The 51,777-nt window shown below is 37.4% G+C and overlaps 6 protein-coding genes across 6 annotated transcripts; all 6 read left to right on the top strand.

Annotated features, from left to right (window-relative positions):
• The first annotated feature begins 2,522 nt into the window (after positions 1-2,522).
• Positions 2,523-5,514, top strand: LOC122654907 (probable peroxygenase 4). The gene is made up of 6 exons (XM_043849169.1): positions 2,523-2,583; positions 2,731-2,838; positions 2,983-3,068; positions 4,650-4,741; positions 4,972-5,097; positions 5,184-5,514. The coding sequence occupies exons 1-6, from the start codon at positions 2,523-2,525 to the stop codon at positions 5,332-5,334; spliced, it is 624 nt and encodes a 207-aa protein (XP_043705104.1). The 3' UTR covers positions 5,335-5,514.
• Positions 5,515-7,232: 1,718 nt separating this feature from the next.
• Positions 7,233-7,932, top strand: LOC122656463 (calcium-binding protein CML42-like). The gene has a single exon (XM_043850979.1). It carries the CDS (start codon positions 7,278-7,280, stop codon positions 7,899-7,901), a length of 624 nt encoding a protein of 207 aa, XP_043706914.1. The 5' UTR covers positions 7,233-7,277; the 3' UTR covers positions 7,902-7,932.
• Positions 7,933-13,243: 5,311 nt separating this feature from the next.
• LOC122654095 (plasmodesmata-located protein 7-like) lies at positions 13,244-15,783 on the top strand. Its single transcript, XM_043848072.1, has 3 exons — positions 13,244-14,069; positions 15,064-15,183; positions 15,280-15,783. The coding sequence occupies exons 1-3, from the start codon at positions 13,337-13,339 to the stop codon at positions 15,291-15,293; spliced, it is 867 nt and encodes a 288-aa protein (XP_043704007.1). The 5' UTR covers positions 13,244-13,336; the 3' UTR covers positions 15,294-15,783.
• A 4,584-nt stretch (positions 15,784-20,367) lies between these two features.
• LOC122654094 (chaperone protein DnaJ-like) lies at positions 20,368-37,288 on the top strand. Its single transcript, XM_043848071.1, has 11 exons — positions 20,368-20,817; positions 23,449-23,517; positions 23,803-23,898; positions 24,065-24,165; positions 25,311-25,506; positions 27,315-27,490; positions 35,254-35,383; positions 35,505-35,665; positions 36,057-36,133; positions 36,280-36,388; positions 36,957-37,288. The coding sequence occupies exons 1-11, from the start codon at positions 20,470-20,472 to the stop codon at positions 37,165-37,167; spliced, it is 1,674 nt and encodes a 557-aa protein (XP_043704006.1). The 5' UTR covers positions 20,368-20,469; the 3' UTR covers positions 37,168-37,288.
• A 1,250-nt stretch (positions 37,289-38,538) lies between these two features.
• Positions 38,539-39,265, top strand: LOC122654096 (15.7 kDa heat shock protein, peroxisomal). Its single transcript, XM_043848073.1, has 2 exons — positions 38,539-38,759; positions 38,865-39,265. The coding sequence occupies exons 1-2, from the start codon at positions 38,621-38,623 to the stop codon at positions 39,149-39,151; spliced, it is 426 nt and encodes a 141-aa protein (XP_043704008.1). The 5' UTR covers positions 38,539-38,620; the 3' UTR covers positions 39,152-39,265.
• Positions 39,266-41,736: 2,471 nt separating this feature from the next.
• LOC122654097 lies at positions 41,737-42,397 on the top strand. Its single transcript, XM_043848074.1, has one exon. It carries the CDS (start codon positions 41,866-41,868, stop codon positions 42,256-42,258), a length of 393 nt encoding a protein of 130 aa, XP_043704009.1. The 5' UTR covers positions 41,737-41,865; the 3' UTR covers positions 42,259-42,397.
• Positions 42,398-51,777: the final 9,380 nt, after the last annotated feature.

Below are 51,777 nucleotides of genomic sequence, written 5' to 3'. Positions count from 1 at the left end.
TATTTCAGACCTTCATAAATAAGAGAGAGTAAATGATAACATTACTATTCTAGGGGTCCAACCATAGCATCGTATCACCTTGGATGAAGAGGGTGGTGAAAAACTCTCCTCAATGTTGATAAGTTTGAAAACATATTATCACAGTTACACCAATGCATATTTTTTAAGGGTTTTTTTTTGAAAGATTGAATTTCTTTAGAGAAAAAGGTGGGCACGCAACTGCAATGTACACATCCTTCCGCATTCTTTCTTTCCTCTCCTTATTCAAGGACGTGGGTTCCTTGTATACAAACTTTCATCTTTAGACATGTATCTTTCTCCTACTTAATTTTTTTTTAAGCTTTTAACCTTTTTGATAAAAATGGTTACATTGAACCAGATTGGGTGAGTGAGAGAGTGAGAGAGTGAGAGAGTGAGAGACCCTTTGTTTTTTAATAAATTTTTTATTATTTCTTCAGTTTTTTTTGAAAAACAAAATTGATATTAAATGAAACAAAATGGAGACTTCGTTTTAAAGGAGACTGATCGACCGGTAGTATTACTCAGCCCCACCAATTGTTTATGATTTTATTTGTGAGTTTGTGTGTCAGGCTCTCCTGTTGTATGTACTTGTTTCTTTCAAGGGTTAAGCGAATGCCATGAATTATATATTCTCAATTTATTAAAATAATATTCCCAACATCCATTCATGGCCTGCTGGAATACACCGATTTTGATCTGAGTCTTCAAACCACACACACACACTCACTCTCTCTCTCTCTCTCTCTCTCTCTCTCTCTCCACGTTTTTTCAAACTTGCAACTCGTCCGTGTAAGGGTGCCAATTTGAAACCAAGACCGAGAATAATTCTAGAACGGGCCCACTAAATGAGACATTGTATTGGAAGCTTGTTTTAAAACAGTTGTGGGTCAACCAATTTCATAACCGAAAGTCAATAAAAGGTGATTAGGAACCATTTAAGATGTATATTAAATCTTAATTAGTAATTACTAAGAAAAAATAAAGGTTGATGTTTAATAATTTGTCTGCTTAAGAATATATATTTAATTATTTATATGCTTAAAAAGTTATTTGTATAAATAGGAACTTTGGATTTATTTGAGATAAATGCTAGAAACGTTAAGAAATCGAAATAAGAACCGAATTATCCCATTATTAAAAGGGTTTGATCTTAATTTTGTAAATGTTTAATAAATGGGACAGTTTTGGGATTGACCCGTTTAAGATTGAACGGAATAAAAACCATTGCAATTACCCAAAACGGTGTTGATTGATGACCCTCTTATCCTTAACCACATCATAATTAGAAAGAGTAAAGAAGAAGGAAAAATAGATCACATGCGAAAGGCTCTCCCCAGAATCTTTAGAGGAGTTTCTTTCATAGTTTCAATTTTAATACACCACTGCAAATTGTGTTTGGTATAATTTCAATGTGATCTTGTGCATGGTTTTAATGCATATCGGAACAGGAATTGATCAACTTGGAAATCGATATAGTATCGGATCGGTATTGGCAAGGATCAATCGTATCAGACAAATTTGAACCTGATTCTCCTTAAAAAATAGTTTTTTTGATCGATTTATCCCTTGTATGTTACAATATCAGGATTGACAAGGTGCAAAACCAATACAGATTGCGAGATACGAACGATCTAATATTGATACTTAGAATCATGATCGTGTGAGGTTAAGTTGCAATGGTAGAAACTAGTTTGTTTGAGATGCATTTTAGAGAATCTCCAAAGAAGTTTGCTTCAATTTTTAACGGGGAAGTTTTCATACACTGTCGTGTCAAAAATGAAAAAGTCAAATTCCCACCCATTAATTAATGGCTTAAAACTCCCATCCTCTCACATACACACGGTTTACACAACCGTAAATGAAAACTGTCTCCATTTTTAAGCTCTTCCCTGGATTTCAGTTTTTTTTTTTTTATCTCTCTCCTAAAATCCTACGACTCCCTTATTTTGTACTTCTACTGCCTACATACGTCATCAATAGTTACCTCACCCACAGATATTTCGGTCAGCAATGATGGCGAGGGATTGGTCCACAGAGCATCTCCATCAATCCAACAGTGGAGATTCTCTGACTCTGAATGTGCGGTGTAAATGGATATGAGACCCATTTCTCCATCCCCACACGAAGAAGCCATCAATCCATTTTGATGGGGAAAAAAATAAAAAATAAAACCTTCCCTTTACGTTTTAGCCTTTCGTTTTCTTTAATCTTGTTTTTTTTTTGGATAAATTTTTCTTTCTTTAATCTTGTAACTCCTCAAATTTATGACTCAAACCAAAACCCTCACATGAAGTATGAAGGGAAACTGAAACTGAAAGACACCTCTTGCCCAAATCTATCTTAACTTATTCGATTCCTTCCCAATTCCCATCTCTCCCTGCTCTTTTCAGTAATAAATAAATATTCTCCTCCCTGGGTTCCTTTCTTTCAAACACCCTCCTCACCTCTTTACTGCAAATCCTTTTCTCGGTTCCTCTCTCTCTCTAAAAACATTTCAACTCATGGCTTCCTCCTCCTCCTCCTCTGTTGCACTATCCAATGATTATGATACCAATAACCAGGGTGAGTTGTTTGTGTAAATTTTATCTTCTTTTTTTTTTTTTCTTTTAAAAAAAAAAGGAGTCGAATTGAAAAGGGTTTGGTTCTTTACTTGGTGTTCTTCCTGTGTGTCTATTTTTACATATTAACTGATTGAAACTGGAAATTAATAAGCGGTTGTAGGCGTTGACGGCGGAGACCTGAGCCCTCTACAGAAACATGCGGCTTTCTTTGACAGGAACAAAGATGGGCTTATCTACCCTTGGGAAACATTCCAAGGTTCTTCCTTTTTCCCTTCCGGCCCTTTTCCTTCCTCATCAATATCGATCTTATATTATAATTATTTGATTAAACTTGTGTTTTATTCGTTCATTCCTTGATTCCTTTATTCTCTTTTCTCATATATATTTCATGGAATTGCAGGGTTCCGTGCGATCGGCGCTGGGATTCCTTTGTCCTCCATTGCCTCTATCTTCATTAATGTCGCCCTCAGTCCTAAAACTCGTCCGGTAAGTTCTCTCTCTCTCTCTCTACCGTGCGCTGTCTTGTCCTGCCTGTGCTGCGCAAACACAGGGCCGTGCGCAATGAAACGATTAGGCCCATTGCACATCTTTTGATCTGTGAATTTTGCACTCAGATCAAATATTCAATGGAAGTCCCATCTCATCTCATCTCATCTGTTCAATAGTGCAAAGTAAGTTGCAGAGAATACTATACCTACAATAACATTCGCTGACTTTTGTTGACCATCTTTTGCGGTTGGACTTTGGTTGGTAAACCGTGCGAGTTGCCAGAGATCAGAACCCAACTCGGACCGAGTCAATGATAAGTTCTCCTCAAATGCCTACGCTTTGACTCTGACCGAATCTTACGGAGTCCACTGCTTGCGTAAGCGTCCACGTTGTTCATCCGGTAACTGCTGCCGGAGATTATGACCATAGTGGATTAGGTGATTATGGTTAATTAGTTTTTTTATTGGTCAAATGGAAAACTAATCCCAAAAATTTTAGGTAATTAATTAGAAATAACTGAATCCTATAATCCCACCACGGTGCAACGGTATGGTTGCTTCATTGTGATCAAGTGGTCACGAGTTCGAGTTTAGAAACAGCATCTCTGCGAAAACATAGGTAAGCTAGGTTGCGTGCACTGGATACACCCTTTTTTAGATGGTTAGGCTTTGTGGAACTGAAACTTTTTGTAGACTCTGTTTTATATCAGCAAGAGGTTGGGCTATATCTTAAGCTAGATGAAGCTTTAATAAGAAAATCCTGCTATGCAAATGCCTATAAAAGCTCTGTTTGGATCCTTGAGAATCTATATTCTGGAAGAGTAATAATCTAATTCCCATTATAAGTGGGACATCAAACATCAACTTAAGATTGTGGAATTCAAACTCTAAAGAAACATGATTGTGATTATTGTGGGAATCTAGTTTGGTAGCTATGCTTAAATTTTCTTACAAAATATTAAAAAATTGTTGTCAATTGACCAGTTTTGGAACTCCTGCTGTCCAAACGGTGTAAATTTCCAGATTGTGTAACCGTAGCCTGTGATTTAAAAGGGATGAAGTTTACATCCAAAATGCGAACAAATATATCTAAAATTAACATTGTTGTGCATTAAATTGAATCTTTGTTTTTTAGAATTAACTGAAATCTCAAAATTTTCTTTGAAATCTTTTTAAGCTACTGGGAAAATGGCAAAATTTTTTGGAGTGCTATGAAATTGAAACTAGAGCTCAACTATGAATTCCCCCAAAAGTTGGAACCTTGTTATGGCCAGCTTAAGCACTTTTGTTTGGGCTCTCAAAAATTCTTGATGACGGAACCTTCTGGGTTCTCCAACTGCCCTGCCTTCTTCACACTTCATGATCTAAGATTTAACAATACCTTAAGTTGAGTTTATACAAATCCTTCTGAAATGTCATTAGTTTTGATCTCTCTCTCTCTCTTCTGATTAAAAATATTGCATGACATTTAGTGCATGGAATTATCCTTTGGGCTAGCCCTTCTCATTCTAAAATCAATTTGTATATTTCACAATAAAATCCCAAACTGAGATCCATTATTTCATTTTGTATTCTGCAGGGAAAATTTTCTCTTCTGTTCCCAATTGAGGTAAAGAACATACATAAAGGCAAACATGGGAGTGACACTGGTGTCTATGATGCAGAAGGAAGGTAAAGAACCTATGTACTTCCATTGTTCTGTGCTATACTATACAGAGCACCTAAGTAGAAAATGGTTGTTTGAAACTACTAACATTTCACTACTTCTTAAAAAATCTAATTTCTTCAAAGCTTTTGATCATACCTATAGTGATCTTGAGGATAAAAAATCTGCATTGTTGTTTGAAACTACTCCTATTTCACTACTCTGTTTCTTTAATGTCAACTTTAATTTTGTTCAGGTTCGTACCAGCGAAGTTTGAGGAGATCTTTCATAAGCATGCCCTTACTAATCCAAATGCTTTAACATCAAAAGAATTGTCAGAACTGCTCAAGGACAAAAGGATTCCTAAAGACTACAAAGGATGGTGAGTTTGTCATTCTGATTAGAGATTCATAACTTCATGATCTTGTTAAAAATCTAACGAGGTTAAAATGATGTGATTGGTGGTAGGATTGGGGCCTGGACAGAATGGAAGGCATTATATATCCTTTGCAGTGACAAAGATGGCTTTCTACACAAAGACATCATTAGAGGTGTTTATGATGGAAGCCTCTTTGAAAAGTTGGAGAAAGAGAGAGCATCAGCTCACAAGAAAGCATAGTTAAACTTAAATAATGAGAAATACTTCAAGTATTCATTTATGTTTATTGTTCCATCTCAATTTATACATGTAGATCAGTTGTGTGAAATGAAAGGAAAAAGCAGAAATAGGAAACATTCTTATATTGGAATTATTTTTACTTGAATAGTTGGAATGGATATGTGAATTCGTTTACTGTAACCATTTGTAGTTCGGTTGTTCTGTCACTTTCCAATGGTTGTATGTTCCATTAGGGTTTGTAATTAACTACCTTATCAGTGCAAGCATTAATATCTAAAAAGGTTGTAACAGATATAGTTCAGCCAATCATTATCTTTACTTTGTAAACCAAACAGAGCAACTATGTACTTTAATGTTGATAATTGTTCACAGTTCATTGAACAATGCCAACAAACACCTTCAGTCAAGTTTGAAGGATATGGTGAGGAATGACTGAATGACTAATATATGCCTCAATAAATCAAACTCACCAGACATGAAGTCTTAATATCTGAAGTCTCAAGCAACCCAATATGTGTTCTAAAAGCATATCCCATAAATCGGTTATAAGCTAGGGGTGTCAATTTCCACACCGAACTGGTCGGACCAACTAAACCGATTGGTTCAGCCCAAATCAAACTGTTATCTTTTGGTTTTGGTGTAATGAAACTATAGAAACTGAACCATACCAATCGAAAGCGGAAACAAATCGATTTAAAAGCTGTTATTTTCGGTTTTTTTTTTAATGCATATTTATGAAGAAAAAAAATGAAATTGAACCGGCTAGCAGCTTGATAAGAGTCCATTAAGCCAAACCGATAAAGCCAACCAAACCAAAATGCAGCGTAACAGTCTGGTGTTGGTTTGGTCCATTATCAGCCCAAAATTGGTTCAGCTCGATTGAAACCGGACAAAACCAATCGATTGACACCCCTAACTATTTTATGCATTGCTGGATGGCCTTCCATCAAATGAGAATGGCAGACCGTGTAGGTTCTAATCGCTTGAATGTGCTTCCTCTTCATTTTTATTTTCTGTCACAACCTTCTCAACAATTCTATTGCAGACTCCATCAATGATCGATGGACCTCCTTGATGGTTCAATTCCAATCTGAACATCATTTAGTACTGGATCTGATAGCAATACAGTTAGTGCGACTCCAATGTAACTAATAGTAATACTCAAGAAGCCAGAACTAAGTTTTTGTTTCAGTGAAGACACCAATGTCTGTTGGTCTGTGTTTCTCCTATTTGCCAGTTGAAAGAATGAATCGCATAGGCAGTGGCTTGGTTAAAGGACCCGCCATAGCGAAGGCGAGCATGGATTGGGTATCGGCTAGTTCCAAAATCTATATCAATATCAATACATATCATATCAAACATTTTTGCCCTCAAAGATATCAATACCGTATTGTATTTTGATCATTTTATCTTTTATTCAAAACTGTACCATCGATCCAATATGGGCCAAAGTTATTGGTATTGATATCGATGGACACTGATACAATACTGATTCCCAAAACCCTGAAAGCGATCTTCATATACATAATGCATAGTATTAAAGAAATTTTTTTTTTTTGGGGGTGATTTTAAGATGAAATTGAGGTATGTGATGCTTAGATCCTAAATCTATAATTGGGTTTTTCTTTTATTGATTTATTGGATAAATTTATAGGCCGATCCACAATGGTTGGAAGAATCGGTCAATTCCTACTTATTCTGGTCGATTCGAATCTAAATTCTAAAATGAGGATCAAAATCGACAGGACTTCATTCCAAAATCCGAATTCCATGTTTAAAACTTTGTCCACGTTTGACCAAAGAGCCAAGTCAACGTCTTCGTCAGCGGCTGTGTCTTTGCATCTTTCTCTGTTCTCAGGAAGAGGCACCCGTACATACATACATACATACGATCTACAACGCTCTGCCTCTGCCTCTGCAAATTAACCAGAAACGGAGGAGAGATGACGGAGGCAAAGGCAACGAGCCTAAGCCGGCCGTCATCCTCATTCCGGTTAAAGACACCATGCCTCAACTGCATCCGCCTGCGTCGCATCTTCGATATATTCGACAAGAACGGTGACGGCATCATCGCCGTGGAAGAACTAAGCCAAGCCCTTGACCTCCTTGGTTTGGAAAGCGATCCATCGGAGATTGAATCCATAATCCGATCCTATATAAGGCCTGGCAACAGTGGCCTCGCCTTCGAAGACTTCGACGCCTTGCACAAGTCGCTCGACGACACCTTCTTCGGCAACAACAACAACAACAACAACAACAACAGCAATGACAGCGCTACGTGTCCATGTGGTGGTGGTGGTGATATTGCAGGAGAAGGAGAAGCAGAACCATCGGTTCAGGAAGAGGCGGATCTGACGGAGGCTTTCAAGGTGTTTGACGAAGATGGTGACGGATTCATATCGGCCATGGACTTGCAGGTGGTACTCAGGAAACTTGGGATGCCTGAAGGTAGAGACTTCGGTCGTGTTGAACGTATGATCCTCTCCGTTGACCGTAACCAAGATGGTCTCGTTGACTTCTATGAATTCAAGGACATGATGCACAACGTCATGGTTCGTACCTCTTGAAATTACGATTTTACTAAATGAATAAATGGTGAACCAAATTTATTCCCTCATTTTCCTTTTTTTTTTTTAAATCCATTTTTCCTTATTAACACAATACAACTCTTGTTGTTTGTTTCCTCCCCCTCCCCTTTTTTTGTTTTTTTTTGTTTTGATTGGGGGTTTGGAGTTTTGAATGCTCATGAGATCGGTTTTTTTTCTTTCTTTGGATGAAATTCTTGGTTTGAGGAATCAATATCAGATTGATTAGATCGATCGATTCATATCAATATTTGTAGAGACCGAAACCAATTTCTGGCCAATCCAATATCTATGAATTGATTAAAATGTTAAAAAAAATCAAAATTTTAAAAAATATTCGCATAAATCTGTCCAATCTAAACTGATATTGGCCTTTCCATATTGATACCAATTCCAATGCCGAATTATCGATTACCATTGGATATATTAACTGTGTTCTGGATTGACCACGCCACGCATCAAATCAAACTCAAATGCAATCATATACCTTCACATATAAGCATACACCATTTGGGTATTCTAAAGCTTATTTGGCCTGAACTTCTTTGTATTAATAGGTTCTTCCACGCTTTATTTTTTAGTTTGATGAAATTTATATGGGTTAAAATTTGACATGTGAATCGATCAATCGAACACCTTGGAAGTATCTGTCAAGCTATTGTCCTCTAAATTTCAATTTCATCTAACCCACCATAAAGCTCAAGTAAGGGCTGATTTGGTATGATTTATATTTCAATTTCATGAGGTGATTTAGATTTCAAAATTTGTTTGGTTTGATTAATTTATACATCTTATTCAGTGAAACAGAAATCAAATGAAAGAAAAATTCTAATAAATGAGAAACCTTTTCAATTTCGAAACTGAAATTGGATGCACTCAATATTACTTTTTTTTGGTGGAAGATCCGCTCAATATTGTTGTTGCACTATAATGAGCACATGTTGAAATAATACTCTTTTGATGGGCAAAAAAGTAATTTCAACCTTACAAACAAAAACACAAAAAAGAACCGTTTTCCTAAGAAATCATCTTCATGCCTCACGAACCCTATTGCCCATTCTCCTATCCAGCAACCGCTACATCTATCTTCCATTATCTTAAAGGTCTTTTGGGAATACTATTAAGGAAAAATTAAAATATAGTGTCAAATTCTGAATATCGGTCAAAAAGGAATTATAAATACACCTATAGAGGTGTCATTCAAGTCTATATGTAAAGGGTAAGTATATATACAAAATTCTAATAGAAATCCGCCTCAGGAAGCAAGGTCTCGTGATCAAACCTTCACCGCAGCATAATTTCTTGGGGCCACCCGCCTGAGGCTCATTAGGGCCCAGAAGCTCCCGATTCGTGCATGGCGCGGGGGTCATGTATGAACCCAGGGGGGATTTAGTTGGCCTAAAGTCGGATACCCCTCCTATCACTACAAAAAAAAAAAAAAAATTCTAGTAGAAATACTAATTTACTTAGTATCTGGTGGACCCATAATTCCATCATCAAACCTTCAAAGGGCTCAGACAAATTTTTATCCTCTGTTGTTCGCTGCCCGAACTGCACAGTGTTGTCCCCTCACATGGGGCGCGAAATGATGACTTAACCTCCCTCGGGCAATGTGTTCGGGCAGGGAGGTTAAGTCGTCATTTCGCCCCCATGTGAGGGACAGCAGGTGTTGTTCGGGTAGCGAACAGCAGGTGCTGTTCGGGTAGCGAACAACAGAGGATAACAATCTGGCTCAGACTGCCCAAACACCGGGCTTGCTTGGCTAGGCCGCCCATTGCTCGGGTGAACTTAGGCAGCAACTCATGAATTAATCAGGAACTTTTGATGTTTTTTTTTGTTTAAAAAAAAAATTCAGCCCCTTCCACAAGTTCTTGAATTTCTAGGGTTTATTGAAGGTCACCAATAACATTAAAGTTCTGTAGGACCAGCCATGGAGAAGTCACTATATTGTTAGAAAAGCAAAATGCCAATGGCTGATAAGATGCAGAGTATAGACAAATTAGTGTAAATTATATAACGACATTGTTGAATGAGACCCCTTACCTCTTCCATCTCTTTCTTCTTGCTTTCCAGGGAACAACCATGGATGGGTTCTCCACAACAGAGAAACTATATGACAAACCATATTAAATCTAGAAGTCCCCAGCAATTGATGAATTGAGTGTAGAGGAGGGGAGAGGACTTGGGGGTTGGGGGTGGGGGGGAGAGGTCCAAGAGATCTATTAAACTAAAAAGCCAAAATTTCTATTTTTTACAAGTCTTTGAGGTCAATCATGGTGCAACAATGTGTAGCAACTAATAATCCAGGTTTCAAATTAATTTCTATTGCAATCTTGTCGATTCAGAACGCAAAAGAAACATATAGGGCCGGAGAGGGAGATAAAAACTTTTTACAGGATAGAACTCATCCTTAAAAGCTAGTCATAAGAGAGAGTTGTTCAAGTTACCCATTCATAGCCAATGTGAGACTATCTTTTGTCTTATGCGTGGACATCCCAATAGGATTAGGATTAGAATGCTATGTGTCACTATTTAATTTTATATGTGGAAAGATGAGTTTAGTTCCTAGTGCCTTTTTCCCCCTTGTATTCTATGTGCTTATAGGTTAACTAATCTCCTCAAACAATCCCACAAATGAATTAGGACAATACACATATGTTTGATCAAAATCTTAAAATAAGAATGCTTCATGTCTGAGTTTTGATGAGATTATTCTCTCCTCAATTATCAAAGGTAGGTGACTTACATTCTTAGGTGGACCACCTCTTGTTCTCTTAAGCTAGAAATAACACATGAAAAAGAGATTAAAGTCAGTTGCTTCATCAATTTCAGACTCTGTATTATCTCATTTTAAAATCTAAATCCTACATTATAGGGGCATTCTAAGGAAAGATGTGATTCTAACATGCAATCTTTGGAAATTTTTTTTTTTTTTGGGGGGGGGGGGGGTAGTTAAGAATGCAATCTCTGGATTTTGGTAAAGAAGAGAAGCAAAGAAAGAAAGGACACAATATATTGCATGATTGCAATAACCTGAATAAATATCTTCCCAGCCATGAAAACATTTTACTCCTATGGAGACCACAAGTTCAATGTAGTAGTTCTCTCTTTCTCAATGATAAAGCTCAAAATGAATATTTGATAAAATATTACAATAGCTTCAATATCAGTTGAGCTTCTTCATCAAACATCTTAGTTCTTTTTTAGTTGGACTTATTGATCATAGTATCAAAGTCACAAGCCCCACTTTGTTATTGATGCATTAATGTAGAATGATTATCACCTGCGAATTAGAGGTGATAACAATTCATGTATGTATGGCTATATGTTTAAAAGAGAATCACACATGCCACGTATACTACCATTCAAAAAGAGGGGTAACACGTGAGATAGATGTTGTGAATAATCACATTAGGAAACCTAAGGAATTTGGATGACTTCATATACATATTTATTGGGCATCTTTACCTAACAGGTTAAACATTTGAAGTGGATTTATTCAATAGTTCCACAATAAGTTCAACATTTTTTTAAGATTATCAATTAAAAAAAACCAATTTTCAGATTAAATGAAGGGCGGAGGTTTTTTTTCTCAAAGCGTGGCCCTTGTGAGCATGCGCAAAAATATCAACATGGGCAGGATTTCTGCCTTCTATGGGGGTAGGGGGTTCATTTTACTCCGTCCTATGTCTGTGCGCAAGAGCTATGCTCCCCGACAAAATCCTTTTTCACTTAAACAAATTACCTATTCAACAGTCCAAATTCCTAGAATACTTGAATTAAACAGTACAGTTAAGGTGTTATTCAACATTTCTTAAACAAGGAATTAAACTGCCCAATTTACTGCTAAATTTAAGATTCTATACGATAAACCTCAAAGTCTCAAACCATTTTTCATCTCTACCCCCAAAAGGGAAGTGACTAAACCAAAGCTCATTCTTAGAAGTTAGAAACCACAACTTGACAAAGAAAACGCTCCATGATTATTGCCCAGTGCACAAACATGACAAATCTTGCTTGTCATGAAAATAAAATAAAAAAAAATCGTATCAATTACGCCTCTCTAACCCCAATTAAACAAGAATTTGGGATTAATTTAAGCTTATATAGTTAAATTTAGAGAGAAAAGGCAACCCAAAGCCATTGTTTCACAATCTACTTTTAAATGGTCCCATTTTACAACACCTAATCCAGACCTACTATCCCTCACTATATGTATTCTTCGATATTATATTATGGTTTCTTTTAATCCTTCAAATTTCATATATGGAGAAAGTTTTATGGTACCAGGTGAACTCTTCAATCACGAATCTACCGGCATAATTAGTTATTCTAGGTCTGAAATACCCTTCATTGTACTTAAACTCTTAAAGTCACATCCAAACGCAGTGATGGCTTCTAATTGAAGAGATTCCTCGTCGACGTGGGTGAAGGAAGACTCGATCTTTTTAAATGAAAAAGGAAGGCTCCTAAAGTTAGATTTGTGACCATTTGGGTCCAAACTAAGCCTATAGTTTTAGAAACCGAAGCAGACGGCATACCGTTTAGGTGGTTCAGTTTTTTTTTCGGGGTTAGCTACAAGACTTTCGCCCAAAAGTGAGTCAGACCGGAACCAGGACTGTTCAAGTATCCAATTGCAATCTATCCTGGTTTGCTGGCTGGTCCGATCCGGTTCTTTAAACTATGCATAGAGTCTACATACACTACATGGAGCAGTGTAGAGCCTGAACTGGACCAGATGGGCAAACCGGTAAATCTGAGTTGAGTTTGTTAAAAAACCACCGGTTCCTTATGGTTGTGGAAGTACAAATTTACGGTGTACAGTCCTCGTTCCACAGACTTTGACCCAAACACATTTTATAGTTAGCCCACTTTTGACTGGACCCGAACACATGTTACAGTTGGCCCGTTTCTAGTTCGCCCACTTTTGACCCTGATGAGTGATGACCATTAATGATTGGTTTATTTTTCCAGTTCCAGATAGTTCCCCACTGTGACCGTATGACGCAAACTCTACTACTCTAGTCTAGTCTAGTGCGCTATTCAGGAATCCGGACGTAATACCCTCCTCCATTTTCCCGTCTCTTTAACGCAAAGCATCAAACGGGAAAGTCCCACTCCGTGAATTATCCAACAAGAACCTGACCAATTTTTGGCCCAGAAAATCTTCACAATGGGACCCACTTGATCAGATGGTACCAGGAAGTCCAAGAACAGATTACACACAAAAGACAAGGGTACTTTTGTCCTTTGAGGAGGCTCTGTGACTCACAGAGAATGTTCTAAACATATGATAGAGTGATAGACCCCACCATCAACGGTCCAGATTTCCTTACTCATCTCACTTAAGTCCTTCGCTCTCTCTCTCTCACAACTCACTCACAAGTCAGTTCTGTTCACAAGAGAAATTAAGAGCCATGTCCAGAGCTTCTCGACTTCCATCTCTTCTCCTTCTCCTAATCCTCTTCTTCACTCTCTCATCTTTCTCGAACCCATCAAGAGCAGCCACAGACACCTTCATCTTCGGTGGTTGTTCTCAGCTCAGGTTCGCTCCAGGCTCAGCTTACGAGTCAAATCTCAACTCGCTCCTCACCTCGTTCGTCAACTCAGCCACCTATTCCTCCTTCAACAAATTCACCATCTACGGTTCCAGCTCACAAGATGTCGTCTACGGACTCTATCAATGCCGAGGAGACCTCTCCATGCCCGACTGCTCCAGCTGTGTCGCACACGGGGTGAGTCAAATCGGCATACTCTGCTCCAGCTGCACGGGTGGCGCGTTACAGTTGCAGGGCTGCTTCATCAAGTACGACAACACTTCCTTCTTAGGAGTGGAAGACAAGACTGTGGTTTTGAAGAAGTGTGGACCACCGGTCGGTTATGACTCGGACCTGTTGAGCCGGAGTGATGCGGTTTTGAATGGTCTGACCAATAATGGAGGTGGGCTTTTCCGGGTGGGTGGGTCTGGGGAAGTGCAAGGTATGGCTCAGTGTGTCGGTGATCTGAGTACCGGCGCCTGTCAGGATTGTGTGTCGTCGGCGATCGAACGGCTTAGGAGCGACTGTGGTGCTGCGGCGTATGGTGATATGTTCTTGGCCAAGTGTTACGTGAGGTATTCTACCAGTGGGGATTATTCCAAAGCGAGTAGGGGTAAGTGGTTAATTTTACACGCCTTCATGGTGGTTTCTGGTTTTAGTTCTTTCTGCCTCATCCATTAGTGCAGGTGTGAGGTTTTGAAAGCTTCCTGCAAATTTACAGTCATCTCCCTGGATCTTGTTTAATTTACCCTTCTCCCTTTGAAAGTGTGTTTTGAGAAGTCAATTGGGTCTGCAAAGATTTTGTAACCTCTCTAGCTCTCTCTCTCTCTTTCTCTCTGGTGTATTTAGGAGAAATGCCCATTAATGGGTTATTTGGGTGTGGGTTTTGTTAATGTGGAAGTTACAGAAATAACCTTCAATTGTGACCAAATTTCCCATGCTTTGATCAAGGACCTTAAAGAGGAATTTGATACAACCTTGCTTCTTGATCAATATCTGATGGTTGAGAAAAACTTTTCACATAGAGAATCCAAGAAGGCACTATTTAATACTGATGTAGTACTAAAGTTGTGATCCTCCAAAAGAAGAATTTAAGTCACTAAGAACTGTAATTATACTTGATCAAAGTTGAGAGGAGGGTGTGTGGTTCTATGTGTATTTGACTAGCAGATGGAATTCAGAGAAGAATCCCTTTAGAAGACTTTCCTACATTAACAAGAGGGAGCTTCCATTACCCAAAAGAACTCAAAAAGAGAAGTTGCCAACCAATCACTTAAATTGAGGCACAATGGGAGAATCCAATGTTTGAAGAAAAATATTTATGTTTGTTATAAATTGTTTGAAATGATTTTGAAGAATAAAGCAAAGTCTTAAAAGTTGTTAAACTTAACAAAAGACCTTGAAATGACTACATTTTATTATGTGGGGTTTGTATGTAAAGCAAAAGAGAACATAATTGATGAGATAGAAGAAGAATGAGATGTTAATAGCCAATCCTAATATGAAGACAAAATATGCATTTATTTCCATTCACAAAGAAAAAAAGGTAGCTAGCTATCTAGATAGAATATTTTCATAAATTCTTACACTCTTATTGTGAACCACAGATTCTTCTCAAGGAGATGATACTTCAAAGAATCTTGCAATTATAATTGGAATTTTAGCTGCGGTTGCTCTGATCATTATTTTCGTTTCTTTCATTAGCAGAGCCATGGAAAGGAATAAAGGTATGACCCTGTACTTTCTAAATAAATTGTTTATTTTCTCTAAACTTATCTTATTTACCTTACAAAATTCTTTATTTTTTTGGGGTGTAGGTGAAGGTGGAGGTAAATAATTATAGAGTGGTAAAGCTCCGGGAGAAGCCCACCACCCCTAATATTATCTCCGGGAACTTGCTTTCGGTGGTTCTTTTATTGCTTCACTTTTGTTCCCTGTTTTCTACTTTTCTTTCTCTTTATCTTTTTGAAATTTCTTTTATGTTTCTTCTAAAAGGAAACTAAGAAAGTGAAGCAAGGAAGGATGAGTGGAGACAACTCCCTTGGTACAAGTGAAAGTTGAGGAAGGGGAGCCCTAAGATTCCACACTCCCAACCCACTTAACAAAGTTATGTCCTGCAATAACTTTGTCTATAAAGAAATTTCAAATTCTTTTGTGAAGTTGTAGATTATATAATTCCCCCCCCCCCCCCCCTGTCTGTGTAACTTGGGTTATTTGAAGGTATACTACTAGCCTTCAAAATATTATTATTTGTTTGTTCTTGTAAGAATGATTAAACCTACTTGTTCTTCAAATTTCATTGTCAATAATTCAATGTGATTCAATCTAGATTGTGCAATAATTCCATGCTTAGTTTAGTAGTGCCTTCAATTTCATCCAATTTATTCTGAAAATAAATCAATGATATGATGAACATGCTTATTTAAGCATTCAAATAGAAAATTAAACAGCGTTTTGGAGACGTAATCATGATCGTGACAATGATTAATGAACTTTGGTTTAGTTTACGCATACGATTTAGTCACTAAGAACAATTTATAAGTATGGATTAATTTAACATTGCTTTTCTAAACATCTATAGATTATTTGATATGAATTATAAAGCTTATAGCTTGTGTTGGGGAATCTATACTATATGGGCAATGAAAGCAAGTAGAATGTGCTGGTATCTCCTCTCTCCCTCCCTCTCATCCATTATCACAATGCTTTTGGTATTATTTATGACCTAGGATTTGTCTATGAAGGTGGACCAGTCAATCTAGTTACACTAAGATAAGGACATTAGAGTGCATTTGAAGAAGATAGTTCTTGATATGATATTATGTTGGGTAGGACATGCCTCTAATTTAGTCTTTAGCATTACCACTTTTCTCCTTTTAATCAAATCATGGCTATATGGTGACATCTTTATATGTTAGATTATGACCTTCTTTTAGTTACCTAGTTACCATTGGACCTACTGATTCTAGAAACCCTTTGGAAACTTTTATAAGTTAGGTGGGATATATTCAAAAAAAACCATCTTGAGACTTGTTTTCTTAATATTTGGAAACTTGTTTATAAGTTAGGTGGGATCTATTCAAGAAACCATTTTTGAGATACTAATATATGAGAGAGAGAGAGAGAGAGAGATCTACTTTTCTTATGGGTTAAAGCTTTAAAGACTAAAGTCCTTCCACACATCCCAAAGTAAATCAAGGAGATTTGCTCATATAGAAAAGAAATGAAGGTGGATGGACAGAGCTAATGGAATGGAGGATTGTTTGGTGGCTTGGCATATTAAATAATTGGTGACATTATTCCTACTTAAAAGCTCTATGTATATACCTATCAATCAACAATAAAGCACTGGATGTCATGTCCAATGAAGAGATCAAAAAATAAAAGTATTTTAAGATAAAGGCAAAGGTCATGAAAAAAGTAGAAATGTGAAAATAATGAATTATAATACCAAATTGATGGAATATACTTCAACCTCCAGTATCTAAACTATAATCATGGAATCGACTCGATCATCGGATTATAAGTTAATAACCCTAGCTTATTCCCGTTTTGGGCGAACAAATCTACTAATTCTTTGATTCCATTTAGTTAGAGGGATCTTGAACTAAGAAATAGACCCTAGAAACTAAAAAAAAGTATCCTGAGCAATTTCAATAATTGGATTCATTGATATTCCTGATATAATAGATGCTATCACACATACAATCATACTCCATTGCAATAATTTGGTTCTTAATTGGATATGATTTTAGGCTTTTCAGTACTCAGCATATCCTCTATAGGACAAGACATCTACTCAAGGGTTGGTTCCATGCACTCTCGTAAACTCTCTTTTTACTTTTATTTAGTTCATGATTGAATATAATTGTAAGCACCAAAGACAGCTTATGCAACCTGATCATTAACTCAAAAACAAAAAACTCACTAATATATGTCAAGATCTTCTTCTGCTCCATGAACAATCTATTCTCATTCATGACAAAATGATCATAAAATCGTGGCTGTTCTTGTTTTCGAGGGTAGTGAACTCATTCCTAAAGATACAATTTTTGGGTATAGATCGATTTGATTAGCAAGGCTAATTCAAAATTTTCAAAGTTAGAGATTATGAATCATTAGGTGATGTGAGAAGGATCAGAACTAGAATATTTGTTACTATAATAGTAGGACCTAGTTCCTCTTAACCCAAGTTGAAGAGAGAATCTCTTCATCCACGGTATTTGATGCCCTAATTGGATTGGAGAAGGGTAGTTCGGACCTTCAACAATAGGGACAAGTGTCAACGGTGACATTCACTCTTCCCAGAGTCTAATCATAGTGTCAAATCACCATATATGTGACCATATGAAAATCTCCCAAAATTGATTTTTAACCATGACTCACATTCTTCACAGTAGGTAGTGTAAGACAAAGTTGATGACTTTCACTCCAATCACAAACAAATAGAAGTGTTGTTGAATTTGAAAGATGCAACAATACAGGGAATTGAGTAAATCTTTGAATACCCATTTGGTGGGCCTTGAGGATGGCTCATTGCCCATGGACCTCTAAATTAAGTAAATCTTGGATACCTATTCGGTGGGCCTTGAGGATGGCCCATGGACCCCTGGATCAGACACGTCTGAAAGGGTTGGTTCATGATTGCCCATCTTTTCCTAGTCAACCTGTTTCTAAGTGATCCTGAAAGTGGAGCAAGGCCAGCCCCTAGATCCCTGAGTGTCTTTGGGAAATGTACACTTATGATTCAGATTCACTGCCTTATGAAACTAGGCATATAAAACACAAGCCTGGTTGGTATCCTTCCTTGGCTATGGGTTTTATGGGTTTGTCACGTCCATCATGGGCTTCTTTAACAAGCCCACGGAGCTTATAGATTGAAACTTCCTAATGTCACCCAATTGTTTACTTCTCACTACTTGTCAACTCGTGGGCATGTAGAGGACCCTTAAAGGATCTTCTTGTTAAATTTTGCCCTAAAAAAATAGGGAAAGTGCCATGAAATTGAGCCCAATCATTGGACTCCAATGTCACAGAAGATTACAATTCACTTTAATCATTTCGCTTGTTTATTTAGGACTGAAATTTGACCACCGAGGTAAGTGTAAGATTTCTTCTCACATGGATACATCCACATGCATCTTAGGCTGCGTTTGGTATGCATTCTTGGAATGCACTCCAGGTCGATTTCATGTTATCAGATGATAAAAATAGTTAGTCTACTGCACGGTGAGTGGTGAGAATTTGATCAATATAATGTGACAAGGGCGACCGTCTTCTTTTATTTCATTCCCATCAAATATGACGGATCACAATACTAAAGACCAACTTACCAAGAGTGTCATATTAGGGGTGCCAATCGGATGGTTTGGACTAATTTTGGTTCGGTTTCACTGGTTTTGATGTGAGAATGAGTGAGTTTGAAACATCATCCAATTAGGATGCACCGGTCTAGGTTTGATTTTGGTTTGTTAATGGTTTACTATCGATTTAGTTTCGGTTTACCATGTAAATACATTAGTAAGTAAAAAAAATGTATTTTTAGATGAATTTTGGGCTGCTATCTATTTATTATTGGGTTAGTTTAATGTCAGTCTGGTATTTAAAGTTTGGTTCGGTGCCTTGTCGATTTTGATCTGGTCCAGCTTGGTTTCGGTGTCAAAAAAACCCAACCAGATACATGATCCAATAAGCTCATATAGACTTTACTTTGGTTTCGTTAGTTCTAGCTAGGTTTGACACCCCTTTGTCATATAATGACTTGCCAATAAAGATTTTCAAGATCCATCTCTACTCTCAGTCAAAATGAAGGATAACTCTAGGATTGGGCAAACATCTTCTAATAATTCATTTTCAGACAGAGTTAGAGAAATGACTAGGGAAAAAAAAAGATGCCCACACTTTTTCCAAGGAAATTCCAACAAAGACAAAAACTAGGAAATGTCAAATTTCTTTGAAGAAGACTACAAATGGTAAAACTTTGTCTAGAGATGTTAGAGTTAATCCAAATCAACATATACTAGGTAACTCTAGGAGATTTAGACCTCACCAAATTTCAAGCCGAATAGGAGGAGAAGTTCTTGGAAGAGTTAGAAACCCATTTAACACAATCGCCAATGCCTCTAAGTATCAAACGGATACTATAAAGCATACTCCAAACCTCAATGAGATTGTGAAAATTACTACAGCCATAAATCCCAGAGCCATCATGTAAAATAAAAGATACCTTGGCAAGCTTATTAGAGCTAGCATCATGCTCAGATTTTATCACCATATTTAAATGAGAACATTATCAAGATGCTAGCTATCAAGCCAAAAAAAATTAAACGATCTGGTTTTGGTTAAACTGTTTAATTAAACGATCTCAATTTTGAAATCATAATCGAACCATTTATTAAATGATTTCACGGTTTCGATTTGATTTCAGTAAACAGTTTTTGTTTGCTTTTGGCACAATTATGTACATCTAAGAGGGTTAAACGGTTTACTTCGGTTAAACAGTCCGGTTCAATTTAAATCGTATAATAGACAGTCTCAACTTTAAAACTATAGCCGAACCATTTATTAAACGATTTCATGATTTCGATTGAAATGGTTCAGTTCGATTTTGACACCCTTACTGAAAGAAATGTGTTAGAATCGGCCATCATCAATAAATATTTGGATGAAATCAGAAATAAGATACCTATAATTTAGAATCTTTCTCCAAGTTCAAGAAGCATCCATAGGATATGAGGGATATGTGACTTATCCATAATGCATACAACTAATCCAGTTTTGTTTTCATCCTATATATGCTTATCATGATGAACCATTTAAATTAAGTTTTGCCTTGATTTGATTTCAATTCTTCATTTGCCATTTGGTATTCTAACGAGTTCGCCAGAGCTGCTCACTACCCGAGTTGGGGACAGGTTTGACTCGAGGGGTTTAAGCCACCTTCTCTTTGGTTAGATAACTTCAGATTTATATCTTTTCGGTGGCACAGTGCCACAGTAGATTGCTCTGCTGCCATGCCACTTAGACCTAATTGCTGCTATAGCAATCTAAACTCTACCTACATTTTTCCTCCGAAGCTACCTTCAATCTCAAACTCCACAACTCAGTTCAAGCAGTTTGGCTTCTTTAATGCATCTCCCACTGTTACGAGCTTCGGGTTGAGTTCGAGAGACGCCAGACTTCGTCGCGGATTTGAACGGATATGGAACCCTTACTCTCCTTCGCCTTGGGTTCGCAAAAAACGCAGCAGCTGTGTTTTTGTAGTAAGGGCTGCGGGCTCAGATTACTATGCTACTTTAGATCTCAATAGAAATGCGACGTTGCAGGAAATTAAGACCTCTTACAAGAAACTTGCTCGCAAGGTTCGTTGCTTCATCTCACTCGATAATCTTCTTTCTATTAGAGAGTCCTGTTATTCTTAATAGTTGATTGCTTGTTCTATGAAACTGAATGGGTTGCTCACAACGAATACTCGAATTTTGGAATATTAACTCATAACTGAATCATTACTTTTTTTTAAAGTTATTATTTATTTCTAAGCTTTCAGCTCGCACCTGAGTAGGATGACTCATATGCTTATTCAATCATAGAGGACCCTTCCATTAATCTCGATCTGTTAGTCCCTCCAGACCCATTTGTCTAATTCGGCATTGCCGCTTGGTGGACATTGCCTCCCCCCTGCCCGCTCTATTCTTCTTGAATCTTATGTGGTGTAGACTGTAGATACGTGTCCTTTCAAATTTGGGTACAAGCACATATTGCTGGTACACATTTGAGTATACAATTTTCGTAGTTCTAAAATAAATTCATTGCTTTATGTTCGGTGATTTAGTTACAGATTCTTGAGGTGGAACTTAGGAACAGGCAGTAATAGTTAGATAAGATAACATAAGTAGCCAGGTTAAACCCGAGAATGGATCATTTGCACGTACCAACAAGTGAACGTACATGTGAGAGCCAATCACATTTTAATTTTGTTTCCATAAAAACCCCTCCTCCCCTTATAAATGGCAAAGATAGGACAGGTGGTTGGCTCTCACATGTACGTTCACCTGTTAGTACGTGTAGAGGAACCGAACTCATTAAATCCAATTACCCAAGTATGGCAGAAGTAACACTAGAACCCTTAGTTTGTAACTGCACGTCCACACCAATAGTATTCATCAGCGTAGGAAATATTTAAAGAAGTACACAGCCTTAAACAAACTCATCCTACAATGATCTCTCTCTCTCTCTCATCTCTAAAAACATCCTGTTGACCCATAACTTTAAGTTAAGTTTCAATGCCCAGCCTAATCTTTATCTACAACAACTCAGCCTTATCCCAACTAAATGGGGTCGGCTACATGCATCCTAGCAAAGACAAAATAGTGAAAAAGAAAAAGAAGAGGAAAACAACAGCAGTAACTACAACTTGGTCATAAACAACTAAATGGGATTGGCTACACGGATCCTAGCCCTCCAATCAGCTCTATTCGCCGTCATATTTGAAACAAGGCCTAAACTATGCTTGTCTTTCCTCATCACTTCTCCTAGGGTCATTCTGGGCTTGCCCCTTGCTCTTTTTATTACCTTAAATCTGAATCAAGTCACTCCTCTGAACCGGAGCATCCAAAGGCCTCTGTTGAACATGGCCATGTCACCTCAGTCGACTTTCTCGAAGCTTATCTTGAATTGGGGCTACTCTCAAATCAGCTCTAATATGATCATTCCTTATTTTATCCTTCCTGGTTTTGTCACTCATCCATCTCAACATCATCATTTTCGTTACACTTAGCTTATCTATATGACACTTTTTGGCGTCCCAGCACTCCATGCCATACATCATAGCCAGTCTTATGACTGTTCTGTAAAATCTTCCTTTAAGCTTTAAAGGAATCCGTCGATCACATAACACTCTAGATGCACCTCTCCACTTCATCCATCCTACTTTAATTCTCTGTGAGACATCATCTTCTATATCACCTTCCTTACTGATGATTGATCCTAGATACCTAAAATGGTCACTTTGCGAGATCTCTATCTCATAAACATTTACCCCCTCATTATTCGTCCCAGAGTTACTAAAGTTACACAGCATAGACTCCGTCTTCTATATATTTATTTTAAAACCTTTTGATTCCAAGGTTGATCTCCACAACTCTAGTTTGGTGTTAATTCCTGCTTTCTTCTCATCCGCCAAGACAATGTCATCAGCAAAAAGCATGCACCAAGAAACCTCATCTTGGATGCCTCTGGTTAGCTCATCCATGATAAACACAAACAAATAAGGGCTTAAAGCTGATCCTTGGTGTACCCAATTGTAATTGGGAATTCACTACTTTGACCCCTCATGGTTCTTACACTAGTCACCGCATCCTCACATATATCTTTAATTATGTCCACATATTTACTTGATACACTTCTCTTCCCAAGCACATGCTAGATTAAATTTCTGGGAACTCTGTCATAAGCTTTTTCTAGGTCAATAAAGATTATGTGGATCCTTCTTGTTCTCTCTAAATGTTTCCATGAGTCTCCTAAGTAGGTAGATAACTTCTGTTGTGGATCTACCTAGCATAAAACCGATCTGGTTCTCCGAAGTAGTGGTCCAGGTGTGTTTCAATAACCTTCTCCTCCAGGCTAATCTTTGTCTATGAAAGTTGTGTTGGATCTAAAAGTACTTACAAAGCATCCCGAACAATTGAAACTTGCAAGTAGGATGGAAGTCTCAAGCTAAATGCTTATGCACTATTACCAAGAAAAATGTCATTTGTGAGTTAATATTGATGTTAGCATCATCAACCTCTCTACCCCAAAAAAAATTTTAAAATATCTTTCCTAGTTTGAATTCGTAACACATATAGTAACCTCCTGAACTTCAACTCAAAATCTCCAACTGCATCAAATTTTGTTCTGCATTTGCTGCCCTACAAGTTTTCAGTCTTGATTTATTTTGCCTTTTATGGTTGGGGTCCATCTTACTGAATAGCATCTTTCTTTTTCTGAAATAGTATCATCCAGATTTAAACAGGAGCCCTGGGGCAGAAGAAAAGTTCAAAGAGATCAGTGCAGCATATGAGGTTTCTCCTCCCCCTGGCGTACTGTTTCGCCTGTTCTTATCCATGTTACACATTATAGAATATTTTGTTTGATGAGCTGGAAATGGTGTACTTAGTTTTGTTTAGCATAGTATTGGAACTTGCATTATTTGTACATTTGTGACTTATGTGTTGTCTTGCATCTGAATATGTATTGCTTATGATGTTGGACGATGAAATGCTCATATAGGATCCAAAGCTAATATAGTTGGATTTATTCATTAGTTCTGCCCTTTTCATTCATACTGTAATAAGGTCTTTGTGTAGGTCCTATCAGATGATGAAAAAAGATCTTTATATGATCGGTTTGGTGAGGCAGGTCTGCAAGGAGAATATGCTGGACCGGGTGTTGATTCTCAGGGGGTAATCACATATTCAATTCCTGTTTACTCTGCAACATCTGATTAAGACAATTTTATTGGCTATCATGTTAGCATGTTTTCAATCATAGTTTGCTGTTATGAGCAAGGGTCTATTTATGTTCAGCATTGGCATTTGAAGTTACATCTAGGAATTTTTTTTTTCCTAGATCGATCCTTTCGAAATCTTTGATGCATATTTTGGGGAATCAAATGGATTATTTGGAGGCAGGGAGTATTCAAATAATCGCAACCTGGGTCTTGACATTCGGTAAGTATTTTAGCTGAAGATCTGATATTGTAACCAATGATTTGGTATTTTTTTTTTCTATTTAGAAAATAATAATAAGCAATGAGGTCAGGCTGCATTCGGAAAGAAAAAGCTATCTAACTTTGACCATCATTAAAATCTGCCAATAAAACATATTTTCCTGTTTACTCAGGATCATCATTTTCACTCATATAAGTATAATATTGCAACATTAATCTCTAGTTCTGAAACCTGTAGCATCTATCATCTCTCCTACATGAAGCCTTAAATTATTCTTATTTCATTTATATTTTCTTAAACTTCAACTGGCATATTTCATTTAAATTTTAAAACGTATTTTTTGTTCATTTAAAACCTGGCCACCCTAAATTGTATGCACAACTTAATGGTAGGACTTTAAAAACTTAACCCTGAAGGATCTAGAAATCTTCCTAGCTGTCTTATATTAGGTTCTTTGCCAATATGCTCGAGATGGAAGCATATAAATTTAAGAAGGGAAAGTATGATTTCATTTTTGAAGAGATGGATATTTAATCGTATACCTTTAGTATTTGTATGTTCATTGTCTAGCTTATTGACCTTTTTTATTTGTTCTCTTAATTCTTTTGCATTTTTTCCGAGTCTTCACCATCAGTGAAGATGCATTCTGGCAAAATAAATTTAAATATGGTGCATTTTCCTTTCTGCTGTTTACTCCTGACATGACAGTTTTGGCACTCTTAAAGTTTTTGAGCATGGAGACACTGCTAGATGCCTGTGACCTCATGATTTCAAAGCAATAAATTGGCCAATCGAGCTTCAGGCTCTGTGCTACCATCTTGAATATGTACTGGGGTATCAATCAAATTGCTAGATTATAAATGATCTGATTCACATGTACCAGTTATTGGAGTGCATGGCTAGAAAGTTAAGGTGCTCTGCTTTCTTCATTTCATGGGGGTTAAAATCTTTCATGACGTTCTATTGTTCTGATTTCATGGGATGAAAATGTTTTGAAGTAACTAATGGGGTGATGGTGGCTCTACCATGCTCGTAAAATTATAACCTATGGATTCTTATGTGACTACAATTTATGGGCAGAAATGTTGATGTTTCTCTTTGCTTTTGAAGTTTCAGAAATTGATCCTGATATCTTTGGGCTTTAGGTATGACTTGTCTTTGAGCTTTGAAGAATCAATTTTTGGAGGACAGCGGGACATTGAAGTTTCCTGCTTTGAAACATGTGATGATTGTGATGGTACAGGTGCAAAATCTAGCAGTTGCATAAAATCATGTACAGATTGCAGAGGTAGAGGAGGGGTGATGAAATCTCAGAGAACACCTTTTGGGATGGTGTCTCAGGTGTGCTTACCCTCCGATGGAAACAAGTATATTTTAGTTATTGCATGTTAATAAAACTAGTGTTTGTGTTCCTTAACTTGGACATTATCTAGTTCTCAGTTCTCAGTTTTCAAGGTGACACGCTGTCTATCAGCCCATGTTTCGTGATGCTTCTAAATTGGTTAAGTTACACACATCAGCAAATCAACTAGATTTTGGTCAAGATTGTTTTGGATGTCCTCTTCTCTCCCCCCCCCCCCCCTTCATGGAATAAAATTAACATTTGTTATGGATATAAAGTTTTTTTTTTGGTTGCGGGGGAGGGGGGGGAGGAAAGAGAAGGAGAGGAGGCGTTACTGGAGGCTACGCCCCCCGGACAGGAATCATTTCCCCAAAGTATTTTTATTGTTTCTAACTGCGAGTTCCTTTTCTTCTGACTTGTGCATATCTGTTGGTTCTCACTTTTGCTTTCTTCTCTGCTAAATGTGGTCCAGAGCATAGTTATCAAGGCGGGAAGGTGACCATGCATTTTACAGGGTTAAAAATCAAGGCAACAGTGCAACACTGCCATGGCGGCAAGGCGCCTGCTTGGTCGCCATGGCGACGCCTTGATAACTATGGTGCAGAGGCCTCTTTTCGGTTCTAGTTGTCTAGCAACATCCTCTCCAATTTCTCCTTATTAATTATTGAACCAAGATTCTGGAAATGGTCACTTTGAAACATCTCATAATCATTAATGTTCACCTGTTCTCTTACTTGGGGCATATTTGGCTGAGCTTCTAGAAGCCTCTAGTGGTACAAGGGGATGGATCCAATAGAGTTATTTCGTTTGGAATCTTTACTTCCAAAAGCTGGAGAACCCTAGAAGCCGAGAGGGTGGCAGCTTCTCCAGCTTCTGCTATAGAGATTCCAAATGAAATAGTTTGGTTCACCTCGCCGTTCCTAACCTGCATGTGCCCCGGGAGCTGGCTTCTACAAGCTGCCCAAAAGCTTACCCAAACATGCACGCACTAAAATTGCAGCCCATATAGTCATTTTCAATGTAGTTTATCTTAAAACCTTTTGCTTCTAATTGTTTCTCCATAGCTTCTTTAGTCTTCTGCACAAACTATATCATTCACCATGGAACTTCGTCTATGTGTATTGTCCACTCAATCCATAATGGCATAACTAATGCGAAGAGTTAAGGGCTCATTGTTGACACCTTGGTGTTAATCATTTACAGTGAGAAATCATCCCCTGGCTATTGGTGATGTAAGACTCGAAGTAATGATTTGGAAAGTGAAATTTATACTTGCTAACATCCCAATTCCATTAAAACCGGCATGAAGCAATAACCAAAAGTATTCCAATTGCAAATTAAACATGTCTGAACTATTGCCAACATTATTGGGATTAAAAATTAGTAGATTAACCTATGGCTCTTCATCTTTCTAATTTGGATCTCCTAAAGTAAATCAATATTACATTGGAAAGTTTTAGGCTCACTTAACCAGCTGTACCTGTTTGATTTGTCTTTGTCTGGTTGATGAGTCTCAATTGATGCCTGTGGGGGCGCATGATGTTGACCCAATGTGATCAAGAAACTCTTATTGGCCCTTCCCTTGGGCCCAGGATCCCACAATTGAAAACTAGCCCCTGCATCCATCTATGTCACCAGTGTTGACGATTTGTTCCTGTAACTCTTTATATGATGTCGTCAATTTTTTTCAAGCCATATATAGGCATGGCATGTTATTGTAATAGTCATTTGCTATTGTTTACTGCTGTACCCTTTAATTCCACTTTCCATTTTTGATATATGCTATATAGATGATTTTACATGCCAGGTTACCACATGTTCAAAATGTGGTGGTGATGGAAGGATAATCACTGATCGTTGCCGAAGGTGTGGTGGCCAAGGTAGAATACAATCCGAACGAAGTGTCAAAGTGGTCATCCCTCCTGGTGTGAATAATGGAGCCACCATGCAAGTTCAAGGAGAAGGGAACTTTGATAAGAAAAGGTAAGAGACAGTTTCAGTTACCAAAAGTTTGTTTTATTGGTAGCTTATTGTTTATTATTCTATGTAATTTGTTTTTATTTAAAGGAAATAAGTTTTTATATATTTTTTTGCCATCAAAAGCAATTCCACCTGTTCTGGTCACACTCAATCCAAAAGAGAGCTGCATATAATCTCCTGAAAGATACTCTGTGTGTGTGTTTTTTTTTTTTTTTTGTGGGGTGGGGGTGGGGGAGTTGGCAGTTGTTGTATCTATGTGATGCAGGTAATAATCAATTCTGGTATTAGTGGGCCCAAAACATCAACAGAAAACATTTCCAAGCAATATGAGTAGCCAAATCAGAGAATTCTAAATTCCAACGTTAGGAGCATAGATCTTTCAAACAATACCAACAGCATCTGTTTGTGGCAAAATTTTGTTTAAGATGGTAAACTTGAATAAGAATTCATGACTTTACCCGTCAAAAACAGGAAAATAAGGTGACTAAAACCTCAGCTGATATCACTGTTTCAGACTTTCAGGGTTTTCTGAATTGTAAAATTGACTAATAGATTTGACCCACCAGATCAGTTTCATATAATGTGATATTTTAGGGTTTCAGTACTTGGACATAGAATTTCCTAGACACAAAACCCTCTAGCTACAATATATATGGGCTGTGATGTAGCTGGTTTTCAGGACCAGGTTTTACTTGCAAGTATATAACTTCTTCAAGTCCCTAGTTAACTGACAACATTCGACAGATTTCAGTTGATGAAAATGGAACTAAGTGAATCCTGCCTAGTAGGGATTGCAATGGTGTGGGTTAAAGCAGGTATACCCGGCTACCCACCCTGCTCTTAACGGTTCAGTAATGGTATGACCCTTATTGGGTAAGGGTCTGGTGTGGTATTGGAAAACCCCAGGTAGTCTTTCTGCCCCACTTCATGCTACGGGTACCCACACCCCATTTTGCATGTAAAATTAGTGAGCTCTATGCATTTTTATCTGAGGGTGGTTGGTTATGGTTTTGCGATGTTTTAAATGGGTTGGTTGATATTGGTAATACCTGCCTCAAAACACCCCTCGGATCGCAATAGAGCGGTTATCACTAATACAATAACCGACCTGCCAGGTAGATATGGTTTTCACCTTTAAACATTATGCTTCATTTCATCAATTCAGACTCTATTCTTCTTGAACTTTGATCCAATCTATTGAATGGACTCCCAATGACAACATTAATCAAAATTCAAAATAGTGGTCACCTTGGAAGTTTCATAGGCCTCTTTTTTATAGTCTTAGGTGCATCTCCTGCAGATTCTAATTTCCTATCTAGACTGAATTGAAATTTAAAACAACTCCTCCAAAGGGATTTCTGATGTTCCTTACTCATACTTGGATTACGGAAAAAAGAAATATTAATAAAGTAAAAGAACAGATGCTATTTTATTATTATGCTTCATTTTTATCAATTTTGACTCTTAGGCCTCATTTGGCCAGGCTTATTTTAAGAATAGTGTTTATTGAATAAGGACTTATTTTAACCACTTACTTTGAGGACTTCTTTACTCTGATTGTTCCTGAACTTCAATTCCAGCTATTGGATGGACTCCACCTATTTCGTGGAACCACTCAATGTGGTAGAACTTAGAAGGCACATAGCAACTAGGACTGCCTCTCTCCACTATACCATGGTGTATATAGGATTGGCCTTGGACAAACGGGATTGATTTTGCTGGCATCTTTGCTTCCTTAATGTGGAGAAGTGCACAGATTTTGAACTTCCGTAGCTTTAGATTGTATGGGCAGTCCTGAAGGTTTTGATGCTCTATATCACTTTGTTTATTGACTATGAGTCAACCAGCAGGACAAGGAGAAGGCATACTAGAATGACATACTTGTAAATGAGGCAGATATGGACTGAAGAGATTTATTAATGTTCTGTGACATAAGCCTGTGTTTGATGGTTTAGATTTTGAGTGATACAAACTGTTTCTATGATCAATGATTTGGCTTCTTCAAGGGTATGCATATATCTCTGTATGGTATGTGTATCCATACACACAAAAATTCAGGGAATGGTTGTCATTTGGAAAGCATGTAATCTGCTTAATCAAGTACTTGCTAATTAGTGTGGAATGCTGATGTAATCCCATGAAATCCATTCTAGCCTTCAGTCCACCTGTCATTAGGTCTTGATCCCATGCAATGGTAAATTTCACACTAATATAAGCCGACTCAAATGTATCTTTTTTTTAAATTAATAAATGTACTCATACCAGCCCAAAACCTATCTGAGATGTTCACACGGATAGAGAGAATACTTTCTAAACTATATATTGAGTTCTAAAAGCTACAAAACTATTATAAACCAAAGTATGCCTAACCAAATGAGAGATGTCCTTATTGGGTTAATGAAAGAAATAGTAGAAGGGAGGGCCAGAGAATAAATATTGGTGACAAAAAGGAGAATTATATATAAAGGAAGTGGTAATAATCTTGCAAACAAGTAAGAATCTAATGCCCTAAATGCTACTAGTAACTAATATATTTGAATTTGGGATCCATTACGTATCTTGACAAAATAGCAACTATTCTTATCTTGACAATATAACTAGGAATAGTTTTGGCTCCAGGTTCATATTATTATTATTATGAATGTACCAAAAAGAGTTACTTCATCTGAAGGTGAGGTGTTATATTTCCTATACAAAACCTTACGCTTGGTGTGCATGGTTATGTCTACTTAACATGGCCACAAACACATATGTTTGACATGGATATAAGGGTTTTATATGTTAATATTTATATAATAGTATGTCCTTTCTGTAATGAATCACCTAGGTGCAAATATAATCATGTTTCCTATTTATGCCACTATGTAAGATATGTGTTTTCTCTGCAAACAAGCTCTCCCCCTCCCTCCCTCCTTCCCTCATTTTTTGTTTACTTTAAAAGAAAATATGCATTCAGTGTCAGTGATGTAGATCGAAGCACGAAGAAGAAAAGGACCAAAACACTGTTCATGTTATACTGTTCACATGAACAGTGGTGTGGGGGCACAATATCAACCGCTGGCTTGGATGAGATGCTGCCAATATTTGTTAGGATATTTTATAGGACAGTCATATGACCGGCTATGATGTATGGTGCGGAATGTTAGGCAGTTAAGAAGCATCATATAGATAAACTCAGTGTAGCGGAGATGAGGATGTTGAGATGGATGAGTGGCAAAACTAGGAAGGATAAAGTAAGGAATAATCATATTAGAGCTGATTTGGGAGTAGCTCCGATGTATGATAAGCTACAAGAAAGTTGTTTGAGGTGGCATGGCCATGTTCAACGGAGGCCTTTGAATGTTCCAGTATGGAGAAGTGATTTGATTCAGATTGAAGGAACTAAAAGAGCCAGGGGTAAACCTCAAATGACCTTAGGAGAAGTGGTGAGGAAAGACTTGCATAGCTTAGGCCTTGTATCAAGTATGACTCTGAATACAGTTGATTGGAGGGCAAGGATCCATGCAGCCGACCCCATTTAGTTGGGATAAGGCTGAGTTGTCGTTGTATTATATATTAGTTTATATTTTCTTGCATTGTTATTGAGTCAATAGCTAAAAAAGAGCGTCTTAGTGCACGAGGCTCCCGTACTGTAGGGTTTGGGAGGGGCAAATGTACGCAGCCTTACCCCAGCTTCATGGAGAGGCTGTTTCGAACCCCCAACCTGATGGTTGCAATAGCCCAACTTAACGGTTGCACCAAGGCTTACCCACTTGCTGGGAGTTGCTAACTTTGCAATGACTATGTTAAGCATTGTAAATAAAGAGAATGGGCTCCTATTGCCTACGATTTGAAGAATGAAAACAATAGCTAGAGTTTCTATTTTCCAGCAAGTTTCTGTTTTTGTGTTGGTGTCTTCCCCCCCCCCCCCCCAAGTTTTATTGGCAGCCAAGCAACCTCCCCACAGAATTGGGAGTTGCTAATTTTGTAATGACTATGTTAGGCATTATAACTAAAGAGAATAGGCTCCTATTGCCCACGATTTGAAGAATGAAACCTTGGCTTTAAACTGGTATGCTGTGTGATATTTGCTGTGGGAGACAGCGTATGGTGAGAGACCATGGATGAGAGGCCCTTTCCTATCCCTTCTTCTTCTCTATTTTCTTCGTTATTTCATTCTAACCAATCGAGTGTATACTTTCTCTTTCTTGCGCATTTCCAGGTAACATCAGTACCTCTTTGTTCATTAAACATCGCATTAATTTTGTTCTCTAATTTCTGATATTTTTCCAGTCCCGAATAGTACGTACGATAGGTTGTGACAGCAGAAAGTTGTTATATTCAGTCCTTGATTCCAGGACAACTAACCATTGATTTGTTTTGAGTTTTTTTATATGTAAACCCATCCTTGGTCAGCCCCCTCCAATCCAAGTTTGAGCCTCATCAGACTGCTGGATCATGAGTTATAATTAATTCTCTTACCTTCTATTTTCTGTGTTTCTTAACCTTCTAATTTCGCTTACTGTTTATTTCTACCCTACCCTCAATTGGATGAACCTGAATTTTTCAGCATTAAATCAACATATCAGGACCCTCTGCACTATCCATTGGTCTGATCTAAAGTTATTCACCCTCCCATATTCTGATCATAATGTTCTGTTGAATTTTAGTCACTGCGATCCTGGAATTCTGTTGGTTGGTTACTGTTGATCCTTTTCAGCCTAGCCTTCTACATCAGTCAGGTTGTATGGAGACACACTTCAAAATCCTACAGATTTGTATACAGAGAGAAAATGGCAAATAGGAGTTTGCACGTTACATTGCTTATGTCCTATTTTATAGTTTATGTATCTTTTGGATAAGGTTCAAGAAGTCGGTTTCGACCAAGGTTTCTACCCTGGTTGAAACTGAATTATTTCATGAAACCACCTAATTTCAGTTGTAACTGTGCATATTTTGGTTGTCAAATGGTCATATTTTGGCCCAAAACTTCATGGAGACCCTAATTAAGCATCCTTAACACAATGAAGCCTTTGATTGTTACAAAACACACTCAAAATGTTAGTTTGATTTCTTACCCTGAGTTGGCAGTGTACGGCATACCTTGGCTGTATATTTCTCAAATATAGCCTATACTACACATAATTTAGTACTATAACCACTAAGTATTAACTCTTTTTTTTTTCTTTCAAAAATTTGTTGCAAGAAAATCAATTTTTAAATCAGAAAATTTTAAAAATAATTTAAAACCAGAAAATTAAATTTGACTCCTTGAGTCGTAGATCATTCTATGATATCTACATATAAAAAACTGAAGCCTAACCACTACATATTTACCCTATTTTTTGCAAAAATTAACTTTAGGGAAAAGGTTATATACCTCAAACTGTGATTCTTCAACAAATCTAGCTCAAATACACCAAATCTTCATTGTAGATGTCTTGTAGAAGCCTTCAACATGTTCCATCAAGATCTCAAAAGCAAGGGGTTGGAGTCAGATTCGCAGGTTTCGGCCGAACTATGTCAAAATTGGTCGAAACGACCCATTTCGACTGAGATTTGGTATTTAAATCAAATAAATGTACCATTTTTGGCAGTACGAAACTGAAATGTTGAAATTGTATAAAATTTAAGTTTTGGTCGTAACATTGCATGCCTATAGAGTTGCATGCTGTTTCATTTTGACCAAGGTCGAAACCAAAATATATCGTGAGATTTTAGTTGTTTTGACTGAAATAGTTTGCAAGATTTCGGTTGTTTCGATCGGCATCTCGAACCATGCTTTTGGACATGTTTAAGATTTATTTGTTATCCAGTGCACACAGTTTTCCTTTTTTTTCTTAAATAAATTCTTCCACTGCACAGGTTGGTGGTTAGTGGTTCATTGATCTGTATATTTATGTGCTCAACTTTTTAACTTTTTTAAAGTATTCTATCTGTGTTTGAATTTGTAAGTTTTGTGTTGTATCCGCATTTGTCACCAAAGAAATTGTGTTAAGGCTTATTTGAGTTGTAGCATACATTTATTTATTTATTTCTTTATTCCTGTTTAGCAAAGATGAAAGTGATTCCCCCCCCCCCCCTCAATTTATGTACAAGCAAAACTGCGCGGTCCATATAACCTCAAAGGACGAGGGTCACTCTGACAATGTTGAACTTGAACATGGAAAAAAGCATTCTTGTCGTGTTCATATCCTATATCACCTTTTTATATGAAACCCAATCTAGGATCAGCAAGCAGATGGAACTTGCAAATGTTGGGTAAATCTCCATGTTTCTTTTCTTTCATACATGGAAAGAGAACTCAGTTGAAACCTGTCGAAACCACCGAGATATCTTGGTTTTGCAGGTTTCTGAGACGAGTTGGCCAGGTACTTGAAAAAATGCATGGTTTCGACACTTATGCCAATCGAAACTTGGCTTGGTAATTTTGCAAGTTTCGATACTACTGCCCATCGAAACTTGGGGAAACTTGGCTCGAAACCAGTACAGATACTTATGTATGCCAATAACCAGGCTAGAAAACCAATCGAAACTTGGGGAAACTTGGCTCGAAATCAGTACAGATACTTATGTATGCCAGTAACCAGGCCAGAAAACCAGGACAGACACTTATTTATGCCCAATATCATTTAAGTAAATGTTTTTGTATTTGGTGTGCATGAATGCTGTCTAAATGGCTCTGAATGAAAATAATTTTTTAGACATTAAAACAAATGAATATTTTACCATACTTTTGGTTTTTAGTGATGTTTTACCATATTAAGATTTATGGAATTGTTAGATTTGAGAAAAACCCTAGCATTAGAAAGTTGAAAATTTCACCTACTGTCGAAAATCTAGTTTTTGTTCTTGAACTGGGGGTTGCCTTTTTATCCTTTTGGAATTTGATTTTTTAACTATTTTTATTGGATTCAAATAGGGGGTATTTGCTTTGTTATGAATAATATCTTAAGTAAATGAAATACATATTTTGTATTTCATTTACTTAAATGATATTTGGCATAAATAGGTGCTTGGCCTGATAACTATGACTCTCAGGACATTGTGCGTACACTAGTAAACTTGGGTAAAAAACCACAAGTACCATTTTTAGTGTTTTTTTTTTTGGTGAAAATAGTTCATGCATTGTGTTTAGAATGTAAAAAATAGGCTGTATACAAAAAATCAGATCAAAAAAAGCATTTCTGGCCTCGAAACCACAAACTCGAGTTGGCTGGGAAAAAATCACTGGTTTCGACCATATCTCGGTTTCTGTCTGGTCGAAACCCGAGGTCTTGAACCTTGCTTTCATAGTTGACAACATACTGCTAAAGGGTGAGACTCCAAGAAATACAATCCTTTTTGCTGAAAGCTATAACCACCCTGAAATAAAGTGCTCCTTCATTTCCCAAGGTGGACTTAAAGCACATTAAAAAAATCCACAGGAGTAGAATTAACATCTTGAGAAATGAGCCGATAGATACATAGATGCTTCGCTGTCTCCTATACTGTAACACATGTGACAGATAGATAAATAGCATTTTTTATCATCTTTATGTTTATATATTTTCATGCCGGGATGATTCATTAGTCGGACAGTTTGGATGTGTCTAATATGTTATTTATTTATTTATTGGTATTCCTTCTCTGCTGCTCATGTAACCTTTGATCTTTTACTGAGTTCCCCCCCCCCCCCTCCCCCATTATCTTAATCCCTTGCATCTTAGGTTCCTATCATACGTCTATCCTTCATATAAAGCAGACTGGGTATTGTGAGAATGGTCTAATTTTTTGTTCTCATGTAGGGGTGCAGCTGGTGACCTCTATTTGTTTATTCATGTAAATGAAAAACGTGGAATTTGGAGGGATGGTCTGAACCTTTACTCGAAGATTAATATTGATTATACTGAAGCCATTCTAGGGACTGTTGTCAAGGTTTTTATCTAAAAGCAAAGTAGATAAAAACAAGTTTACCCATGAACTAACTACTATTGCATTTAATTCATTAAAGAGAAAATTTATTTTGTTTAACATGGATTGCTTACATCAACATCAGGTGGAAACAGTTGAGGGTTTGAAAGATCTTCAAGTTCCTCGCGGGATTCAACCGGGTGATACAATAAAGTTGTCTCGAATGGGTGTGCCAAACATGAAGAAACCTGCAGTTCGTGGTGATCATCTCTTCATCGTGAACATTGAGATCCCAAAGGATATCAGGTTGAGTTACTTTTCTCTATTTGTGTCCATTTCATTTGATCTCAAAGTACAGTGTGGCCTCCACTTTCAAGGCATTGAACTTTTTGTTTTAGCATAGGTAGTATTCGGCTTTTCCTGTGTTGTTTTAGGCATTACCTTATTAATAAATTTTTTGGGAAGTCTCGGACTCTCGAGTGGGAATTTTATCTTCAACGCCAAGGCTCATGATGGTTTCCACTTTCCAATTTATAAACTAGACTTGATTCTTTTCATGTGTTTCATGAAATTGTACATAAGGGTTGCATGGTTTTATCTTGTCAATCTTGTATCCTCTTATCTGTGATCTGCGCCCTTTTATGAGTTTCTTTCTTTCGTCCTCCTGTGCTCTGATACAAGTTCATGGTTATTGCAGTGATACAGAACGCATACTTGTTGAAAAGTTAACTACATTGAGGGCATTTAAGAGACACCACTCCTTTCCTGCCAATGGTACTTTATTCTCTGCAATTTCATTTATCAGACCATCAAAGGGCAAAGCATATTATTTACCAAAAAAAAAAAGGGCAAAGCATACTAAATTTTTGAGAGCTCAAGTGAAGTTTCTGGTTTTCCTGATCGAACCTTTCCATGCACAGTTGAAACCAACCTTGACGAACATGACTCTGAAAATCAACGGAGCAATGCTTCAAGCAAAGGAACTAATCAGTTTACATCGTTATGGAACTCAATAAGAAACTTCTTGGGGTATGTATTTTGATTTTTAGTTAACAGTTTTCTGTTGCTTTTATGTGTGTACATGACCTTTTACTTGCACAAGTTTGCAACCGCTTCTTGGTTTTAATGCTTGTTGAACTGTAACTGCAGTGAACCAAAGTTGGATGAATCTAAAAAATGTCATGGAAAACATTATTGGCATTTAGACATTTTCAAACTGATGTCACTTTAGACGGAGATCAGTTTGGCAATGATCAAATGTGGATGCAGTGAGAAAGGATTTTTGGCATACATCTATCAATATTATGAAAGATGACAATCTACAAGTACTGACCTCATATGATATGACATAAAATTCAGATAGAGTACTGTAGGTGTTAATATAGACATACCAGGAGAGTAGTTTAGGCAATATAGAATCCCCTTTTGAAAGTTGAAACTCTCCATAGCAGATACATTCAGTTGGATGTTGGTATGAAAAATGAAATGCCTTATAACTGGAAAGTTTTAACTCTGCACACTTGCAATATTTGGCAGGTTTTACCTTTTGACTCAACTCTTACAAGATGTTCTGTTCTTCCTGTTGTGTAATTCGCAGGCGAAAGCAATCTAGCTCAGGATTTGCATCGTTTAATGTGGAAACATCAGCTCCAATGTTAACTTGTAGCAGACAAAATTCTTCATTTGTGATCTCTTTTTCAATGGTTTTTGTATTAACCTTTATCTTTTCCTTGACAATGGGTAGGACTGGTTCCTCCAATGGCCAAGTTGCTCCACTCCACATAAAGCAACAAAAAAACCCTCACTGATGGACCCTATTGCAATATGTAGTTTGTTGTCCCATATTGTAATACAGAATGGAAATGGGATGGACAATTTTATTTATTTTTGCCATCCATCCCTAAATGTCAATGAAAATTAAATTTCTTCCAAATATGAGCAGTATTCGTGATTGATTGAAAAATAATAAAAGTTATGTTTATTCACCAAAAAAAATAAAAAATTATGCTTCGCTAAAGTTGGTAGCTTGGTAGGGAAAGATCAAATTGAGTACTTGAAAGAACATTTTAGGTCTTAACTTGCTACCATTGTTTGCATTTGTTTCTGAGTCTATCTATATCCTGAATACAATCCGGTAATCTCCCCTTCGTATGTGTTGAAGCCTTGCACTCAAGCATTGTACGAGTCAGATTAGTTCAGGCCAATTTACTTGTAGACAGACTGTTGGGATACAAAAGCAGGACCGTCTTTCCGCCAGTGTTTAGGCTCGGATTCGGCTCCTCTCAAGGGAGCTCAGCACCCAGGGAGTGCCTGGGGGCATCCAACGGTTGGGTTGTGCTGCACATCTCGGTGCGTGTCAATCAACTATTGTAATGTGTGCAGCACAGCCCAGCCATTTGATGCTCCCCCTGCCACTGCCTGGGCGCTGGGCTCCCTGGAGCGGAGATCGATGCGTTCAGGCTCACCTCTTATGGATACAAAATGTGTAAGTAAATGCACTTGAAACTTGAGAAAGGACTGGGTTTGGGAGTTTGGAATCAGGACCGGAATTGGTCGCTACCAATTCTGATCTGATTCAGATCCCGATTCCAATTGGGATCGGTCAGAATCGGGTTTAATCGATAAGGGAAACCCTAAAATCAGCCATAAGATCCTAGAATCGGCTGGAATTGGAAATCAGTCAGTTTAGATCCGGATTGACCCGATTCCTCAAACCCTATGGAAAAATCATTTTAAGAAAACAATTGTACCACGACGCCAGCCATCTGATCTATGGACTTTTCCCAGATCACTGATTATTTCGGTTGTTCGGAACTTTGGATCATTATAATTCGACAGGGGGGGCATTTATCTGCATTTATGATCGGCTCCACCATTTCTAACAGCCGCTGATCATGGTAATTGGACAATAGTTATTTTAGATACTAGATCGACGGTGCAGATCATGCTGTTATGATCCTTTCTATCGTCTTTCCCAACGGAGAAAATCTCATAATAGAAACGATACCAGATCGAGGGTGCAGATCATCCTGTTATGATCCTTTCTATTGTCTTCCCCAACGGAGAAAATCCCAAAACAGAAACGAAGATAAGACCCGGACTCCTAGAGAAGCTTCTAGGCCCTGCTACACTGCACTCCACGCGGCCTTTTGAGCTAAAATTATCAAACCAGAGAAGTCATTACATATCCTCTCAGCAAGTTAAGTAACAGCAGCAGGCCGAGAAGAATCTCCTCTTCAATTCAGTCTTTACATATCGAAAATGGCGGAGAGTTTTCTGGGAGATCCATTCAAGCGCTTCTTCTGGAGCCCTCCAATCTTTCGTCAGTGGTCTGGATCACTAGCTCTGATGGATTGGCTTGAAACCCCCACTGCCCACATCTATAAGGTTAACGTCCCAGGTACCTTCAAATTCACCAAATTCTCTTTGTTTTCCGTTAATTGACGTTGTGGGTTTTCATAGGTTGTGTTTTAATTGATTGAATTTGATGATTCTGTTCGATTAGGCTTCGGGAAGGATGACATAAAGGTTCAGGTAGAAGATGGGAATGTTCTGCAGATAAGAGGAGAAGGTAGGAAAGAGGAATCAATTGGGAAAGATGCGGTTTGGCACATAGCTGAGAGAGGGACTTCGAAGGGAGAGTTCGCTCGAGAAATTGTGTTGCCGGAGAATGTGAAGGTAGATCAGATAAAAGCTCAGGTAGAAAATGGTGTTCTTACTATCGTCGTCCCCAAAGATACAACTCCCAAATCATCGAAAGTTCGTAATATTAACATTTCCAGCAAGCTTTGAAGTTGAATTTTCAATTAAAATGGAAATCTACTTGTAAGATTATATAAACAGCATGAACGAGAACTCTAAATTTCTGGTTTCTTGAGACTGTATCATAAAGTTCTGAATTAATCTATCTTTAGATCATCATGTCTGGGCTAAAAATTATCGATTTCTTTTTGGTTTTTTGTTGGGTTGAGTCAGTTTCTCGGTTATGGTCGGTGTATCAGCCGGTTTGATTTGATTTAGTTCTATTAAACCTCAATTCGAAATCAAACGAATAAGGGTTCAATTCAGTCCAGGCTGAACTAGTAGTTGGTTTCTTTTAGTCCAACGGATTCGGATTGAAATTTGATACCCGTATCTATCATATGGAGCTAACATGGATATTAAATGTGATGAACCCAAAATTTAATGAATTATGTCTAAAAGTAGCAAGTGGTAGGCATTATTTGAATAAACAAATAGCTTTATAATCCAAAATTGGGAAGGAGAACGACGCCCGATTGTGCAGCGCATGCTGCTCCTGCGCCTAGGCACGGGTACACGAAATGACCGTCGCATTTCTGGTCAATTCCATTTTTTTCAGGAGGTGTGGTGGTCATTACGTGCACCCCAGAAGTGGCGTTCTTTCTCCCTTCAAAATTTTAGTTCAATATGCCTTGACTTCAGCCTTAGAGTTGGGAATTGGTGATCTCATGGTCGAGACAAACAATATGGATGCATTTCTCATGGTTGATAGGAAGAAGACCCCTTCGTGGGAGGTGGCTGACTTAGTTGCTGATGTGGAGCGGCTAGTCCCATCCTTTTCCTCTGTTGTTTTTTCTTGTGTTCCTAGGGATCTGAATGTGGTTGCAGATGCCCTAGCCAAGAAGGCCCTGTTGCTTGTGTGTGTGACAGATTGGCCATATTCCATTCGGTGGCTTCATGAGCTGTACGCAAATGAAGCCACTAGTTCTACACACTCCCCCCTCAAAAAATTTCCCCTTTACTAAAAAAAAAAAAAATTTTAGTCCAAACGTAGCTTATGAAGTACAATTATCATCGTTTAGGGATCATGGATGCAATATTCAGCCATAATGGAACTCGTCCCATTACACATTATAATTATCACATGGCAATTGTATTAGGCTTCACATATTTTGGTGGACATGTTGTCCATACCATTTCATATTCTCAGATGAATCAAACATATCTCAATGTAAACACAATAAAATGGCAAAAAATTTCTTTCATTAACGGTAGATTCATCCATAAATTTATCATCGTCATTACTTTGAAATGATAATAGATATACAATGCAGAAAATACAATGAAATAGAAAGAAGAAACGATCACGACATAAGAATAGACATGGTTTGACATGGTACTTATATCCCCAGAGAGATGAGAACAGTTTAATTAGTAACAGAGGAAGGGTTAGAAGCTTATTTTCTCACGCTTCTCTGTGTTTTCAAAGAATTTACAATAACTTTAATAATCAATTTATAGGAAAAACAAAGAGATACAATTTGGAGATAACCTATAATCTAGTCTACATAATACTTTTTTTTGGTAAAAAGTCTACATAATACATGACATGTTAGAAGCTTCTTTTCTCACTCTTCTCAGTGTTTTCAAAGAATTCCCAATAACTTTAATAATCAATTTATAGGGAAAAGAAAGAGATACAATTTGGAGATATCTCGTAATCCAGTCTACATAATACATGACATCAATCCTCAACAAGTCTTCCTATACGTTTTACCCAAAAAAGAGTCTCTATATATGTTGGAAGTCGAAAATGCCATTCACTATTATCCTATGCCCATTCAAGAGCAGCAATGGCCATCAGTGAAAGAATTCCCCTTCACCATGGCTTAAGGAAAACTTGATCCTAAAAATGTAAGATAAGTTACAAAATTGAAATAAAAAAATTAATAAAATATAAATTCAATAAGAACCATTGAAAAAATAAAAAAAGAATCCTCTCCAACAAGTGCATCGTCCAAGGAATGCCCAATGGACATCCAACGGTTGGAAACACTAACTTGATGCATGCCAAGATGTTTGATAATTAACCCAACCATTGGATGACTCATTGAACAATCATTGGGCAATCTCCTAATTGGAGAGGATCCGATTCCAAATGGACATGACCGAAACATTTTCCCTATTTATTTTCAATGAGTGGATTCTCCTTTGGGGGGGCTAAAGAGAAGGTCAAAGTATTTATGACATAATAGTAATACTAGTTATAAAGAATTAGCATTAGCCGCCTTGATTATCACAAGCTAAACTTCGTTACAATCAAGGAGAATACAAGACTCTTTCCCCGCAAAGTGTCCTCACCACTGTCTGGTGGTCGGCATGGGCTGAACCAGAAAGGTTCGCAGGCAATCCCGGTCCTTCCGGCCCGACCCCCCTGTCCATCTCAACTCGGTCAAGTCGGCGAACCGGAGAATTTCGTTTCCTTCTTTTCGAAGCAAAATAAGCCTAGAAAGCCATATGGACGCGTTAAGTGTCAAAGCTCTGAAGCTTCCACGCGCCCTATGTTTACTCTCGCCACCCGTACCGTCTCCATCGTCATCTTTACATGACTCTTCATATAAATAGGTAATAATTCCCTCTCCTTTCTCGAACGCTATCTCCGCCTGTTTCTCTTTGTCTGAGCTAACCGGAATCGAAATTCCAGACACCGATCTCTGTAAATCTGTTCATATTTTCTCAGGAAGTTAGGGTTTGTGTTTTCAGCCATGGCTTTGGAATGGGTAGTTCTCGGATATGCTGCCGGTGCGGAGGCGATCATGCTTCTCTTACTGACTCTACCGGGCTTGGATCGGCTCCGGAAGGGTCTCATCTCTGTCACCAAGAACCTACTGAAACCCTTCCTTTCGGTGGTTCCGTTCTGCTTGTTTCTGCTGATGGATATATACTGGAAGTACGAGACAAGGCCGAGCTGCGAGGGCCAATCATGTACTCCGACGGAGCATCTCCGCCACCAGAAATCCATCATGAAGAGCCAACGTAATGCCCTTTTGATCGCCGCTGCTCTCATCTTCTACTGGCTTCTCTACTCCGTTACCCATCTCGTGGTCCGCCTCGAGCAGCTCAACCAACGCGTTGAGAAGTTGAAGAATCAGGACTAACTGGAGAAAGATAAGCTTGATTTTATTTTAAAATCTTTCTTCTATTTCGAATGGAGTTTGTTGTTGTTGGATTTTGATTTGTATACACGTTTGACATATTTACGGATGTTAATGGAGATTTGGTAGGGCAGTCTTAATTTAAGCAGTCAATTGCGAGAATGATTCCTTCCATGGTTTAAAAACCGGATCTTTTACGTGTATGATGATGAGATCGTTAAGAGTTTAATCGGATTGACCTATTAGTTCTGGATTGTTCTTTATTCTTGTCAGATTTGGAAAGTATTGTAGATTATGTGAGCGCGTGAGAGTTAGATACGCATACAGTTCATAACCTTTTACAGATCTTTGACTTAGGCGATACGATTTCCGAAACTGATGTGAGAATTGAAGTAGCAAATCATACTAATTTGTTTAAAACTTATGTTTTGACGATCTATGTGTAGAGAGGGAATGATTTTGGGGTGCTGCCTCGGTGATTCCCCCAAAAAAACCCTCTTGTTGAGTTGGTAATTTTCCGTTTTGTTTACGCCCTCTTTGGATCCTGAAGTTTACAAACTGCTGGTTTACTCTCTTTGGATCCATTAGTTTCCAAACTGCTGGGAGTTGTCTAATTATCTAGATCAGGGTGGAGATGATAGGGTGTCATGAGAATTGCTTGTTCCTATCTCTGATTCCACGCTTTTAAAGTCTAATGAAGAACTTGAATAGAAACCTGCTGGGAATCCATCCAACAGATAAAGCTAAAGTCTTGCATTAATTTTACAACTTAAAATCTTCTATCCATATATAGCAGTACTTGCTAATTGCTATGTTGGAACTATAATGTTCGCAATTCATTTCAATTCTCAATTGCAATTTTGGTTTTTCTTTTTTTAACAACTCTTCTCATGTGTTAGCTTATAAATGATCACAAAATGATAAATGAGTTATCAAGATGAGACATTGTTGATAGTTTGCTCTCTTCTTTTAAGTGGCTTATTGGATATCATTCGTGGGAATGGCAGAAGATATGAGGATTGTAGGTCAGAGTAAAGTTTTCTGTATTTAATATTAGGCTTTCGTTGTTTATTTACTTAATTGTGGGAATCTTTTTAACTTCAGTTTCTGCTTGTGGAAATCTGGTTATAGTGACAAATGAGCATTTTAAGTATAATTTGGTGGTTTTGAGTGGCTGGACAAGCTGTGCAAAATGCAGATTCACTGTTTCTTCTCTGAGCACATGTAGGGCAAGATTTATTATGGAGGCATTTGGAGTTTCTTATTTATCAGTAACTGATTTAGTATTGGAGTTTCTACCCAAAAAAAAAAAAAAGGATTTAGCATTGGAGTTGTCCATGTCTTAGCGGAGTAAATGGGGATGCCTTACAAGGTACCACACAAAAATCCTGAAGCTTTCTATGTGGATGAGTGTTCACTCTCCTTAAAACAAAATCACACACTGTTCCAACAGATCCTAAAAGTGTTCTGTAGAATTACCGAAGGCATTATAATTGGAGACAACAATACTATTGCTCAACTGAAGCTCTGATAACATTAGTATCTGTCTCTGATTTTGGTTTGTTGAGCCCTATTTCTATCAAATGCTTTCACTGTTAATCCGTTCTGTATCTGATCCAATAGTTGTTGACATGGTAATGCCAATAATGTCAAGTTTTATTTTGTGAAAAAAAAACAAGTGTGTTTCAAGATTATGATCTAAGCTGGCATATCTTGTGACTGATTTAGTGGATCAACACTGTTGTATCTGATAATTGTTTGCAGGCAGTTATAGCTGAATTCTTGGATTTGCTGATAAAGATTCATGTGTAATTATCTTCTAGTTTGTACGTGGAACACTGATGATCCAAGGATGACTATGGTGGGATCTTTATTTTTTGTGGTTTTATTTGCCTGTGGTTGTTATCCATTAGACCTCTGAGGAGCATGATCTACTAACTATAGTTGTATAGGCATGAGGTTATACTTTGGGACTGAATACTTGAGAACACATCCTTTTTGCTCCTCATTTAAAGATTCATGTGTACTTACCTTCTAGTTTGTATGTGGAACACCGATGATCCAAGGATGACTATGGTGGGATCTTTATTTTTTGTGGTTTTATTTGCCTGTGATCATATAATGGTTGTCATCCATTAGACCTTTGAGGAGCATGATCTACTAACTATAGTTGTATAGGCATGAGGTTACACTTTAGGACTGAATGCTTGAGAACACATTCTTTTGGCTCCTCATAGTTGGGGTTCCAAGTGAGGAGATCGTATTTGAATAGTCCAACGTGAAGACTTTTAAGGACTTGGGCACCAACTCCTTAACGTTAGCTTTAGGAGTGACTTCTACTTAAGTGAAGATGGAGAAAATCACTTGTGGGAGCGTGAAGGAGGGGGATTGTTATGGTTCCATGCAAAAATAGATGGGAATGGCATAATCTGAAGATTTACAAGGACTTAGGCGAACTTGGGCGTCGACTCGATAATGGCTAGCTTTTAAGAGAAGTTCTATTTGACACTCTTTAGGGTCACCTTCATTGTATAAGTCCTACAACCATAACCAATATTTTCTGGCAATACATTGAATATGCCAATATGGAATTGGGAGGATTTAAGTGACTATCATAACTCTTCTTAGGTTTCTGAACTGGGTAAAAGGTTTGCATTATGATGAGGAAGTTGTGTGGAGGATTGGCTTTCTATTGAGATTTTATGACGCAGGGGTCATTGCTGTTTTTGTGAGCTCATCAGATCATTGTGTTGATGACTAGGTTTGTTTGGGTTATTGAATTCATGACCTGTGTGATGTTAAACACAACTTTGTTCAAAAAAAAATTTGGAATCAGCTTCAAATTGTGAAAATGCAGGAGCTGGATGGGGAGGGGTGATTGACATATTATTTTTAGGACTGGAGCAGACGATTCAAAATTTTTCAAAAAAAAGGGTAGTAGTAGCAGCAGCAGCTCTATACAATACCTACATTTAGTTCAACATTGCATATGTACATGTGTATGAAGCAGTACAGCCAGTACTTGGTCAAACTGGTTTTGTTAGTGAGCATGTGTGTTTCACCTACCCTTAGGCTTGGGTACAGAAACTTTTTTTTTTTTGGGAATTCAATTTGCAAAATGAATTTTGGACCGTGTTCTGTTTCACCCACGGTGAAAAGAGAATCTCTTCATCCGTGGGTTTTGGCACTTTAATGGGATAAAAGGAGCAGTAGATTCACGTCTGTACATAGGTGAGTCCTCTGTAGCGCAGAGGAGATCGCAACCCTCCGTGCCCGCAAGCTCCATGTCAAGGCCGTGATCTTAAAAGTGGAGCCAGATTCTTTGCAGAGGTCATACTCGACGATGGAAGATGGACAAAGCACAACTCTCACACTTTATATCATAAGGTAAAAGTATTTTTTCCTATGTTATCAAAGGGTGCATATCATGGTGGGGAGATGAATTGGGTTCAGAGTACATATATCCCATGTCAATTCATGGATGTAAAAAAGGCACCTTTCTCCCCCTCCCCCCCCTTAGTTGTAGATTGTGGGCTTGTCTCAGCCTTCCCCTTAGCTTGTAGTTGGCCTTTGGGCCCTTGAATAGGATAGACCAAAAAAAAAATAAAAATTCATGGATGTCCCTCTGGATTTATTTGACCATAGTAGTTCGATGGATTCAAGTTCTTCTTCATTGTTTGAATATTCACGTCAAGATAAAAAAAATAGTCTCATATCGAATATGAAAGGGAATGTGGGATAAGAATCAGATTATTAATTCATACGATCGAATACAACAATTATTACACAAACATATTAACTATGGTCATAGCCCTCTATTAGGATCTAAACCATTCAATAAAAATGTACAAATCAAAATCAAATAATTTTCATAATTTTAAAATCAAAATCAAAATTGAATCAATTAGAATTTATATGAACCAACAAAATAACAGGAGAATTACGCAATACCCTATGAACCCCTCGATTAAGGGAGTCCCTCAACCGTGGGTGAAAGAAAATTCAATCCTAAATTTTGCATTAAAAAATATACTTATATAAAATATAAGAATAATTTTTGATACATTACATAATCATAATTATAAATTTTTTTTTTTTAATTTTTTTCAAAACTGATTTCATTTACTAGCAAACAGATGAAACCTTTGTTTAATTACATTTCCATCTTTTGAGGCATTCATGTGTTAGAGACTTGGGACTCATCCTCAAAAGCTAACCTTTAAAGAGAGGGTACCTAAGTACGTAACTGTAAAGAAATATCGTGTTAATTGTTGTATTAATTGCGTATTAAAACATATATGAGTTTTAATTAAATAAAATTATTAAAAGAAAAAAAAAACACTAAAACTAAAACCTAAAACTTAAAAAGTCCAAAAGCCAGTGAGAAAATCCCTAAATCTAAAATCCGAAAACATTCGTTCAGGTTATGGGTTACGATTTTTAAAACCGTTTGAAAAACTTATTGAATAAATAACCAAAGAATTAAAATGGCTTTTGCGGTTCCAGTTTGAGGCCCGCATGGGCCTCTAGCCGGGAACCCAAGTATGTAAACAAGCAAAGAGAGTTTCCCTCGGGAAGAGTCTTAAGATAAAGGTTGTTTTTAAAAGATAACTGAAGAGCCTACCTTATGAGACTTCATAAATGGAGCAGAAAAAGCTTTGCTTGGACCAAACAGAAGGTAATCAAACCTTAGTGAAAGAGACATTATAGCCACTGAAAAGGACGTTATAGAGGGAAGAAGATGGGTACCGAAAGTTATGGATATAAAGCGATGTCAGCTCGGTAGTTGTTTATACTTTATATTCAAAATAACTCCATTATGTGGCCTTCCCTTCAACAATGGCTCTATGTTATCCCATATATGTCGTTAATCTCTTAGAAGACAACTCATTGTTATAGAGAAGCAAATCTGATTGTGGACTCTCTGGCTAAAAGTGGAGTTATTCAAAGATCTTCATTTTCTCACTCTGATCTCCCATTATCAGTGATTACGAGGCTTCTTGGGATGCTTCCAAGCATTCAAGATTTCGGTTATGTTAGCTTTTATGCTTCTTGAGGTTTGTCTCTCTGCTTATGGCCTCGCCGAAGGTTGAGATTCAAATCTTTTTATATTTTTTTCTTGGTATGGGTATGCTAGTTAAATTTGAATTTCCTATTTATTTTCAAGTGAGACGGCTTCTTCAATTTCCATGTACTAATTCTGGCAAAGGAGGGTTTTCCCTTTCAAATCTTTCAATAGGGATTTGAGAGAGGGGTGGTTACAGTTAGGGCTATAAGTTTGGCCCTGTCGGCCCGAACCCACCCTAGCCAGCCCTGAGCCCGAGCAGGGCCTGGGCTAAGATTTCTGGCCCTAAGGGCAGGTTAGGGCCAGAAATTCCTGGTCCTGAGTCAGGGTCGGGTTGGGTCAAGGTTGAGACCTCGGGTCAGCCCGACCCTGATTTTGGCCCTGAAGAAATTTCTTTAATTATTAAAAAATAAAAGATATTATATGAATATCAAGTACTTGTGCACTTGGTAGTTTGTATTGTGTAAAATCCAATACCTACCAAAAGGTCTTGGGTTCAATTCTCCTCTCTTACATTTTTTGTCTTGTAATTTTAATTTAATTATTGCAGGGTGGGCCAAGGCCAATCAAGGCTTGGGCTGGGCTTGGCCCGTCAGGATCAGGGTTAGGGTCAAGGTATTTAGGCCCTGAATCAGGGTCAGGGCGGGCCTAGGCCCAGCTAAAGGGACTTAGGGTTGGGCTAGGGTTTTAAAAAGCCTGGCCCAACCCTATTGCAGCCCTAGTTACAGTGTTTTCCTTAACCCATGGTGAAGAGAGAATCGCTTCATCCATAGGATCTAAAAGGTTTTTAGCCTCTTTAGATTAGTCACTTGTTGAGTTCAATGGTCTAACTTGATGGTATGGCTCACTATGCTTTTCAGTTTTATCCTTTTATTGTCCAGATGTTAAAAATAATTCACAAATTTCCCTGTCAAACAAGAGACCAATATGGATTAAAACTTTGGGAAAAGGTTCTCAGAGCAACTGAGGCAGCGACAAGGTACACTAGCACCTTTGTGGCTCTTCACACAAATGACCTTGCTACCTTCCAATGTATTTTTCTATTTTACTACACCTCATTAGTGCATTTTTCTGTGCCGCTTGCTCAGAGAACCTTCTTCCTATTGGGTAAATAAAACTTTAATTTTGATTCAAACTTAAGGGGAAAAGAACGCTACCTAGTCGTGTGTGGCGCATGGTTCCTGTGCCTACACACAAAGTCATGCGTAATGACTACCACTCTACCATGGAAAGGCGGCAATTCTTGAGGACATGATGGTTTTTTGCACAACCTTGTGTTTAGGCATAAGAGCTGCACGCTGCACAAATAGCGTTCTCTTTCCTAAAACTTAAAGACTTAGATGTATAGTTTTCGAGATTTAAACAATGAGGGCATCTTGTGGTGCACTACAATGCGGGCTTGAAAGCTCAACACGTGGAAGAAGCTTCATCCAACAACACGAGCTCAATGCAAGGCATTTTATTCTATAGTTCTAGTCCCCCAAATATATGTGATGGCAACAGTCTTTTTTTAGGGCTTAGGCTGCATTATCTATTGACCAACTTGATCAAAACAAAGTAATTAAGTTCAATTTGAACTTTGAATGCCTTATATCTTGCTAGCTAACTGCGATTATCGGATCAGTCAAATCGGTTGATTCATTTCACAAACGACCAAGCCTGATTCCGATTTTTGTCAATTTGAATCAGGGTCAATCCAATGTGGATTTCTAGTGTTTTGGTGGAATTTGGTGAATTACAATCGACTCCAACTAATTTAGAGTGGAATCGAATCAAAATTGGTTGGATCTTGATTCAGATCTCGATTTCTTGTTTTAAAACTCAAATGTTGCTTCTAGAAATGTAATGGTGACAATTTTGTCATCCGATCAAGGCTATAAGTATCATTTTGTATCCATCGATATATATCGTATCTTTAAGGTACTAATACAATACTTAAAACATTTTGGTATTGGTACATTTAAGAAACTTTATTCTTTACAAGTAGTTAATTGAATGTCTTTGTCTCTTCATGCTTTGTTCTCCTTTTTATTAATGTTATATTTTATATATTACTTATTTATTGTATTTTATGCTTTAAAACTATATTTTGCATATATCTCAAGAATTTCCATATCTTTCCCTTCATCCAATCATCTAAGATATTCAGTACCTTGCATCTTTGTTTCTTCAATGTAATTTCTCTTATATTCCTAGGGATTCGAATAATGTTGCGGATTCCTTAATCCAAAAGACCTTGTCTATGAGGTGTATAACAATTTGGCCAATTTTCACTCCTTGGTTGAAAGACTTGTGTAACCCTCCAACCATGTGTAATGCACCTGAATTTCAACAAATTTTTTTTTACCAAAAAACAAAATAAGTATTTTCATATGTTTCTTAATCATTATCATACATATCTATCATACCTTGCATCTCTCCGATATAATATGAAACAATTCTTAAAATCACTCTTCTAATACAGTACTAGATCCCAATACTTTAAACCTTGCTTCCATAGTTTCATGCAAGCATGAATCTTATAACAAAAAAATGTCATGTCTTTAGACCAAGCCTAAATTCAATATCACATAGGGGTGTCAAATGGTCAGTTCGGCTAGGTTTTAGTCGAGCTAAATCAGTTTTAGTCTCAAAATGGTAAGACAAAAATCAAACCGTTAAGAAATTTTGGTTTTCGATCAATTTTGGTTTCGGTCCGATGTGGTTTCGGCTTATTTCAGTTTTCAATACCGATTTAGATCGATTTGTTTTCAGGTCTGAGCCACAATGAAATCTTACATCCATAATTTGTAGTGAGAAAAGATTCTATAAAAACGCCTTCCCAAGTCAAAACAAGTATACTACAACCAAAATAAAAAAATTGATTTGATATGTTCATGTTGTAATTCGAATAAAGAAGAATAAATTGTAAATGGATGAATGGAAGATAATTAATATTTAAAACAATGGATAAATAGAGTTTGTAGCAAAATCATTATTACAAATCATATAATTATTTATCATTAATTGTAAGAGAAAGAGAATTCAAATTGAAATCAATGAATAATTAGTGAGAAGATAACTAATATTAAAATTACAAAATGAATCTTACTATCAAATCATTTATTTGACAATCTAACTTTGTATAGTGAACAAGGAGATCAATGGAAGAAGCATAGTTACAAATCAATTTCTCCATTCATAATCTCATACTCATTGATTTTTTATCAAACTATTCGTAACCTACTCAATGATTTTTTATCAGTTTCATTTGATTTGGTTTGGATATCAATTGATTCGTAACACTATACCCTAGTCAAAAATCAATCCAATAAGGATCGGATCAGTTCAGTCCATGTTTTTTAACGGTTCAAGCTAGGTTTTGACACCCTTAGTATCACATGCCAATATTCTTTTATGCGCTATACCCTCTCTTTCTCTCTCTCCCTGTTGGTTGTTGGCATTTAACCTGATATCGCTAGCAGCTTTTATCTGTTTAATTGAATCTATATAAATCTTTTCCATAGTGCACAAAACTTAGGCCCTCAGTAACTGATACTCAATGTGATCCACTCTCATATTAAACAGAACTATTTTTTTACCATAATTATTTCATTTTTGGTGGTTATCACTTATTCTCCCCACCCACCCCTCCCACAAAAAAAAATAAAAAAAAAAGTGGGCCCAAATTATTATTTTTGGTTCAAGGTGGGGCCCCTGTGTTGAGCGCCAAGTGGTGGGCCTAAATTTGGTTTTTAAGAGAACAAGTTATATTAATTTTTATAAGATAAAGAGGTATATTTTAAGAACATATCATTAATTAATAAGGTACCAATGTAACTAATTGTTTATATTTTTCTACCAAAAACTATTAATTAATAATATTTTAATCCCATCCAGCTTTTCACTAATCAACATATAAACACAGTTTCAACTTTCAATTACCCCCTTGTGGAGTGATAAAAGGGACATTTATAGTGCCCTCCTGCTTGAGCAGCTACATGTGAATGTGGACACTTTTGTTCCCTACATGATCACTGGAAAGGTGTGGGCTCTCTCTCCCTCTCTCTGAAGTATAATTTAGCAGGAGTTACCAGAACACTAAAATGGCTAATTTGGGGAAGCCTTCCTAATAAAGTCTTATCAAAAACCTATGTTACTACACAAGGATGACTTTGCTTGCACGGGTAACATCAATGTTATGTGTTTGATTCATTAATCTTTGATAATCCCCTATTTTAGATTGGAAGTTTTTATTTACATGGTAAGTAATAGAAAGAACAGATTGGGTCCATTTACAAATCTGGACACATTTCCCCCTGTCCACTCTCATTCTTGTTGGTAGGGGTGTCAAACAGTTAATTTAATACATGTCAGTTGGGCTGAAACTGACTTTTGGTGATAATGGGTAAAATTCTCCTTTAGGTTATATTTGGTTGGCAAGAAATAGATAAGAAAGAAAGAAAAACTTCAAATTT

The sequence above is a fragment of the Telopea speciosissima genome, chromosome 3, assembly GCF_018873765.1.
Source record: "Telopea speciosissima isolate NSW1024214 ecotype Mountain lineage chromosome 3, Tspe_v1, whole genome shotgun sequence".
Lineage (NCBI taxonomy): Eukaryota > Viridiplantae > Streptophyta > Magnoliopsida > Proteales > Proteaceae > Telopea > Telopea speciosissima.
The sequence above is the reverse complement of the archived record's forward strand: the minus strand, read 5'-3'. Positions and strand labels throughout refer to the sequence as shown.

What these genes read in the sequence shown, in the direction of transcription:
- LOC122654097 (XM_043848074.1), top strand. Translation starts at nt 41,866, where the DNA reads ATGGCTTTGGAATGGGTAGTTCTCGGATATGCTGCCGGTGCGGAGGCG.
- LOC122654096 (XM_043848073.1), top strand. Translation starts at nt 38,621, where the DNA reads ATGGCGGAGAGTTTTCTGGGAGATCCATTCAAGCGCTTCTTCTGGAGC. An exon ending in CTATAAGGTTAACGTCCCAG is followed by an intron (nt 38,760 to 38,864) that starts GTACCTTCAAAT and finishes CTGTTCGATTAG; the next exon opens with GCTTCGGGAAGGATGACATA.
- LOC122654094 (XM_043848071.1), top strand. Translation starts at nt 20,470, where the DNA reads ATGCCACTTAGACCTAATTGCTGCTATAGCAATCTAAACTCTACCTAC. An exon ending in TTCTAGGGACTGTTGTCAAG is followed by an intron (nt 35,384 to 35,504) that starts GTTTTTATCTAA and finishes CATCAACATCAG; the next exon opens with GTGGAAACAGTTGAGGGTTT. An exon ending in CCACTCCTTTCCTGCCAATG is followed by an intron (nt 36,134 to 36,279) that starts GTACTTTATTCT and finishes TTCCATGCACAG; the next exon opens with TTGAAACCAACCTTGACGAA.
- LOC122654095 (XM_043848072.1), top strand. Translation starts at nt 13,337, where the DNA reads ATGTCCAGAGCTTCTCGACTTCCATCTCTTCTCCTTCTCCTAATCCTC. An exon ending in TTATTCCAAAGCGAGTAGGG is followed by an intron (nt 14,070 to 15,063) that starts GTAAGTGGTTAA and finishes TGTGAACCACAG; the next exon opens with ATTCTTCTCAAGGAGATGAT.
- LOC122654907 (XM_043849169.1), top strand. Translation starts at nt 2,523, where the DNA reads ATGGCTTCCTCCTCCTCCTCCTCTGTTGCACTATCCAATGATTATGAT. An exon ending in CCCTTGGGAAACATTCCAAG is followed by an intron (nt 2,839 to 2,982) that starts GTTCTTCCTTTT and finishes ATGGAATTGCAG; the next exon opens with GGTTCCGTGCGATCGGCGCT. An exon ending in TCAGTCCTAAAACTCGTCCG is followed by an intron (nt 3,069 to 4,649) that starts GTAAGTTCTCTC and finishes TGTATTCTGCAG; the next exon opens with GGAAAATTTTCTCTTCTGTT.
- LOC122656463 (XM_043850979.1), top strand. Translation starts at nt 7,278, where the DNA reads ATGACGGAGGCAAAGGCAACGAGCCTAAGCCGGCCGTCATCCTCATTC.